General features: G+C 39.2%; 1 protein-coding gene across 1 annotated transcript; it reads left to right on the forward strand.

Moving 5' to 3' along the window:
- The first annotated feature begins 19,583 nt into the window (after positions 1 to 19,583).
- Positions 19,584 to 28,883, forward strand: LOC308300712 (uncharacterized protein). Its single transcript, XM_080744599.1, has 7 exons — positions 19,584 to 19,842; positions 21,806 to 21,973; positions 23,892 to 24,215; positions 24,370 to 24,642; positions 25,487 to 25,558; positions 26,526 to 26,642; positions 28,577 to 28,883. Exons 1-7 carry the CDS (start codon positions 19,728 to 19,730, stop codon positions 28,867 to 28,869), a joined length of 1,362 nt encoding a protein of 453 aa, XP_080600725.1. The 5' UTR covers positions 19,584 to 19,727; the 3' UTR covers positions 28,870 to 28,883.
- Positions 28,884 to 72,089: the final 43,206 nt, after the last annotated feature.

Raw genomic sequence — 72,089 nt, forward strand, 5'->3', positions numbered from 1 at the left:
TTACTCTGAATCCGATTCTGGAAGAAACATTGCGTTGGAAAAGTTTGCTATTAAATAAAATGTTACTACAGCCGACACTTTTCACCCAAAAGCAAAAAGAAGACAGAGAGTGATTTCCACAAATATTTTTTATTGAAAAGGAAAACAAAACACCAAGTCTTCAAAGTAAGAACATTATATATATACTAAATACAAAATATGTACATCTTTCTCAATGTAGAGCATACCAAGAGCAGACAACCTGTCCTGTGACATGGTTGACAAGGTAAGTTTTAATGAGCTTATGAGGCCCCCAGTAAACCCTGTGAAAGTATTTCTTCTTTTATATTGATCTCATCATGGGCCCCACTTCAAACAACCCAGAGCCCCCCAAACTGAAATACAATTGATACACATATATGTATCAATTTGCGGCCCTCAAAACTTAAAAAAATATAACTATATATATACACACCTTAGAAGAAATATATTCATTCCAGGCTGCACCCTTCTTTAGCTTAAAGTTGTGACATCACAGATTGCTTGGGTAATCACGGCCATTGTTCACCTTGAGAGAGAGAATCTTTAATGAGCTATGAGCTAATGTGTGCTGACTTCAGGTTTTCATAGCTACAAGATTGCATGATTAGAATGAGTGTTATTACTTAATTGACAGTGTTTTGAACACCACATAACTAACGTAATCATAATAAGAACAATAATAACTTTTACGTGCATGTTTTGCAGTGGTTCTCAATATTTTTCTCAAATGTAAATGGATGTGTGTGTCCACTGACAGCCTGTTAATTATATTTCAATTCATAGCTACTTTACTGATTGCCATCTTAGGAAGATGGCGACTGCGTTCTCGGTTCAGCATAGTTCTCAAAGAACTGTACTCCCTGATGATTTCACCTTCACCAACACTAGCATTGGACACAGCTTCTGTATAGACTCGATTGAGGGATTTCGTTGGGTTAGTCGCAACCGAAGCCAAAACTCTCCTTGTGAATGCTGATGTTTGCACTAGATCTGTTTCTTCTGCGTGGCGATGTTGTGGTTCTTGTGAGAGGATCCTGATCTCCTGGGGCTCGTCTGAGTCCACGGTGAAGACGTTAGTTTGCAGATTAGCCCGGCAGTCTAGCTTTCTTGCACATCGCCAGTAAATTCTACCAGTAGTGATTTTGCCTCTCACATATCTGTAGTTGTGATAGATCAGAACTCTCCCTCCGCGGTTGCCATTGGTTATGAGAACTCTTGAATCGTTGTCCTGGTGGGACAGGAAGTCCTTTCCCTCTTGTGTTTGCTTCGCGACACCAGGAATCACGACCTCTCCTATTGCGCTAGGGATCTTAGGAAGATGGCGACTGCGTTCTCGGTTCAGCATGGTTCTCAAAGAACTGTACTCCCTGATGATTTCACCTTCACCAACACTTGCATTGGACACAGCTTCTGTATAGACTCGATTGAGGGATTTCGTTGGGTTAGTCGCAACCAAAGCCAAAACTCTCTTTGTGAATGCTGATGTTTGCACTAGATCTGTTTCTTTTGCGTGTCGATGTTGAGGTTCTTTTGAGAGGATCCTGATCTCCTGGGGCTCGTCTGAGTCCACGGTGAAGACGTTAGTGTGCAGACAAGCTCGGCAGTCTAGCTTTCTTGCACATCGCCAGTAAATTCTACCAGTAGTGATTTTGCCTCTCACATATCTGTAGTTGTGATAGATCAGAACTCTCCCTCCACGGTTGCCATTGGTTACGTAAGCCATCGTGACCTCCTGAGGAACTTCTCCAGAGCTCTGAGGCACGGAGGAAGAGGCAGTGATCTGAGGGTTGGAGGACAGGGTTAATATTAGTTAATTAATTAAATAAAGTTAATTGAAATAAACTTAAAATGGATCATTACAAAAAAGAAAGAAAAAGAATGACTCATCATTCTGATTACAAAACTAAGAAAACTTACTAGAATCATACACTACTAGTAGTTGTTTTTAAGACTTATAGCCGATCTACAACCGAGTATGGCACCATTCGAATATTTGAATTGGTTGTGAAATATTTCAGATGTGTTAACTATGCTATATTATATATATATATATATATATATATATATATATGCATGTTGTCAAGTATCTTCAAAAATAATACATAAAAACAAATAAAGCCCAGTAGTCTTAAAAATAAACTAAACTAAGTCTGTGTATAGTTTTCTTATTTTCTCTGCATAGTAGGCCTACTGTCTGTCATTCAATGTTATATGAGGTAACAAGAATTGACACACAGTCAATATAAAATCTGTGGATTGGTGTGTTGACGTTAGTGTAAAAAAAAGTTTGAAAAACATTTTTTTTTGAAAAAAAAAAAAAGTTTGAAAAAAAAAAATTTAGAAAAAAAAAAGTTTAGGTCCAAAAATGTGTTAAAAAATCGACCTGATGGTGGCGCTATATGGGACAGATCCATGTCGATGAGATAAGTGTAGACATACTGTGTAGCGATTTGTGTGATTTTAGGGCAAAAACTGTAGGAGCAGTATTCAAAAATGTGTTTTAAAAAATTTGGCGGGGGTCCCTGGAGCTGCGGGGGTCCCTGGAAGGGTGGAGGTTGTGGATTGGCAGACAAGGATTGTGTGTGGAAAATTTCACATGGATAGGGGCAAAAAAGTGTGATGTGACGTGACAGACAGACTGACGGACAGACAGACAGGCGGTGGAGGTTTTCATAGTAACTGCGACCTGACGGTCACAATTATAATCATTAGTATTGTTTATTTTAATTATTATTATTAAGGAACTCTAGAAATCTCAGTTGGAACTGTTACCCCAGTGACCCGATGCTGGATAAGCGGTTGAAGATGGATGGATGGATGGATGGATTATTTTAGAGTAAGCTACTTTATTTACCATTATTGTGTACTCCGCCACATGGGGAGCAATCTTCAATTCAATCTTCAATTCAAAGAAGCTTTATTGGCATGAGAACACAAACGTTTACACAGTGGTGGAAAAAGTACCTACATTTTTATAATTAAGTAAAAGTATCAATTCTGCAATGTAGAATCACTCTGTTACAAGTAAAAGTCCAGAATTAAAAATGTACTTGAGTAAAAGTACAAAAGTATTGGTATCCAAATGTACTTAAAGTACCAAAAGTAAAAGTACAAAATGTTTGAAAATAGCAGATCTACAAGCTCACAACGCGTCGCACCGCAATGCGTTGTGAGCTTGTAGATCGGCTATTTTCAAATAGCCTTGGTATAACATAGGGCTAAAGTGGTTTATGTATGTTTTCTTTTCAAATCTTTTTTATTAAGGTACAATGTCACAATGAGGCAGGTATAGTGATGGCACCCCAAATCACATTCCAATCATAACAATCATTGGTACAAAATAGCACAGGATCTGAGGCGATCACGGTACGTACACATTCAGTTGTAAGGAAGAGAAACCCTGCCCATAAGAGATAATAAAAGAAAACATTTTTTCCCCATATACCCAATTTAGTGTCAAGCCAATTCCCCCATCCCCATACTCTACGTTTGACCTATCCCTGCTAATCCCCACAGTAGCCATTGGGAGGGTGAAGACAACAACGGGTCTCCTCCGATACCCGATCCGTCATGCCACCATCTTCTTTTCACCTGACATTAAGGAGCTTCACCAGGGGGGCGTAACGCATGTGGAGGTACACGCTATCCTCCCCGGTTCCACCCCCTCTGAACAGGCGCCCTGACCACTGTGGGAACCGTTGCAGAGACAAAATCCGTCTCTCCTCCCCAATCGACTTCCCTCCCACGAACACAGCCAATTGTGTTCGTTGGAGCGCCTGGCCAAGCCGAATGCACCATGAAAGTAGCGTTCCATGGAGGTGGACAGGAAGTTTAACCTGCCCACCCAGACGCCCCAATACTGGACTGCCACCGGGTCCCAAAAGGCAGCCCCCAGACATCAGAAATTAAAAGAAAAAAAAAACACATAAACATAATAGGTTATATAATCCCAGAGGGAAGGTGCTATGTGTCGACATATCTATCCAAAAGGTTAAAAGAAATAATAATAATGTCCATGAGTCAGTTGTAAAATAGAGAGAGGCTGCTGTTATAACCAAAAAGAAAAAGTAACAAACGTAGTAGTGATACCACCTCCCAACCGGCAGAGGCAGTGTAGAGCCATTGTCGAGCGAGGTTCAGAGTTCAGAGTTCACAGTTTGGTCCATCCTGTCAGAGGCGCCACAATGGCGGCCACTGACCAAAAACAAACAACCAACTCAGGCTATCAGCATATTAAAGCCACATAGTAGGAAGATGAAGTATAAAAACAACGAAAACATGTCGAGAAGTCTCGACTACAATCATGTCATCATAAAGTGCAAAGCATTCGATCGCTCTCTAACACTTAACTAAACCGCCGTAACGTAATCGTCATGTACGGAGAGAAAGAAACAGCGCATATTAGCATACCACAGGCACAATAGAATTCGCCGTAAACAAAATACCTAATTGAGTAAACAAGTGGTTCGCATTAACCGTTGGAACGGACATGTCTACATACGCCGTTTGATCATATAATATCAGTCAGAAAAAGGTTGCATATTTACGTTAGAAAAGGAAATAGGAAAATTAAAGAAAGAAAAACCCCCCTGTTAGCATGTACTAGCTAGCTAGCCAACCCCACACACTATCGACCATTCCACAAGCTACTGTAAAACAATACAAATAAATAAAAAGTGGCGTAGCAAATAACACAAGTCAACCCCATCTAAACATTTACTTAATACTGTAGTATCAACTGTGGAGTACGAGAGATCGACCATATATGTGTGTATAAAAATAAAAAAGTAGAAAAATAAATAAATAAACAATTACTGGAGGATATATAGCATGTTAGCATGTGTTAGCTGGCCAAGCAAGCCAGTACAATGTACTTCTACAGTCCCTTCTCAAACCGATGCGGTCGAAGTTGAAGGCGATGTCCCCTCGTTCTGCCCCTGGTTCTTCTTCAAAAAGTCTGCGACTGTTTATGTATGTTTTAAACTTTAGTTATTGATGTAGATTAGCATTATTGGGCTAAATGTAAAGACGCTACGCTGCGCCAACCGTGAATTCAACACAATCTGCTGTTGAGCAGTTTAACCAATTTGCTACGTACGTCTACACAAACGGTCAGATTACAAAGATAAATTGCTTAGTGAAGGCTCACGGATGTCACCATAGGGTACGCTCCAGCAGAATGTCCCGTAATGATCGTATTATTTAAAGAGGAGCATTTTAATCCGATCGGTCGTCGTTTCCTTCAAAAGGTATTAATGTATCTAAGTGCAGTACACCTCGCAACCGATGGGGTCGCATGGCTGAAAAACAACAGAAAATGACGTCTGATCGGATTAAAATGCTGTTTATTAAACAATACGAAAGATACAGGTAATTCTGCTTGAGCGTACCATACTGTGACATCTGTGAGACTTCAGTAAGCACTTTATCTTTGAAATATGAACGTTTTTGTAGACGTACGTAGCAAATAGGTTTAACTGCTCAACACGAGGTTGAAGTGAATTTATTACACACCGTGACTCGTGCGTTAGCCTGCAGCTAGCGCTAGCTAGCGTTAGCCTGCAGCTAGCGCTAGCTAACGTTAGCGTTAGCCGTTAGCCACACATCCAGAATAGTCTAATATAAGTCAATTTTCCAACGGCGAGTGAACGATTGCATTCCGTGTCCTTCATGGATTTTTTTCCCCCTGGCTGTCAATGTTTTTATTGTTCAAAAAGAAAACGTTCTGAACGTTAAAACTAGATAGTTTTACGATCATGACAATGTGACAAACGGAACGGATCCTTTTTTTCCAAACTCGAGAAGAAGAACAGCGCAAGGCCGCTCCCAGAGCCCTAGAATGGAGAGTTGCGTGTCCGCGGTGACACCACTCTCTGATTATACTGCTCTGGCCGCTCCCAATCATGAAACTAGCTTGGTTACCATGTGACATGCGACAGCCAATCGGCAAATAGGTCGCCTAGGTCGCCTAGGTCCCCTGAATGTCTCAGGACAATGTAATCTGTTTAATGTAATCTGTTTTCACAGATTTAAAAAACGTATCTACAGTTTAGTGCTTACTTGAGCTTGAACTTGTACTAGTGAACTGCCATAAAAGTGTTTGTTCTATGCAAACTTCTAAACTATTCTTTCAATCAATACTAATCTATCAACTAGTCGATAGTAAACTGAGATTGATTGTAAACAAAAAAGTAACTAAGGAAAACATGCAAAACTCTACTAACCTTAGTGGAGGTCCTGGTATCATCAGAAGAAGTGTCCTGTGTAGAAGCTGCAGAGGTCAGCAGTGCAGATGGAGGTCCAACAGCAGCAGAGGTGAAGGTCAACATGCTCTGGATGAGGCTCTTTCTTTGTGGTTGACTCGTCATGGTTAGCTGTAGTAATGACACAACCACTGTTCTGTGCTGTTTATATACTGTGTGAGAGGACCTTGTTGAAGACCTTATGCAAAACAGGTGGGTGTGGTCTTGTCTATTGTTATCATCAAGTATCTGTCCTACACATTGAATTGATTGGTGTGTCTGTGTGTGTGTGTGTGTGTGTGTGTGTGTGTGTGTGTGTGTGTGTGTGTGTGTGTGTGTGTGTGTGTGTGTGTGGGGGGGGGGGGGGGGGGTCAATTAACCATTGGGGGACAAAGTACTCAACCCTTATAGGCCTACTTGAGTCAAAGTATAGATAGGCCTACTGTACGACTGGTCAACTTTCAAGTAAAGGATGCCTAATCAAACCTTTCCTTGAGTATAGAGAAATTGCTTTAAAAAGAATTATTCAAAAGTGAATGCTTTTATATACATAATCGTATAAAAAAATAAAACATTCAGAAGAATGTAATCATGATCGGCTTCTGTGTTTCCAGCATAGTTTAGGCCAGGGATATTGATGATGATGGTTAAATAAAATATTGTAATTACCATGCATATACCGGTATGTGACTTTGTTGTGTCATGAGATATAGTCGGCCCTTGGGTGTTTTAATACTTTCTAATGTGGGCTAAATGAAAAAAGTGTGGACACCCCTGGTGTAGGGAAAAACTATTTAAAAAGTAGACTGGAATCAGGTTAGAAAATGGACAAGCCACTAAAGCAGAGGTTTTCAAACCTTTTGTCCAGGTCTATATTTATTGTCCATTTGAGCCAGGGACCACCCTTTGGTGAGATTTAGCCTCTCAGACCCAGAACGTAGAATAATTTGTTACCGGTTGGACAAAGATTTTGTCCACAATTCCATGCTGTATTGATGTTGGCATGTTGGTAACAATAATTGAACTATTGATAGCTTCAAATGAAACCAAATGGACCCCTAACACGCGCACACACACACACACACACACACACACACACACACACACACACACACACACCAAGGGTCCATGTGGGTTTCATTTTACACTCAGGAGATCTATAAGGGTCCATTTGGTTACCAACTCTCCGTCATTTAGCTGGGGATCACCAGGGACCACGGGTGGTCCCCGGACCACCGGTTGAAAATCCCTACCTTAACGTATAGATTAATAAAACAATGAGAATAAAAACTATTAACCACATGAACCCAAGTGATTGAGCCAGTAGTAGTCTCCATGTTTCTATGTCTAGGTCCCTCTTGATTTTAGTCTACACACTATATCATTGCCAAATTGTTAATTGGAGTGTATTGCAATGCAACTTGCTGCAATATAGAGCTTGTAGATCTGCTATTTTCACACAATGTCAATACAACTGGCATTGAAACATCAGAACTGAGTCATTAGTAGTAGTTTTAGTTTAGAGCTTTAACGACTGTGAACAACATTACAATAAAGCAGGGAGGTAAAACAGCTTTATTAAAATAATAGCTTTTGGTGATCAGTAGGTAGGCTAATCATGTCTCATAACTATCTACAGTGATTAATCTTAAAGCAGAAAACATCTAAAGATTTGCGAGTGTAGCTGGACATACAAGTATTTTTTTTCTCAATAATTCCTTGGTGTAAAAGTAAAACAAACCTTCTGTAAAAGCTTCAATTTAGTCTCAGTTGTATGTAAAGGCAGTCTAATTCCACATGAGCATGCTGGATGTGGTGTTAATTGGCCAATTCATCAGAGCTATAAGTCATCCTTTGTGCTTTACAGTCTTGCATTAACGTACAGGAGGATAATGTTAATCTTGCCAATCTGCTCCATTGTGGACAAAATGTATGCATCTTCATAGCTATGCATTTGAATGTGTCAGTGAATCAAAGCAATATGGTCCATTGATGAGTGAATGGTTTCTCTCATGCAAGCACGCACACACAAACACACACACACACACACACACACACACACACACACACACACACACACACACACACACACACACACACACACACACACACACACACACACACACAAACACAGTAGCCTACATTTATTTTTGGCAATTTTGTGATTACATACTTAAATCAGGTAAAATATGACTTTTCTGGAATGTAGAACAGTAAGCTAAAATGGCCCAACACAGGAGAACAGTTGTTTATCATCTTCATCATCAATAAAACTAGACTTGCCAGAGGAAGTAATACTAATCTCAGATATATGAGGGTGATATGACTTCCACCACAACACTGAGTTAAATGTATGTGAAATATTCTATGTGAGATCCCAGAGTAGAATGATTAGTTCTATTAACAACTAGAGAGGATTCTAGTGGGCTACAGTACAGTGATACCCTGACAGACATATACATTAGTCATGTCCACCTTCACCTTCAAGCACCTCCAGAAAAATCACCAAATCATTCAATGGAGAGAAAGAAACGTACATTTTCCTCTGGGATGTTATAAAGTAGACATAAAGTATTCAAACATGTAAAACTCAAGTAAAGTAAAAGCAGGCAAGCTCAGAATTGTACTTATTTAAGAAACTGTGACTCTCCACAGCTGAATTGAGTTCTATCCATAACTAAATAAAGACTATGCTTATGTGTCTATTGTTGAGAGAGCCACACACTGATATGATCCACTACAGTATGTTAAATTCAGTAGTGGACAATGGACATTCACTGGAGTATTGTAAGGCAACTTTGCATATTTTGATCCCAGATCCAACATGATGCTGAAGCGTGTTTTGATAATTCAGTAGTGGACATTCACTGGAGTAGGTATTGTGGGCAACTTTGCAGATTTTGCACCCAGACATCATGGTACAGAATGCCCAGTTAACAAACTACTATGTTTCCTGTAGTTTCAGTCAGACTGGCCCCTCCAGGCTCCAGCTGATACCAGGCTGGTCAGATTGTACAGAGTGGGGTTTGTTTATTTATTTTTTATTTTTGAATTTCTTTCATTCTTTAGTTTGTTTTAACCTGCTTTATGATGTCAAACATTAATGTAATATAGGTGGTGTTTACACAGTGCATAGCTTCTGAAAGATATGGGAGTGTCATGGTCGAGGTCCTGGTACCTTAGAGCAGTCTTAATAAGGTGATTGATCAGCTGGAGGGGCCAGTCTGACTGAAACTGTCCAGGAAGAACTGACAAAATATATCTTTATTACACCATCCCTTAAAACCAGCACAATTACAGCTAAAACAGGGCTGGGAATCAGGAGACCAAAATGGGAGGTAAACACATAATTAAAAAAATAATTATATATATATATATATATATATATATATATATATATATGAATAAATATGGCCCCCATCCAGTATAGAATCTTATAAACTTGGCAGTGAAGACACATGATTAAAGTTGCAAGAGTTTTATTGTTTCATCTTGCATACAAGTATAGTAAACATAGTGTTTTGGTTCCTTACACTTGGTAGCACAATAATACAAAAGTAGCAAAGAAATAATGATAAAGGAAGAATAGAATGCAGGTGCGCCAAAAACAAAACAGCACAGTTTTTACTTCCTGAGGTCCATGTCTTCAATTACACACTTTCTAAACAAATGAAGGCTGAAAAGGCACTTACTCATAAAAAAAAGCAATGCAATAATAATGTTTGTTTTTGTTAAACAAACTACAGGTACCATACAGTGCAACTACAAGCCTGCATGCTCCACACATTAGGCCTGTAAAATACAGAGACGACCGGGTTTGCTCTTGAAAATCTCGATAATTGCATCGTGGTCCAAACCTTCCGTCAGGTCTCTCTCAAACTCCAGGAGACACAGGTTGTTGAGCACTATATATCTGCTTGCCGTTTGTATTCTTTTGACGCTAGATGTTGAGCACTATATATCTGCTTGCCGTTTGTATTCTTTTGACGCTAGAACATAGGCGTTGAACGTTGCATCTTGTCATTGGTAGCGTAACTAACGCCTTTAGGAAAGAATTGACGCCTGGGAAAACATCCTGTTTACAACCCTGATTAGGCTCCCAAAGGCTTGCTTTCCTCTATGCACAAATTGGGAAAGCTCTTCTTCTGTGACACTTAGGCCCAAAAGCTTTCCAGAGAGATTTAGACTATTTGTCATTTCCTTTATATCATCGCCACAGGGTGTTGTCAGGAAAAGTTCAGCTGATCTCATGAAACCATGCGTGTCATTTTGGAACATGGCGTCCAACTTGTTCAGTTGATAGTCCACTATCTGGTTTAACATGGTGCGCAAATCATCATCGCACTTGACTATTGTTCGATATCCCACTGAACTAGACACTTCGCAAACCCAGGAAGAGGGCATCTGATATGTACGAGTTCGCACAGCTACGTCCCAATTGTCAAAGTCATTAAACTTCTATATCTCATTTGTTTTTGCCAGGAAGCTCAGATATCCGTGGCGGCAGCTATCCTTTGACCTAATATTTGACAGGGATTTCTTGAGAGCTCCAATTAAAACTACAGTGTCTGACACCTTTTTGTTGTTAGACTGCAGACTGCTGTTCACACTCTCAGAAATACTGAACAGGTTTGCAAAGAGGACAAGAAGGAAAACAAATTTCTTTGTTTGTATCTGTTGAAACAATACAGCCGCTTTTATGCTTCTCTCATAGTCCTCCCCATCTTCAATTAAGTGATGCAACGTCTCCAGCACAACCTCATAGAGTTTAAGGACTTTCTTAACTGACCGTGAACGTGACTTTGTGTCACATCCTGGTTCAAGTTTAATTGATGCACGGTCGGGGTACATAAGACTCTCAAGGAAACGGTCCTGTTGCTGGCTGCCAGTCAGAAGTACCAGTGAATTGATGCAATCAAAGAACTGGCCTGCATCAGTTGACGTGTGCGCAACCGTTTCCAGGACTTAGTTTAGGCTATGTGAGTGACATGTAAGTAGCGTTAGGAAATGTGTGCTTGAGAATGGCCTGAACGTTATGTCCAGACATCACAGAGGGCCCATTGAACCCCAGCCCGATACACAAGTCTTTGTCCAGCTCAAAGGAATATAATTATGCTCTGCTTCTTTGTTTCCAGCATAGTGTAGGCCAGGGATGTTGATGATCATGGTTAAATAAAATATTGTAATTGCCATGCATATATACCGGTGTGTGACTTTGTTATGGTCCGACTGAAAGTTGTGTCATGAGATCGGCCAAGTCGGCCCTTGGGTGTTTTAATAATGTGGGCTAAATGAAAAAAGTTTGGACACCCCTGGTGTAGGAAAACAATTTAAAAAGTAGACTGGAATCAGGGTAGAAAATTGACAAGTCCCTAAAGCAGACGTTTCAAACCTTTTGTCCAGGTCTATATTTATTGTCCATTTGAGCCAGGGACCACCCTTTGGTGAGATTTAGCCTCTCAGACCCAAAACGTAGAATCATTTGTTACAAGTTGGATACAGATTTTGACGAAATTCCATGCTGTATTGATATTGGCATGTTGGTAACAATAATTTAACTATTGATAGCTTGAAGGAAGGCTGGTAGAGGACTCGCACACTACATACTTAATGAATACTCCTTAGACTTAGTGCTCAGGTGTGCTTTTTTTATTTTTGCACTGAGCACCTTGAGCACTATGGGCTAAAAATAAAAGAAACTATATTTAAGTCTCAGTCTAAGGAGTATTCCTTAAGTATATATGTAGTGTGCGAGTCCTCTACCAGCCTTCCTTCATTTCCTCCAGACCTCCGCACCTGCAGTTAAACCAAGACAAAGGACAAACAAGGGCGCAGCAGTTTTCTCTAAAGTTCACTATTGATAGCTTAAAATGAAACCAAATGAACCCCTAACACACACACACACACACACACACACACACACACACACACATTTTACACTCTCAGGAGATCTATAAGGGTCCATTTGGTTACCAACTCTCCGTCGTTTAGCTGGGGACCACCTGGAACCCCCTCAGGGACCACGGGTGGTCCCCGCCTTAACGTATAGATTAATAAAACAGTGAGAATAAAAACTATTAACCACAAGAACCCAAGTGATTGAGCCAGCAGTAGTCTCCATGTCTCTATGTCTAGGTCCCTCTTGATTTTGCTCTACACACTATATCGTTGCCAAATTGTTAATTGGAGTGTATTGCAATGCAACTTGCTGCAATACAGAGCTTGTAGATCTGCTATTTTCACACAATGTCAATACAAGTGGCGTTAAGAAATACGCCGCTTTGATTCACTGACACATTCAAATGCATAGCTATAACGATGCATACATTTTGTCCACAATGGAGCAGATTGGCGTGATTAACTTTATCCTCCTGTAAGTGAATGCAAGACTGTAAAGCACAAAGGATGACTTATAGCTCTGATGAATTGGCCAATTAACACCACTAGTTGTTGAGAAATACCTTATCATAAAACAACACATAGTCAGTGGGAGAGTCGTTCTCACATGCCCTGGTTAGTTCTCACCTATCTGGTGCATATTAGCATATTAGCATATTCATCATGAGGGGTTGTTCCTACAGGCGTGGCATAGTGGGTACATAGTGGGTAAATTAATACATCCTGGCATTCTAAATGAGGGTACAGATATAGGGCAAAGTTTGAGATCCCATCAAGTTCATCCCACCAAGAATAGTATTACCATGTCCTTTTATTAATCAGATTCCTGACTGCGTTCTCTATGCTGATTGGATATCATGATCTGTTTAATAATGCATACAAAAAGGAGGGACAAAAAATCAATCATGAAGGGTTTATTTGTCACTCACCTAGTACAATACGTAACATGTTGATGGGAAATGTTCAGCAAAGTGATAACACAACGCACAATGCAATATAACAACATTGAATTATGGCTACTACAACGGCAATCATGAATATACAAGAAATCCAAATGTGTGTGTGTGTGTTTCAGTTAGGCTAATTAAAAGATTTATTTTGAATTGACCACAATAAGTCCTGAGTGAATTATAGGGTGTGTAGTTAAGGGATGTTTGTCTAAATTTACTCTGACACTGGTCACAGTTGTATGTTTGTGTCTCCGGTGTGAATTCTTCTGTGTTGTTTAAGGCTGGCCATTCGGGAGAAGTGCTGTCCACACTGGTCACATCCATAGGGTTTCTCTTCAGTGTGAATTCTCTTGTGTCTTTTAAGGTGGGCCATGTCAGAGAAGTGTTGTCCACACTGGTCACATCCATAGGGTTTCTCTCCAGTGTGAATTCTCTGGTGTCTTTTAAGGTTGGTCATTTGAGAGAAGTGTTGTCCACACTGATCACATCCATAGGGTTTCTCTCAGTGTGAATTCTCTGTTGTATTTTAAGGCTGGCCATTTCAGAGAAGTGCTGTCCACACTGTTCACATCCATAGGGTTTCTCTCCGGTGTGAATTCTCTGGTGACTTTTAAGGTTTTTCATCTGAGAAAAGTGTTGTCCACACTGTTTACAGCCATACGGTTTCTCCCCTGTGTGAATTCTCTGGTCTCTTGGCGTTTAAGGTTGTCCATTGTAGAGAAGTGATGAAAGTATCAATTGTCTCAAAATCTTCCAACAAAGGTTAATCATATTTTAGATTGTGATTAGAGAAAAGAAACCATGTGTGTTAAAATGTTTTCATCTGTAGTTTTAGCGATTTTAATGACCTTGATTTCAGTGGTGAGGGCATGCATGCAAGTTGCTAAATATGTATTTTTAGCCACAATAATCCGGCAATGTCTTTACCCATCTGCCCATGCAAGACTGTGGTGCATCTTGAGAATGGACTTATTGCGTTTAAAAATACATTTTTAGCCACTTGCACGCATGCCCCCAACCAATGAGTCATTAAAATCACTAAAACAATAGAAAGCCGTAAATGAAAACACTCATCTTTTCTTTTAGTACAATCTAAAATATTAACCCTTAAAAAATGTTGTTTTAAAGTTGTCCTTTAATTACATCGCGAGACATAAAATATAGGTAAGTGGTTACTTGAGACTGAAGTTATACTAAAATCACGTGCATTCTACATGGCAGAAAATTACAACCTCAGAATGAAATACTACGGGTAAATTATACATTTCCTGAAAAAGTTTAACCACTTTAACCCCATGGAAAATAGCAGATCTACAAGCTTGTGAGCTAATTTTCACTATTTCTGAAATTAAATGGAGCTTCAGTGATTCATTCACAATGTCTTTGGGAGAAAGACCTCTTTTTGATCTTGAAATGAAATATTGAACCTTTGAGCTTCAACTGAATTTCCCCCTTGGGATAATAAAGGTATCTATCTATCTCAGCAATATTAATTCATGTTTAATCACTGCTCATAGTGAGAATACAGACAAATAGATTTCTGAAGTTAAATCACAATGAATGTTTAATCACTGCTTACAGTGAGAATACATACATACATACATACACACACACATACACACACACACACACACACACACACACACACACACACACACACACACACACACACACACACACACACACACACACACACACACATATATATATATATATATATATATATATATATATATATATATATATATATATATATATTGAAGTTAAATCAACATAATGAATGTTTAATCCCAGTGCAGCACTGTGTCAACATTATGTCCAACACAGAGCTGCACTTTGACCACCAAATATCGATCCTTTTATTCCTGCAATTCATTGAAAACTTTACTTTTTACATTATTAAAAACACATTAACCTCCACCCTATTATATATTATATATACTTACTGTGTCCTTTTGAAAATAGCAACGCTGAGCTTGTAGATCTGCTATTTGCTAAGCATTTTGAAAGCTTGTGAAAGGGGACATTCTGTGCATTGAGTACTTTTACTTTTGGTACTTACATGTTGATGCCAGTACTTTGTACTTTATACTTCAAGTACATGTTGAATACAGGACCTTTATTTGTAGCAGAGTATTTATACTTTATGGGATTGATACTTTTACTTAGAAGTGAAAACAAATGTAGTTGTTGTTCCACTGCAGACATTAACAGAGAACCAACCTCCATGAGAGAAGATCAGTGTACTTAAGTAAATGTACTTAGTTACTTTACACCACTCAGACAACCAACCTCCATGAGATAAGATTAGTGTACTTAAGTAAATGTACTTAGTTACTTTACACCACTCAGACAACCAACCTCCAGATTAGTGTACTTAAGTAAATGTACCTAGTTACTTTACACCACTCAGACAACCAACCTCCAGATTAGTGTACTTAAGTAAATGTACTTAGTTACTTTACACCACTCAGACAACCAACCTCCAGATTAGTGTACTTAAGTAAATGTACTTAGTTACTTTACACCACTCAGACAACCAACCTCCAGATTAGTGTACTTAAAGGGGCACTCCACCACTTTTCAACCTATGTTCATAATTGGTCCTCACTCAAAAATAGCTTTTTTTATTGATTTATTTTTTCCTCAGAGGAGGGCTGTGGGCAGGTCAGAAACCCATCGTCTTGTGACATCATTGATTGCCAATCCAGCTTATAGAAACTGCAGGCTTTCTATTCCTGAAAAGTTGCAATTTTAAAGTGGAAGCCATTGTTCTCGCGGTAATACAAATCTAAATATGTTTTTCAAAAATACTGGGGGGTCCCCAGTTCAAATATGATTATTTTGGGGGTCCCCAGTTCAAATACGATTATTTTGGGGGTCCCCAGTTCAAATACGATTATTTTGGGGGGGCCTCAGTTCAAATACGATTATTTTGGGGGTCCCCAGTTCAAATACACTGTGATAGAAAGAAAAAAATCAAACCTCGTTCGAAGTGGAGCAGTGAATCTGAGCAGCTATACCCTGTGTGTGTGTGTGTGTGTGTGTGTGTGTGTGTGTGTGTGTGTGTGTGTGTGTGTGTGTGTGTGTGTGTGTGTGTGTGAGGGAGAGAGAGTGTTGAGTGTGCCTAGCCTGCTCAACAGCGCCCCTCCTTTAGTGTGTGTGGCCACTAGAGGTATTGTCAGGCTACGGACATACACGGCCGGCCAGCCAGCCAGCCAGCCACAGACTGAAAGCTGTTCTATGGGAGGCAGTTTCACTGCTCCAAAAAACACATCTGCTACCTGGGTTGCATCCTGGAGGCTAACCTATCCAGTGAAAAAATGACCACCAAGGTAATCAATAAAGTCAACCAACGAATTTGCTTCTTGCAAAGGGTTGCCCCGCTGATCAATATTAAATCCCGAAAGACACTAGGAGGTGCTCTTATTGGGCCCCTCGTTGATTACGGAGTCCTTGTCTGGTATCGCGACGCCCCAGCTGCCTTAAAGTTAAAGCTCCAAACAGCCCAAAACAAACTAATTAGGGTTGTGCTTGGTCTCCCTCCTCAGACCCGCACACGGCTCAAAGTAGCTGACAGAGTACAGCATCTTGCAATGGGCCTGGTGTACAAGATACACTACACCTCCAAGATTCCCATGTACCTGACAAACTACTTCTTAAAGGTCAAGGATGTTCACGATCACAACACCAGAGGCAGCTCCACTAATCATCATCAACATAGATTTAACACTAAACAAGGCTCTAACTCGTTCTCCTGCTACACCATCAACATGTGGAACGCCCTTCCACAAGCCCTAAAGGAGAGCAAATCCCTAGCCTCCTTCAAAATTGGTATGAAAAGTCACCTTCAGACAGCTGCTACCCGTGACTTGTAAATAGACTAAGCCCCCATGCCCCCCCAGCCCCCCCCCCCCTTTTTCTTTTTTTCTGCCTTTGTATTTGATGTTATGCTTTTGAAACTGATATTATCCTAGATAAAGTACTATGTCCTATCCGTCTGTCTTTCAATGTTATATGAGATACTTAAAGTGTGGTTCCTGTGGAAATAAGCCTCGGCTTTCTAGTACCTCCTTTTAGTTGACCTTGTACCAGTGATTTGTACTGTCATGAAACTGTACTTTTTTCTATTGCAAACTTCTAATAAATTCTTCAATCAATCAATCAATACGATTATTTCGGGGGGCCCCAGTTCAAATACGATTATTTTGGGGGTCCTCAGTTCAAATACGATTATTTTGGGGGGCCCCAGTTCAAATACGATTATTTTGGGGGTCCACAGTTCAAATACGATTATTTTGCGGGTCCCCAGTTCAAATACGATTATTTTGGGGGTCCCCAGTTCAAATATGATTATTTTGGGGGTCCCCAGTTCAAATATGATTATTTTGGTGGTCCCTAGTTCAAATACGATTATTTTGGTGGTCCCCAGTTCAAATATGATTATTTTGGGGGGGCACAGCCTGAACATGTTGAGAAGCCCTGCTTTACACCACTAAAGACCTTGGGTCAGTAAACATCAGAGAAGCAAGGGTCAAATGAGGACTTTCCTACAAACTCCAGCTCCACGAAAAGCGTGCGTGATATTTGCAGGGCTTCTCAACCAACATGTTGAGAAGCCCTGCTTTACACCACTAAAGACCTTGGGTCAGTAAACATCAGAGAAGCAAGGGTCAAATGAGGCTGCTCTCACAGCTTAACCCATTCTAATAAGCCTGATCCTTTTACACCATTTGTTGCGGTCAAAAGTGATTTTCTTTTCCATTAATCTTAATTTTGGGAAGTTATCAAGCTTGCCTGAAGGCACTAGAATCAACTGAAAACCCTTTTGTATCAGTGTTTAAGGAGGTTTAGTGTTATTCTCTCATATAGGCCTATTGGTCTATTTATCATAACAAAAGAGCTTGTTAAAGATATGGCAGAAAATTACAACCTCAGAATGAAATACTACGGGTAAATTATACATTTCCTGAAAAAGTTTAACCACTTTAACCCCATGGAAAATAGCAGATCTACAAGCTTGTGAGCTAATTTTCAATATTTCTGAAATTAAATGGAGCTTCAGTGATTCATTCACAATGTGTTTGGGAGAAAGACCTCTTTTTGATCTTGAAATGAAATATTGAACCTTTGAGCTTTAACTGAATTTCCCCCTTGGGATAATAAAGGTATCTATCTATCTAAGACACACTAGGTCAGCAATATTAATTCATGTTTAATCACTGCTCATAGTGAGAATACAGACAAATAGATTTCTGAAGTTAAATCACAATGAATGTTTAATCACTGCTTACAGCGAGAATACACACACACACACACACACACACACACACACACACACACACACACACACACACACACACACACACACACACACACATATATATATATATATATATATATATATATATATATATATATATATATATATATATATATATATTTATATATATATATATATATATATATATATATATATATATATATTGAAGTTAAATCAACATAATGAATGTTTAATCCCAGTGCAGCACTGTGTCAACATTATGTCCAACACAGAGCTGCACTTTGACCACCAAATATCGATCCTTTTATTCCTGCAATTCATTGAAAACTTAACTTTTTACATTATTAAAAACACATTAACCTCCACCCTATTATATATTATATATACTGCCTTTGTATTTGATGTTATGCTTTTGAAACTGATATTATCCTAGATAACTATGTCCTATCCGTCTGTCTTTCAATGTTATATGAGATACTTAAAGTGTGGTTCCTGTGGAAATAAGCCTCGGCTTTCTAGTATCTCCTTTTAGTTGACCTTGTACCAGTGATTTGTACTGTCATGAAACTGTACTTTTTTCTATTGCAAACTTCTAATAAATTCTTCAATCAATCAATCAATACGATTATTTCGGGGGGCCCCAGTTCAAATACGATTATTTTGGGGGTCCTCAGTTCAAATACGATTATTTTGGGGGGCCCCAGTTCAAATACGATTATTTTGGGGGTCCACAGTTCAAATACGATTATTTTGCGGGTCCCCAGTTCAAATATGATTATTTTGGGGGTCCCCAGTTCAAATATGATTATTTTGGGGGGCCCCAGTTCAAATATGATTATTTTGGTGGTCCCCAGTTCAAATATGATTATTTTGGTGGTCCCCAGTTCAAATACGATTATTTTGGTGGTCCCCAGTTCAAATATGATTATTTTGGTGGTCCCCAGTTCAAATATGATTATTTTGGGGGGCACAGCCTGAACATGTTGAGAAGCCCTGCTTTACACCACTAAAGACCTTGGGTCAGTAAACATCAGAGAAGCAAGGGTCAAATGAGGACTTTCCTACAAACTCCAGCTCCACGAAAAGCGTGCGTGATATTTGCTCTCCCCCCCCCCCCCCCTGCACCAACCAATCGGTGATTTATTTATGGGCTCTGAAATCCCATAAATACAAGGTTTCAGTTGGTGATCTTCAGAGTCTGGGATCACAACCCTAACCCTAACCCATAACCATAACCTAACCCTAACCCATAACCCTAACCCAACCATAACCTAACCCTAACCCAACCATAACCTAACCCTAACCCAACCATAACCTAACCCTAACCCAACCATGAAGGTTGCTTTGCTGCTTTTCTTCTTGTGTCTGGTGGAGGCTGACGATCTCCGCTGGGAGTTCGACGCCCTGAAGAGCAGCTTGGAGGAGAAGCTGGAAAGACAAAATACAGGTTAGGATTTTACCTTTCAAACATGTGAACCTCCTGGAAGGTTAGGATGTTTACCTTTCAAACATGTGAACCTCCTGGATGGTTAAGATGTTTACCTTTCAAACATGACTGCTGTTTCTTCAGTGACACTTTTTAAGTTGCTTGATCAATATTTATCAGGGGCCAAGCACGAATCCCCTTTTGTTATTGGCTTTATTTTCCTGGGCTAATTATCTCTACAGTACATCTACTGAGAAGTAGAACTGAGAAGTTACAGAAGTTTGTATGTGAAAGAATAAAGTTTGTATATGCTAATGAATATTGCGGTTTCATGTAAATTATTCTTCTGCTCCAACACATACATAAAGTGTTGCCACCCGTCCCGTAAAATACGGATTTGTCCCGTATTTGAGAATGAAATGTTGTGTTCCGTATTGAACCAATAGGGAGCGCTGTTTGTTATGTATTTCCCAAATGCCCCATAAAGGTCTGTAACTCAAACACTGAATTTAACAATAATGAACAAAATAAAACACAGGAAATATAAGAGATCTCCAGTCTGTGTCCACTCGCTCGCAGCTCGGCCGCTGCCTGTCATTTACGCTGCATTGCGGTGAGCACCGTGATTTACCCCGCTCCGCTCTACAAGCTGGAGTGTTTGGTTATTTAATAACAACTCTAATAGTTCACAAAAACACAAAAAGCACGAGCGCACCAAACTCTCTGCCTGCGCTTCTGTCAGGTTGGTGGGAGGAACCAGCAACTCCTCTACCAGGTCAACATAAGATACAATAAGGTGACATGAGATGAGATAAACCTCCATTGATCCCGGGAAGGAAATTCAGCTGTCATTCAGAAGTAGGACAAAATAACACAGGCGAGGTATTATAAGCTATTTTTGAAATATTTTAACACACTTTTGCTGCCAGCTTTATTTATTTGTTCATTCTCTATATACTTGAAAGGCATCAGACTAATGACATAGGGTAGCCTACATTTCTCTCCTTAAACAATGAAATGCAAACAGGCACGTACTGCTATGTGTTTGAATGGGAAAACCTTATTTATTTATTTTAGCTTTTAGTCAAAATAAAATATTAAGATAACATTTTGTTTGAAAAACGTTTTGCTATAATCATGCATGCTCTATTTCAATACAACTATAACAGAAATGTTTAAAAATGTTTTAGATTACAGTAGTAGACCTTTTATGTGAGATACTTAAATGGTTTCCTGTGGAAATAAGCTTAGTCTTTTCATGGATCTCCTTTTAGTAGACCTTGTACCAGTGAACTGTACCGTCATGAAACTGTACCTTTTCCTATGCAAACTTCTAATAAAGTCTTCAATCAATCAAACCTATAATTCCTTATTAAATAACATTATTTTTGTTATCACTTGGCCTTTTGGTGCATGGGCATAAATATTATATCCATATCATGATATTAGACTGGATAGGCCTAATTATCGTCTGTGATTTGGGATATTGTACTACAGTATATGCCAAGTCTTATTTGTACACTAAAGTACTTGTTCTCTGCCTGGGGGAAAATTTAATTGTAGCAACTCAAATGTCTAGTTCTTACAAACAAACAAAAAATATTGTTTTCTGCAGCCTACCTATCCAAAAAAAACTGGACTCGGCTCGGCCTCGCCTCCCATTGGTCTCGGACTCGGCTCGGTCTCGCCTCCCATTGGTCTCGGACTCGACTCAGACTCGACCCCCTCCCAGGGGCTCTTGACTCGGACTCGATTTGGACTCGAACCCCATATGACTTGGACTTGACTTGGACTCGCTTTAGGTGGACTCGACTACAACACTACTCAAAATGCGCTTCGCATGAAAGTTTTGGTGCTTCCTCGTTTGCTAAAAGTTGCTCTGTAAAATAACCCCCCCCCCCCCCCATTCTTCTTTCATTTGCTCTAAGTTTATCTGTTATATATTCTTATGTTATATATTATTATTATGTTATATATTATTCAGAAATGGCTGCCAAGCTCACTGCCAGTGAGACCCAGATGCTCAAACTCCAATTAGAATTCCTTCAGATCAAACTGAGCAGCAGTGACCAGCAGCACCAAGTCCATCTCCTTCAGAGCAGGCTGAGCAGCAGTGACAACAACGTGGAAGCCTTGAAGCAACAAAGTCTGGGTAATTACAACAAAAATCCTACCCATGTGAAGTGAGCGGTGCAAACTAATTCCTGCAAGGGCACCCATGCAAAGCAGTGTTTAGGCATGCATGGCAGTATTCTTTTTGTTGTGTATGATGACAGACTAGAGACCTCGTTCAGGCTGGTTGGTCTTCCCAGTGTCTCTTCTAGACCCCAAAAACCCATTCATTAAAGGAGCTATAATAAAAATTAAAATTAAAATGTTTCGAAATATATGTGTTTCTATTCAAAAATGACCACAAAAAGTGTAAAATAGTGATAAAATAATCATTTTGGCCATTGTCAGACCGACACTTTGTTTACATTCTAGTCTATAGACTAGGATGTAAACAAAGTGTCGGCCCTACAATGAAAAAGTTGACTATAGCTCCTTTAACTTGCCTTTCATTTCAGTGATTTTCTGAATGAGCGTGTCTGAACGGTACTCTTTTATGTCATCGGGCCCTTGTTTATGTCACAAAGGGGCTCATTTCCTATTGGGCCCCCTCGAGAAGGGGGCGGTACTTTTTGCGAGGCTAAATTCTATTGAGACTATATATATATATGAGGTGGAACCATGAGGTAAAGTGGTACTAAAATTGGCTTGAATGGATTGACTCTACATGGTTCTCATTGTGGTACCATGCTGTATCGTTCCAATTTTAGCTTAAAGACAGCGCCCTGTCGCCAACAAAGGGCATTTTGGTATTGCATCTGAAATGACTTCTAGACAGACAGATCTCCATTTGGCTAACACAAAGTTAACCATGTTATTAACCTAATTTAACAAAACAAAATCTGTGCAAATGTGGTTGCTGTCTCAGTCCAGCACCGGTTTGAGCCAACATGGTGATGACCTCTGCCCTTGAGGGGCAATGACTCAACATGACGCACTAACAATGTTCAGGAGAGCAGTGGTACCACAATGCTCTGGACTCTAAATGACCCACTAACAATGTTCAGAGGAACAGTGGTACCACAATGCTCAGGGGAAAAGTAGAACTGTCATCTGGAACTGGCAACGTGTCTCTGCTTGGAGCAGACATGCTGCCTCTCAGACCAGCTACTCTGTTCTGAAAAGCAACAACAATATCCAGAACGTCTAGAAGGATGAGGTCGACCGGGGGTTGTGATTGTCACAAAGGGTCTCTGTGCCACAGAGCTGGGTTGTCCCTGCATGTATTTTGGGACAAATTCTGGATTTCTGCTCGGGCCAAGTCCAGCATGTGAGCTGCTGTCAGCTGGGCACCGCCTGAGACCTGTGACCACAATCTGTTTTAGTGTGGTTACTGTCTGGGGCCTTGGTGGTGTTAGTGTGGTTACTGTCTGGGGTCTTGGTGGTGTTAGTGTGGACACTGTCTCAGGTCTTGGTGGTGTTAGTGTGGTTACTGTCTGGGGTCTTGGTGGTGTTAGTGTGGACACTGTCTCAGGTCTTGGTGGTGTTAGTGTGGTTACTGTCTGGGGTCTTGGTGGTGTTAGTGTGGTTACTGTCTCAGGTCTTGGGTGGTGTTAGTGTGGTTACTGTCTGGGGTCTTGGTGGTGTTAGTGTGGTTACTGTCTCAGGTCTTGGGTGGTGTTAGTGTGGTTACTGTCTGGGGTCTTGGTGGTGTTAGTGTGGTCACTGTCTGGGGTCTTGGTGGTGTTAGTGTGGTTACTGTCTGGGGTCTTGGTGGTGTTAGTGTGGACACTGTCTCAGGTCTTGGGTGGTGTTAGTGTGGTCACTGTCTGGGGTCTTGGTGGTGTTAGTGTGGACACTGTCTCAGGTCTTGGGTGGTGTTAGTGTGGTCACTGTCTCAGGTCTTAGTGGTGTTAGTGTGGTTACTGTCTGGGGTCTTGGTGGTGTTCGGCAGAAGTTGTTATGGTACAGTGTAGTCTGATGTGTTTTACAATCATTTAATCAGTTTGCTGTCATTTCAGAAATGGCTGCCAAACTGAGTGCCAGTGAAAAAGAGCTCACAGACCTACAGACCAAGCTCAGCACCACTGAACATCGGGTCCAGGTCCAGGTGGACACCCTCAAAAACAATTTGAGCAGCTGCGACAATCAAGTCCAACTCCTCCAGAACAAGCTGACCAGCAGAGACAACCAAAACCAACTCCTTCAAGTCAAACTGACCAGCTGTGACCATCAGCACCAAGCTCAACTCCTTCAAATCAAACTGAACTGCAGTGACCAGCAGAACCAAATCCTCCAGACAAAGCTGACCAGTGACGTGGAGGCCTTGAAGAAAGAAAGTCAAGGTAATTAATTACAACACAATGATGTTCAGTGAACGCGGGCGGGTCGAGAAATGATTTGTGTTATGATGCTTGTTGTCCAAAGTGTGATTTAAAAATGGAGCTTGGAGAAGTTGTGAAGGTGCAGGATGATGTGTTTGGTTTGCTGTCATTTCAGAAAGTGCTGCCAAACTGAGTGCCAGTGAAAAAGAGCTCACACACCAACAGACCAAGCTCAGCACCACTGAACATCAGGTCCAGGTCCTACAGACCAAGCTCAGCACCACTGAACATCAAGTCCAGGTCCTACAGACCAAGCTCAGCACCACTGAACATCAGGTCCAGGTCGTACAGACCAAGCTCAGCTCCACTGAACATCAGGTCCAGGTCCATCACACCAGGCTGAGCAGCAGTGATGACAACTTGGAGACCTTGAAGGAAGAAAGTCAAGGTAATTAATTACAACACAATGATGTGTTAATTAGTGTGGTTGTTCCTTGGGCCAAGCAGTGCTAGCCTGGTGAACCAGAAAGTGTTAATTAGTGTGGTTGTTCTAGCCTGGTGAACCAGCTAGAGTCTGGTGTGGATGGTAACTTGTTGATGGTAATGTCACCAAGAATGCTGGTCCCTCATTGGCTGTTGATGGAGATGTCACCACAAATGCTGGTCCCTGATTGGCTACGGTTATAAAAATGACTTCAGGTGAGCTCATAGAATAGACAGTGTGTTGATGTCATGTGTTGTATTGATGATGTCATGTGTTGTATTGATCATATAATCATAGAATAGACAGTATGATGATGTCATGTGTTGTATTGATGATGTAATGTGTTGTATTGATGATGTAATGTGTTGTATTGATCATATAATCATAGAATAGACAGTATGATGATGTCATGTGTTGTATTGATGATGTAATGTGTTGTATTGATGATGTCATGTGTTGTATTGATCATATAATCATAGAATAGACAGTATGATGATGTCATGTGTTGTATTGATGATGTAATGTGTTGTGTTGATGATGTAATGTGTTGTATTGATCATATAATCATAGAATAGACAGTATGATGATGTCAAGTGTTGTATTGATGATGTAATGTGTTGTATTGATGATGTCATGTGTTGTATTGATCATATAATCATAGAATAGACAGTATGATGATGTCATGTGTTGTATTGATGATGTCATGTGTTGTATTGATGATGTCATGTGTTGTATTGATCATATGATCCACAGCTAAACAAACTACATGAGTATTTATGACTTAATGCTAACATTGTGTTGGTTTCAGCCCAGGTCGCTCAGCTGTCCAGCATAGAAACACATCTGAATGCTACAGACAACCAAGTGCAGGAACTGAGGAGTAAGTATATTTATATTATATAAGTATATTTATGAAACATTATGTTCTAAAATGAAGACTCAATACTGAACATAGCCTATAATTATTTTGCCTGGCTGCAAGCGTCAGACTCTTCACACACTACGGGGGGGGGGGGGGTCACACACACACACACACACACACACACACACACACACACACACACACACACACACACACACACACACACACGTGGCGTGACATTGCAAATTTACGTTATTTCTTATAACATTATATGATTGCATGTTTACGTTGGTGCAAAATGGTATTAAAACGTAATGAAACGGCACTATTGTATAGTTTATTAAAATAATTCGAGTCGAGCGGGCGTCCGCCTGACTCCGCCATGACAGTTTTCAGGGACCAATCAGAGTCCACTAGCGACTCACGTGGGCAGAAGAGCACCAATCAGAGTCCACTAGGGACTCTCACGTGGGCAGAAGAGCTCTGAAAGGAGGGGGCTGGGGGGGGGGCTGGGACCGGACCAGCCTTGGGAATCCACCAAACCCCAAGCATACAACCCTGATTGGCCCATTCAAGCCGCACGCTCCTCGGGCGAGAAGAAATAAAATATTTAATCTCCGGGGTCAGTCCACACTACACACCACCCACCAACAGGGGGTGGTAATGTGCGGACTGATTTATCAGGCTAATAATTATTCCCCCAAAATAGATACATATATATTTGAAACTATAGTAATGAATAGTAATGAATTTAAGATCAGACTCCATAGTTAAACAGAACCCCATCCCAAAGCTCTGGCAAACATTTAGGTAAAATAGCAGATCTACAAGCTCACGTGTTCTACCTTGTCTTGTTGAAGCTGATCTACTGCAAGACAAAACATTTAATACATTTGATTGCTGTATAATGCATACACAATGCATACGTTATAATAAATGTTTTCATTGATATTATAACCATTGTGATAATGTTATGTGTTGACAGACAAACCAAAGGTGGCCTTTTCTGCTGGTTTGGGTCCTGGAACAGTTAGTTCTCCCACCACTGTGGTCTACAAGAATGTCTTCACTAACATCGGCAACGCATACAATCCATCTACAGGTGGGTTATGATTAATTAATGCAATAGAATCAATTAGTTTCCTCAACTTACATAAACATGTAAATACATGTACATAAATAAAAGTGTGTTTCCTATTTAAACCATTGAGATGAGAGAAGTTTAATTTTTGAGAGAAGTTTTTATTTAACGATGATAATAAAGATTATGATCATGTTAATTATAATTTACATGATATAAATCAGTGGTTCTCAAACATTTTAATATCAAGGAGAAAATAGCAGATCTACAAGCTCACAACGTGTCTTATCACAATGTGTTGTGAGCTTGTAGATCTTCTATTTCTAATAGTCTAATTATAAAATAAGTAAGGCTGGGACTTTAACTGATTAATTGCGATTAATTAATTACAGAAAATTAACGCGATTAAAAAAAATTACGCATTTTAATCGCACTTAGTTTTTGCACCACAGATCCTTCAGTTTCGGGCATACCGATCATAGCGATGCACCAACCAAGAAGAGACAACAAAGGCAAAGGGAGAAGTAGCCGATCAGAGCGCTTTGCTCGGCCCAGTGGATGCGAAATTTAGATTTAAAACACTCACTCGTTGATTCACTTGTACAACAAAATGTGTTTTACTTGAAAAAAATGCTTCTCAGGTCAAATATCGATGTGCGATTAAAATGCGATTAATTGCGATTAATTAATCACAGAGCCTGTAATTAATTAGATTAAAAATGTTAATCGCATCCCAGCCCTAAAAATAAGGTTAAGGTATTTAAAGATGCAGTGCCATGATTCCCCAGAAAGAGTTAAAATTATGTTTTTATGTGGCCACACCCACCAATTCATTAAGTATGCGTGGCCACACCCACCAGTTCATTAAGTATGCGTGGTTGTCATGGTGGGTGGTGACCCAGCTGAAGTTAGCCACACCCACCAGTTCATTAGGTATGCCTGGTTGTCATGGTGGATGGTGACCCAGCTGAAGTTAGCCACACCCACAGTGTTGGGTGAATGGTAAAAGGGGAGGGATGATTATATGATGTCATTTTATCTGTGTTTTTGGATCGGCACTTTTGACCCACAAGGTGTCAGCCTCCAGGAAGAAACCCAAATACAAAGGGAGTACATAATTGCTCATAACAACCACACCAGGGGTTCTAATGAAGTGTCATCCTCCTAGACACATGAAAACCAGAACTAACAAAACTATGGCACCGCCTCTTTAACCCTCTAAGGCCCACGGTTGTAATATTACAACGTTTGTATTTTATCCAAAAAAAGGTTTAAATCATTTTATTTTAGCTCCCCCTACCACCTAAACACCACCATTGGATTCTATTGTTTAGTATTACAATGCCATTGGCCACAATATTTGCATATAAATACCCCCCACAGGGGCTGACATTCACACCCGCCACACCCGCTGAAATTCCAGAGTTTTGACGAACAACATCTCACTTTTTCATGGAAGCTATACCTCAAAAAAACATAAGTAAAATGCCTGTACTATTCTTTTTGGTGATCATTAGAATGTCTAGAACATGTACATATGTTATTATTTTGAAAAATATCTCCCATATGTAAATTAGAGCATGATTTATGATTTTTGATTTATGGCTATAAAATCTTACAAAAACATTTTTTTGAAAAAAACATTACATTTTCCTCTTAATAGGACTCCTACAACACCATCTGATTTTTTTCAATTTTTTATTTCAAGTATTTCTTAATGCGGGCCTTAGAGGGTTAAACTGGTTTTGATGCTCTATGAACACATTTTGCTGGGGACCCTGGAACCTCCTCAAGGACCCTTGGAGGTCCTCGGACCACACATTGAGAACCATCTTGTTTTACACAATATGGTTTATTCACACTGTGTGTGTGTGTGTGTGTGTGTGTGTGTGTGTGTGTGTGTGTGTGTGTGTGTGTGTGTGTGTGTGTGTGTGTGTGTGTGTGTGTGTTCTCAGGTATCTTTACATCAGCCTTTAGAGGAGTTTATCACTTCTCATTTACTGCTGCTCACTACCAGGCGTCAACGTATGTGAACATCCAGATGTATAAAAATGATCAGAGACTCATTTGTAACGCTGCATGGAGTGTTGCTGCTGGTCAATGGGAATCTGTTTCTAATGGAATGATCTTAGAGCTGAAGAAGGGAGACACAGTTTACATGAAGTTACCCAGTGGTACCAGGCTTGATGATGATGGAAACACATACAACAACAACATGTTCAGTGGTTTCCTCATCTCTCCTCTGTAAGAAGGACACTTATTTAGGATGGGGTGGGGGGGGGGGGTCATCAAACATGTTTGTGCTGTGTTTTTGTTCATTTTGGCTTTAGGGGGTCTTGCAACTAATGTGTTGAATTATCTAATTAAAATAAAAGGTGTCCTGCGGAAGCTTGTAGATCTGCTGTTTTATTTTAAATGGAGAAAGTGGTTAAGATGGTTGTCATGCGGTATTAACACATTTTGCTGGAGGACCCCCTGGACCCCCTCAAGGACCCCTGGAACCCCTTCATGGACCCCTGGAACCCTGGGGGTCTCCAGAAACCTCTCAAGGACCCCTGGGGGTTGCGGTGGAAAAAGTACAAGATTTTCTACGTCGACAATCCCATCCTCAGTCGGCACTAGAAAACCTAGTGTCTAGCGCTAGCTTAATTTTCGGTTTTAGTCAGTTTTAGTTGAATAACCTCACAAAGTAACCTGAAATAATCATAGGCAGTCTAGATATTTATTTATTTAATTACACCATTTCGCTTTAGACCAGGGGTCTTCAACAGGGGGTCCCGGACCCCCTGTTGAAGACAACTGCTTTAGACATTACAACAGGCTTTGCGATGAACTGCTACTTTGATGATGGCCAATGAGATCATTCAACACTAGAAAAATATTGTTCCTTCGAAACAATTGTGGGCTCGCTTCAATCCAGAAAACAATGGCTATAAAAGTACAAAATGTCAAGATCGCAGGCAGTGCTCTCTTTGACGTTACTGACGTCAAAGATTGGTCCATTTTGTTCCAAAAATGTGTTGTGCAAAAGTTGACCCGCTGGTGGCGCTATAACAGGCCAATGTAAGAAGGGTGGTATCTGTTCCTTGACCTACTGGGAATGTGCTTGCAAGATTTCACGCACATTGCAGGCTGTGTTCATGATTTGAGGTGTTTTTGGCTTTGGCCACTTTATCGCTGCTTGCGGCTATATTCATTATTTTGTGTGTGTGTGTGTGTGTGCACTTCATAGGCATATTAGATAAAGGTCCTTAGATTGTGTGTAGAATGTTTCATGCAAATTGCAAAAAAAAAATCCTAACGGGTTTAAGCGTTTCACAAACTGCTCAAAATGATATAGCGCCCCCCTTTGGCCAATTGGGGTAAGATTGGTTTTAGTGATATTTGGACTAACACTCTACATCTTTGCCAAATGCCATGAACATGTTACTTTGCATGTATGATTTAGAGGCAGAAGAATAATTTGCATAAAACTGCAATATTCATTGAATTTATTTAAAAAAGCATGTTTCAATTTTAAAGAAATCCGATCTGACAGATCTTTAGATATCGGTCCAAAGTTCACGTAAAAAAAGTTTTGTGCACGTGGAGCGAAAATTCCAGAATAAAAGAGGGTTTACGCGTTTCACAAACTGCTCAAAATGGCGGAAAATCGAAGGGCGGAGCTTACTTACAACGACACAGATGTCTTCCGCTTGAGTCAAAGCACGCGTGTAACAAGTTGCATGTCTTCAAACGAAACGAGTCATGACTTATGCCCGTTTGAAGTTTGAATTTTCAAACGCTTCGTATAGCGCCCCCCTTTGGCCGATTGGAATAAAATTGGTTTCAGTGATACTTTGACTAACCCTCCACACCTTTGCCAAATGTCGTGAACGTGTAACTTTGCATGTATGATTTAGAGGCCGAAGAATAATTTGCATAAAACCGCAATATTGATTGAATTATTAAAAAAATATATTTCACTTTAAAAGAAATCCGCTGAGACTAGTTTGACCGTATTGGTCACACACACAAAGTTTTGTGCGCGTTATGCAAAAATCCCAGGAGGAGATAGATTTTTACTGTTTTTCATATAATTCAAAATTCTGGGGGATCTAAAGGTCAGAGGTCAAAAGTCAGAGCGTAAAAGTTGTTCGGCATGAGGAGACGCATACGTGTATACAGGTTTCATGGCTGTACCTAAAACACAGCATGAGCTATACCTGTTCAAAGTTCGCACTTTCGAAGGCTTCCTACAGCGCCACCATTTGGCCGATTGCTATAAAAAATAATAGCACACTTCGCCACTGTAAACTGAACACATTGATGTTTTTATTTTCATTTTCTCACTAAGTATGTAGGAGTTGAAAGCGGACAAAGTATTGAGGAGAACTTGATATGCTCTGGTTGATAGATAAACTAGAAAAATATTGTTCCTTCGAAACAATTGTGGGCTCGCTTCAAGCCAGAAAACAATGGCTATAAAAGCACAAAATGTCAAGATCGCAGGCAGTGCTCTCTTTGACGTTACTGACGTCGAGATTGGTCCATTTTGTTCCAAAAATGTGTTATGCAAAAGTTGACCCGCTGGTGGCGCTATAACAGGCCAATGTGAGAAGGTTGGTATCTGTTCCTTGACCTATTGGGAATGTGCTTGCAAGATTTCACGCACATCCCAGGCTGTGTTCATGATTTGAGGTGTTTTTGGCTTTGGACACTTTATCGCTGCTTGCAGCTATATTTATTATTATTTTATAATTTGTTTGTGTGCACTTCATAGGCATGTTAGATAAAGGTCCTTAGATTGCGTGTAGAATTGGTTTCAGTGATATTTGAACTAACCCTCTACACTATGTTGTCATGAAAATGTGACTTTGCATGTATGTTTTAGAGGCAGAAGAATAATTTGCATAAAAATGCAATATTGTTTGAATTATTTAAAAAAGCATGTTTCAATGTTAAAGAAATCCGATCTGACAGATCTTTAGATATCGGTCCAAAGTTCACGTAAAAAAAGTTTTATGCACGTGACGCGAAAATTCCAGAATAAAAGCGGGTTTACGCGTTTTACAAACTGCTCAAAATGGCGGAAAATTGAAGGGCGGAGCTTACTTAACAACGACACAGATGTCTTCCGCTTGAGTCAAAGCACGCGCGTAACAAGTTGCATGTCTTCAAACGAAACGAGTCATGACTTATGCCCGTTTGAAGTTTGAATTTTCAGACGCTTCGTATAGCGCCCCCCTTTGGCCGATTGGAATAAAATTGGTTTCAGTGATACTTTGACTAACCCTCCACATCTTTGCCAAATGCCATGAACGTGTAACTTTGCATGTATGATTTAGAGGCCGAAGAATAATTTGCATAAAACCGCAATATATATTGAATTATTAAAAAATCATTATTTAACGTACAAACTTCTCACCACATAGCCTGTGTAGATATAGGTTCAAAGTTCATGTGAAAAAAGTTTTGTGCACTTGACGCGAAAATCCCAGGAGGAGATAGATTTTTACTGTTTTTCATATAATTCCGAATTGTGGGAGACCTAAAGGTCAGAGGTCAAAAGTTAGAGGGTAAAAGTTGTTCGGCATGAGGAGACGCATAAGTGTATACAGGTTTCATGGCTGTATGTATAACACAGCATGAGCTATACCTGTTCAAAGTTCGCACTTTCGAAGGCTTCCTACAGCGCCACCATTTGGCCGATTGCTATAAAAAATAATAACACACTTCGCCACTTTAAACTGAACACATTGATGTTTTTATTTTCATTTTCTCACTAAGTATGTAGGAGTAGAAAGGAACCGAAGTTTTTTGATACTTGCACTGACTGCCTAGTATAGAAACTAGAAAAATATTGTTCCTTCGAAACAATTGTGGGCTCGCTTCAAGCCAGAAAACAATGGCTATAAAAGCACAAAATGTCAAGATCGCAGGCAGTGCTCTCTTTGACGTTACTGACGTCAAAGATTGGTCCATTTTGTTCCAAAAATGTGTTGTGCAAAAGTTGACCCGCTGGTGGCGCTATAACAGGCCAATGTGAGAAGGTTGGTATCTGTTCCTTGACCTATTGGGAATGTGCTTGCAAGATTTCACGCACATCCCAGGCTGTGTTCATGATTTGAGGTGTTTTTGGCTTTGGACACTTTATCGCTGCTTGCAGCTATATTTATTATTATTATTTTATATTTTTTTTGTGTGCACTTCATAGGCATGTTAGATAAAGGTCCTTAGATTGCGTGTAGAATGTTTCATGCAAATTGCAAAAAAAATCCTAGAATAAAAACGGGTTTAAGCGTTTTACAAACTGCTCAAAATTATATAGCGCCCCCCTTTGGCCATTTGGGGTAAGATTGGTTTCAGTGATATTTGAACTAACCCTCTACACTATTTTGTCATGAAAATGTGACTTTGCATGTATGTTTTAGAGGCAGAAGAATAATTTGCATAAAAATGCAATATTGTTTGAATTATTTAAAAAAGCATGTTTCAATGTTAAAGAAATCCGATCTGACAGATCTTTAGATATCGGTCCAAAGTTCACGTAAAAAAAGTTTTGTGCACGTGACGCGAAAATTCCAGAATAAAAGCGGGTTTACGCGTTTTACAAACTGCTCAAAATGGCGGAAAATCCAAGGGCGGAGCTTACTTAACAACGACACAGATGTCTTCCGCTTGAGTCAAAGCACGCGTGTAACAAGTTGCATGTCTTCAAACGAAACAAGTCATGACTTATGCCCGTTTGAAGTTTGAATTTTCAGACGCTTCGTATAGCGCCCCCCTTTGGCCGATTGGAATAAAATTGGTTTCAGTGATACTTTGACTAACCCTCCACATCTTTGCCAAATGCCATGAACGTGTAACTTTGCATGTATGATTTAGAGGCCGAAGAATAATTTGCATAAAACCGCAATATATATTGAATTATTAAAAAATCATTATTTAACGTACAAACTTCTCACCACATAGCCTGTGTAGATATAGGTTCAAAGTTCATGTGAAAAAAGTTGTGTGCACTTGACGCGAAAATCCCAGGAGGAGATAGATTTTTACTGTTTTTCATATAATTCCGAATTGTGAGAGACCTAAAGGTCAGAGGTCAAAAGTTAGAGGGTAAAAGTTGTTCGGCATGAGGAGACGCATAAGTGTATACAGGTTTCATGGCTGTATGTATAACACAGCATGAGCTATACCTGTTCAAAGATCGCACTTTCGAAGGCTTCCTACAGCGCCACCATTTGGCCGATTGCTATATAAAATAATAGCACACGTCGCCACTGTAGGCTGAACACATTGATGTTTTTATTTTCATTTTCTCACTAAGTATGTAGGAGTAGAAAGGAACCGAAGTTCCCGTCTACTGTTGACTGACTGATAGATAAACTAGAAAAATATTGTTCCTTCGAAACAATTGTGGGCTCGCTTCAAGCCAGAAAACAATGGCTATAAAAGCACAAAATGTCAAGATCGCAGGCAGTGCTCTCTTTGACGTTACTGACGTCAAAGATTGGTCCATTTTGTTCCAAAAATGTGTTGTGCAAAAGTTGACCCGCTGGTGGCGCTATAACAGGCCAATGTGAGAAGGTTGGTATCTGTTCCTTGACCTATTGGGAATGTGCTTGCAAGATTTCACGCACATCCCAGGCTGTGTTCATGATTTGAGGTGTTTTTGGCTTTGGACACTTTATCGCTGCTTGCAGCTATATTTATTATTATTATTTTATAATTTTTTTGTGTGCACTTCATAGGCATGTTAGATAAAGGTCCTTAGATTGCGTGTAGAATGTTTCATGCAAATTGCAAAAAAAATCCTAGAATAAAAACGGGTTTAAGCGTTTTACAAACTGCTCAAAATTATATAGCGCCCCCCTTTGGCCATTTGGGGTAAGATTGGTTTCAGTGATATTTGAACTAACCCTCTACACTATTTTGTCATGAAAATGTGACTTTGCATGTATGTTTTAGAGGCAGAAGAATAATTTGCATAAAAATGCAATATTGTTTGAATTATTTAAAAAAGCATGTTTCAATGTTAAAGAAATCCGATCTGACAGATCTTTAGATATCGGTCCAAAGTTCACGTAAAAAAAGTTTTGTGCATGTGACGCGAAAATTCCAGAATAAAAGCGGGTTTACGCGTTTTACAAACTGCTCAAAATGGCGGAAAATCCAAGGGCGGAGCTTACTTAACAACGACACAGATGTCTTCCGCTTGAGTCAAAGCACACGTGTAACAAGTTGCATGTCTTCAAACGAAACAAGTCATGACTTATGCCCGTTTGAAGTTTGAATTTTCAGACGCTTCGTATAGCGCCCCCCTTTGGCCGATTGGAATAAAATTGGTTTCAGTGATACTTTGACTAACCCTCCACATCTTTGCCAAATGCCATGAACGTGTAACTTTGCATGTATGATTTAGAGGCCAAAGAATAATTTGCATAAAACCGCAATATATATTGAATTATTAAAAAATCATTATTTAACGTACAAACTTCTCACCACATAGCCTGTGTAGATATAGGTTCAAAGTTCATGTGAAAAAAGTTGTGTGCACTTGACGCGAAAATCCCAGGAGGAGATAGATTTTTACTGTTTTTCATATAATTCCGAATTGTGAGAGACCTAAAGGTCAGAGGTCAAAAGTTAGAGGGTAAAAGTTGTTCGGCATGAGGAGACGCATAAGTGTATACAGGTTTCATGGCTGTATGTATAACACAGCATGAGCTATACCTGTTCAAAGATCGCACTTTCGAAGGCTTCCTACAGCGCCACCATTTGGCCGATTGCTATATAAAATAATAGCACACGTCGCCACTGTAGGCTGAACACATTGATGTTTTTATTTTCATTTTCTCACTAAGTATGTAGGAGTAGAAAGGAACCGAAGTTCCCGTCTACTGTTGACTGACTGATAGATAAACTAGAAAAATATTGTTCCTTCGAAACAATTGTGGGCTCGCTTCAAGCCAGAAAACAATGGCTATAAAAGCACAAAATGTCAAGATCGCAGGCAGTGCTCTCTTTGACGTTACTGACGTCAAAGATTGGTCCATTTTGTTCCAAAAATGTGTTGTGCAAAAGTTGACCCGCTGGTGGCGCTATAACAGGCCAATGTGAGAAGGTTGGTATCTGTTCCTTGACCTATTGGGAATGTGCTTGCAAGATTTCACGCACATCCCAGGCTGTGTTCATGATTTGAGGTGTTTTTGGCCTTGGCCACTTTATCGCTGCTTGCAGCTATATTTATAATTATTATTATATTTTTTTGTGTGTGCACTTCATAGGCATATTAGATAAAGGTCCTTTGATTGTGTGTAGAATATTTCATGCAAATTGCTAAAAAGAAATCCTAGAATAAAAACGGTTTTAAGCGTTTCACAAACTGCTCAAAATGATATAGCGCCCCCCTTTGGCCAATTGGGGTATGATTGGTTTTAGTGATATTTGGAATAACACTCTACATCTTTGCCAAATGCCATGAACATGCTACTTTGCATGTATGATTTAGAGGCAGAAGAATAATTTGCATAAAAATGCAATATTCATTCAATTATTTAAAAAAGCATGTTTCAATTTTAAAGAAATCCGATCTGACAGATCTTTAGATATCGGTCCAAAGTTCACGTAAAAAAAGATTTGTGCACGTGACGCGAAAATTTCAGAATAAAAACGGGTTTACGCGTTTTACAAACTGCTCAAATTGGCGGAAAATCTAAGGGCGGAGCTTACTTAACAACAACACAGATGTCTTCTGCTTGAGTCAAAGCACGCGTGTAACAAGTTGCATGTCTTCAAACGAAACGAGTCAAGACTTATGCCCGTTTGAAGTTTGAATTTTCAAACGCTTCGTATAGCGCCCCCCTTTGGCTAATTGGAATAAGATTGGTTTCAGTGATATTTGGACTAACCCTCTACATGTTTGCCAAATGCCATGAAAGTAACACTTTGCATGTTTGATTTAGAGGCAGAATAATAATTTGCATAAAACCGCAATATGAATTGAATTATTAAAAATTAATGGTTTAACGTACAAACTTCTCACCACATAGACTGTATAGGTATTGGTCCAAAGTTCATGTGAAAAAAGTTGTGTGCACTTGACGCGAAAATCCCAGGAGGAGATAGATTTTTACTGTTTTTCATATAATTCCGAATTGTGGGAGACCTAAAGGTCAGAGGTCAAAAGTTAGAGGGTAAAAGTTGTTCGGCATGAGGAGACGCATAAGTGTATACAGGTTTCATGGCTGTATGTATAACACAGCATGAGCTATACCTGTTCAAAGATCGCACTTTCGAAGGCTTCCTACAGCGCCACCATTTGGCCGATTGCTGTAAAAAGTAATAGCACACTTCGCCACAGTAAGCTGAACACATTGATGTTTTTATTTTCATTTTCTCACTAAGTATGTAGGAGTAGAAAGGAACCAAAGTTTTGAGGAGAACTTGATCTAGGAATAAATAAATAAATATTGACAATATCTAAAGTGTGCTCGCCTTATAGGCGAGCCCACAACTAGAAAATATTGTTCCTTCGAAACAATTGTGGGCTCGCTTCTAGCCAGAAAACAATGGCTATAAAAGTACAAAATGTCAAGATCGCAGGCAGTGCTCTCTTTGACGTTACTGACGTCAAAGATTGGTCAATTTTTTCCAAAAATGTCATGCAAAAGTTGACCCGCTGGTGGCGCTATAACAGGCCAATGATAGAAGGGTGGTATCTGTTTCTTGACCTATTGGGAATGTGCTTGCAAGATTTCACGAACATCCCAGGCTGTGTTCATGATTTGAGGTGTTTTTGGCTTTGGCCACTTTATCGCTGCTTGCAGCTATATTTATTATTATTATTTTATTATTTTATTGTATGCACTTCATATGCATGTTAGATAAAGGTCCTTAGATTGCGTGTAGAATGTTTCATGCAAATTGCTAAAAAGAAATCCTAGAATAAAAACGGTTTTAAGCGTTTCACAAACTGCTCAAAATGATATAGCGCCCCCCTTTGGCCAATTGGGGTATGATTGGTTTTAGTGATATTTGGAATAACACTCTACATCTTTGCCAAATGCCATGAACATGCTACTTTGTATCTATGATTTAGAGGCAGAAGAATAATTTGCATAAAAATGCAATATTCATTGAATTATTTAAAAAAGCATGTTTCAATTTTAAAGAAATCTGATCTGACAGATCTTTAGATATCGGTCCAAAGTTCACGTAAAAAAAGTTTTGTGCACGTGACGCGAAAATTTCTGAATAAAAGCGGGTTTACGCGTTTTACAAACTGCTCAAATTGGCGGAAAATCTAAGGGCGGAGCTTACTTAACAACGACACAGATGTCTTCCGCTTGAGTCAAAGCACGTGTGTAACAAGTTGCATGTCTTCAAACGAAACGAGTCAAGACTTATGCCCGTTTGAAGTTTGAATTTTCAAATGCTTCGTATAGCGCCCCCCTTTGGCCAATTGGAATAAGATTGGTTTCAGTGATATTTGGACTAAACCTCTACATGTTTGCCAAATGCCATGAACGTAACACTTTGCATGTTTGATTTAGAGGCAGAATAATACTTTGCATAAAACCGCAATATGAATTGAATTATTAAAAATTAATGGTTTAACGTACAAACTTCTCACCACATAGACTGTATAGGTATTGGTCCAAAGTTCATGTGAAAAAGGTTTTGTGCACTTGACGCGAAAATCCCAGGAGGAGATAGATTTTTACTGTTTTTCATATAATTCCGAATTGTGAGAGACCTAAAGGTCAGAGGTCAAAAGTTAGAGGGTAAAAGTTGTTCGGCATGAGGAGACGCATAAGTGTATACAGGTTTCATGGCTGTATGTATAACACAGCATGAGCTATACCTGTTCAAAGATCGCACTTTCGAAGGCTTCCTACAGCGCCACCATTTGGCCGATTGCTATATAAAATAATAGCACACGTCGCCACTGTAGGCTGAACACATTGATGTTTTTATTTTCATTTTCTCACTAAGTATGTAGGAGTAGAAAGGAACCGAAGTTCCCGTCTACTGTTGACTGACTGATAGATAAACTAGAAAAATATTGTTCCTTCGAAACAATTGTGGGCTCGCTTCAAGCCAGAAAACAATGGCTATAAAAGCACAAAATGTCAAGATCGCAGGCAGTGCTCTCTTTGACGTTACTGACGTCAAAGATTGGTCCATTTTGTTCCAAAAATGTGTTGTGCAAAAGTTGACCCGCTGGTGGCGCTATAACAGGCCAATGTGAGAAGGTTGGTATCTGTTCCTTGACCTATTGGGAATGTGCTTGCAAGATTTCACGCACATCCCAGGCTGTGTTCATGATTTGAGGTGTTTTTGGCCTTGGCCACTTTATCGCTGCTTGCAGCTATATTTATAATTATTATTATATTTTTTTGTGTGTGCACTTCATAGGCATATTAGATAAAGGTCCTTTGATTGTGTGTAGAATATTTCATGCAAATTGCTAAAAAGAAATCCTAGAATAAAAACGGTTTTAAGCGTTTCACAAACTGCTCAAAATGATATAGCACCCCCCTTTGGCCAATTGGGGTATGATTGGTTTTAGTGATATTTGGAATAACACTCTACATCAGGGGTCCTCAAATACAAATCTTGAAGGTCCAGAAATATTTTTTTGAAACAGGTCCGGGTCCGAAAAAAAAGGCGAAGGCGAAATAAGGCGGATACATTTATACAGTATGTACTGTATGTTTATTTTATAATCATTAGAATTGTTTATTTTAATTATTATTATTATTATTTGGAACTTTGGAAATCTCAGTTGGAACTGTTACCCCTGCTACCCGATGCTGGATAAGCGGTTGAAGATGGATGGATGGATGAATGGATAATTATTTATGCATGTAGAGTAGGCTACATTATTTACATTTATTGTGTAGCAATAAAACACTGGCTTATAGTTTAATTATTGGAAACTAAAGAGCATGAATGCAATATTAGGCTTGTCGTTCAGAATGGAAAATAAAGTGAAACTTAGCGTGAGGGGGAGAGGATTACTTGACATTCAGTTGACACACGTACTGCACAAGCCAGACTGTGCTGTTGCCTATGTCAAATGGCCAGTCAAATCAGGGTCAACGAGTCATAGTTATTAACCTAACACAGCCTAGGATAGCTGGCAATAATATGCGACGACACATCACATTGTTAAAGACGCATGATCACGCATCGCGAGTTTCGCGACCATTTCTCGTCTAATGCAAGCAGTTGGAGCCTTACATCGTGGATATTAATGTGTTGCTGTTGTCCTCTCCAATTGAACAGCCAAAGGTAGAAGATCTCTAAGTTATTAATCCAGTGGGAGCAATGGTTTCCAAGAGGTTTTAGCAACTTTTTCAGGCAGCGAGCGGCATGAGTGTGTGGAGAGGGGAGGGGAGGGGGGAGCAGCATGGAGAGCGCTGCTTCGGAGGGAAGGAAAACCTTTGATCTACAAGCCCACAGCACGTTGCACCCGCTACGCTTTGTGGGCTTGCAAATTGGCGTAGGGGTGTGTCTTGTGAGCCTGTGTATGTGTTTGAGCGAATGAGCACATGCACACCCACGCACACACAAACACAAATCACACACAGTCAGTCCGATCGTCAGATACAACTGTGCGGAGATTTCTCAGAAATGTGCCGCGGTCCGGACGGAGGTGCGCCTGGGTCCGGACATGGACCGCGGTCCGCCTATTGAGGACCCCTGCTCTACATCTTTGCCAAATGCCATGAACATGCTACTTTGCATGTATGATTTAGAGGCAGAAGAATAATTTGCATAAAAATGCAATATTCATTCAATTATTTAAAAAAGCATGTTTCAATTTTAAAGAAATCCGATCTGACAGATCTTTAGATATCGGTCCAAAGTTCACGTAAAAAAAGATTTGTGCACGTGACGCGAAAATTTCAGAATAAAAACGGGTTTACGCGTTTTACAAACTGCTCAAATTGGCGGAAAATCTAAGGGCGGAGCTTACTTAACAACAACACAGATGTCTTCTGCTTGAGTCAAAGCACGCGTGTAACAAGTTGCATGTCTTCAAACGAAACGAGTCAAGACTTATGCCCGTTTGAAGTTTGAATTTTCAAACGCTTCGTATAGCGCCCCCCTTTGGCTAATTGGAATAAGATTGGTTTCAGTGATATTTGGACTAACCCTCTACATGTTTGCCAAATGCCATGAAAGTAACACTTTGCATGTTTGATTTAGAGGCAGAATAATAATTTGCATAAAACCGCAATATGAATTGAATTATTAAAAATTAATGGTTTAACGTACAAACTTCTCACCACATAGACTGTATAGGTATTGGTCCAAAGTTCATGTGAAAAAAGTTGTGTGCACTTGACGCGAAAATCCCAGGAGGAGATAGATTTTTACTGTTTTTCATATAATTCCGAATTGTGGGAGACCTAAAGGTCAGAGGTCAAAAGTTAGAGGGTAAAAGTTGTTCGGCATGAGGAGACGCATAAGTGTATACAGGTTTCATGGCTGTATGTATAACACAGCATGAGCTATACCTGTTCAAAGATCGCACTTTCGAAGGCTTCCTACAGCGCCACCATTTGGCCGATTGCTGTAAAAAGTAATAGCACACTTCGCCACAGTAAGCTGAACACATTGATGTTTTTATTTTCATTTTCTCACTAAGTATGTAGGAGTAGAAAGGAACCAAAGTTTTGAGGAGAACTTGATCTAGGAATAAATAAATAAATATTGACAATATCTAAAGTGTGCTCGCCTTATAGGCGAGCCCACAACTAGAAAATATTGTTCCTTCGAAACAATTGTGGGCTCGCTTCTAGCCAGAAAACAATGGCTATAAAAGTACAAAATGTCAAGATCGCAGGCAGTGCTCTCTTTGACGTTACTGACGTCAAAGATTGGTCAATTTTTTCCAAAAATGTCATGCAAAAGTTGACCCGCTGGTGGCGCTATAACAGGCCAATGATAGAAGGGTGGTATCTGTTTCTTGACCTATTGGGAATGTGCTTGCAAGATTTCACGAACATCCCAGGCTGTGTTCATGATTTGAGGTGTTTTTGGCTTTGGCCACTTTATCGCTGCTTGCAGCTATATTTATTATTATTATTTTATTATTTTATTGTATGCACTTCATATGCATGTTAGATAAAGGTCCTTAGATTGCGTGTAGAATGTTTCATGCAAATTGCTAAAAAGAAATCCTAGAATAAAAACGGTTTTAAGCGTTTCACAAACTGCTCAAAATGATATAGCGCCCCCCTTTGGCCAATTGGGGTATGATTGGTTTTAGTGATATTTGGAATAACACTCTACATCTTTGCCAAATGCCATGAACATGCTACTTTGTATCTATGATTTAGAGGCAGAAGAATAATTTGCATAAAAATGCAATATTCATTGAATTATTTAAAAAAGCATGTTTCAATTTTAAAGAAATCTGATCTGACAGATCTTTAGATATCGGTCCAAAGTTCACGTAAAAAAAGTTTTGTGCACGTGACGCGAAAATTTCTGAATAAAAGCGGGTTTACGCGTTTTACAAACTGCTCAAATTGGCGGAAAATCTAAGGGCGGAGCTTACTTAACAACGACACAGATGTCTTCCGCTTGAGTCAAAGCACGTGTGTAACAAGTTGCATGTCTTCAAACGAAACGAGTCAAGACTTATGCCCGTTTGAAGTTTGAATTTTCAAATGCTTCGTATAGCGCCCCCCTTTGGCCAATTGGAATAAGATTGGTTTCAGTGATATTTGGACTAAACCTCTACATGTTTGCCAAATGCCATGAACGTAACACTTTGCATGTTTGATTTAGAGGCAGAATAATACTTTGCATAAAACCGCAATATGAATTGAATTATTAAAAATTAATGGTTTAACGTACAAACTTCTCACCACATAGACTGTATAGGTATTGGTCCAAAGTTCATGTGAAAAAGGTTTTGTGCACTTGACGCGAAAATCCCAGGAGGAGATAGATTTTTACTGTTTTTCATATAATTCCGAATTGTGAGAGACCTAAAGGTCAGAGGTCAAAAGTTAGAGGGTAAAAGTTGTTCGGCATGAGGAGACGCATAAGTGTATACAGGTTTCATGGCTGTATGTATAACACAGCATGAGCTATACCTGTTCAAAGATCGCACTTTCGAAGGCTTCCTACAGCGCCACCATTTGGCCGATTGCTATATAAAATAATAGCACACGTCGCCACTGTAGGCTGAACACATTGATGTTTTTATTTTCATTTTCTCACTAAGTATGTAGGAGTAGAAAGGAACCGAAGTTCCCGTCTACTGTTGACTGACTGATAGATAAACTAGAAAAATATTGTTCCTTCGAAACAATTGTGGGCTCGCTTCAAGCCAGAAAACAATGGCTATAAAAGCACAAAATGTCAAGATCGCAGGCAGTGCTCTCTTTGACGTTACTGACGTCAAAGATTGGTCCATTTTGTTCCAAAAATGTGTTGTGCAAAAGTTGACCCGCTGGTGGCGCTATAACAGGCCAATGTGAGAAGGTTGGTATCTGTTCCTTGACCTATTGGGAATGTGCTTGCAAGATTTCACGCACATCCCAGGCTGTGTTCATGATTTGAGGTGTTTTTGGCCTTGGCCACTTTATCGCTGCTTGCAGCTATATTTATAATTATTATTATATTTTTTTGTGTGTGCACTTCATAGGCATATTAGATAAAGGTCCTTTGATTGTGTGTAGAATATTTCATGCAAATTGCTAAAAAGAAATCCTAGAATAAAAACGGTTTTAAGCGTTTCACAAACTGCTCAAAATGATATAGCACCCCCCTTTGGCCAATTGGGGTATGATTGGTTTTAGTGATATTTGGAATAACACTCTACATCAGGGGTCCTCAAATACAAATCTTGAAGGTCCAGAAATATTTTTTTGAAACAGGTCCGGGTCCGAAAAAAAAGGCGAAGGCGAAATAAGGCGGATACATTTATACAGTATGTACTGTATGTTTATTTTATAATCATTAGAATTGTTTATTTTAATTATTATTATTATTATTTGGAACTTTGGAAATCTCAGTTGGAACTGTTACCCCTGCTACCCGATGCTGGATAAGCGGTTGAAGATGGATGGATGGATGAATGGATAATTATTTATGCATGTAGAGTAGGCTACATTATTTACATTTATTGTGTAGCAATAAAACACTGGCTTATAGTTTAATTATTGGAAACTAAAGAGCATGAATGCAATATTAGGCTTGTCGTTCAGAATGGAAAATAAAGTGAAACTTAGCGTGAGGGGGAGAGGATTACTTGACATTCAGTTGACACACGTACTGCACAAGCCAGACTGTGCTGTTGCCTATGTCAAATGGCCAGTCAAATCAGGGTCAACGAGTCATAGTTATTAACCTAACACAGCCTAGGATAGCTGGCAATAATATGCGACGACACATCACATTGTTAAAGACGCATGATCACGCATCGCGAGTTTCGCGACCATTTCTCGTCTAATGCAAGCAGTTGGAGCCTTACATCGTGGATATTAATGTGTTGCTGTTGTCCTCTCCAATTGAACAGCCAAAGGTAGAAGATCTCTAAGTTATTAATCCAGTGGGAGCAATGGTTTCCAAGAGGTTTTAGCAACTTTTTCAGGCAGCGAGCGGCATGAGTGTGTGGAGAGGGGAGGGGAGGGGGGAGCAGCATGGAGAGCGCTGCTTCGGAGGGAAGGAAAACCTTTGATCTACAAGCCCACAGCACGTTGCACCCGCTACGCTTTGTGGGCTTGCAAATTGGCGTAGGGGTGTGTCTTGTGAGCCTGTGTATGTGTTTGAGCGAATGAGCACATGCACACCCACGCACACACAAACACAAATCACACACAGTCAGTCCGATCGTCAGATACAACTGTGCGGAGATTTCTCAGAAATGTGCCGCGGTCCGGACGGAGGTGCGCCTGGGTCCGGACATGGACCGCGGTCCGCCTATTGAGGACCCCTGCTCTACATCTTTGCCAAATGCCATGAACATGCTACTTTGCATGTATGATTTAGAGGCAGAAGAATAATTTGCATAAAAATGCAATATTCATTCAATTATTTAAAAAAGCATGTTTCAATTTTAAAGAAATCCGATCTGACAGATCTTTAGATATCGGTCCAAAGTTCACGTAAAAAAAGATTTGTGCACGTGACGCGAAAATTTCAGAATAAAAACGGGTTTACGCGTTTTACAAACTGCTCAAATTGGCGGAAAATCTAAGGGCGGAGCTTACTTAACAACAACACAGATGTCTTCTGCTTGAGTCAAAGCACGCGTGTAACAAGTTGCATGTCTTCAAACGAAACGAGTCAAGACTTATGCCCGTTTGAAGTTTGAATTTTCAAACGCTTCGTATAGCGCCCCCCTTTGGCTAATTGGAATAAGATTGGTTTCAGTGATATTTGGACTAACCCTCTACATGTTTGCCAAATGCCATGAAAGTAACACTTTGCATGTTTGATTTAGAGGCAGAATAATAATTTGCATAAAACCGCAATATGAATTGAATTATTAAAAATTAATGGTTTAACGTACAAACTTCTCACCACATAGACTGTATAGGTATTGGTCCAAAGTTCATGTGAAAAAAGTTGTGTGCACTTGACGCGAAAATCCCAGGAGGAGATAGATTTTTACTGTTTTTCATATAATTCCGAATTGTGGGAGACCTAAAGGTCAGAGGTCAAAAGTTAGAGGGTAAAAGTTGTTCGGCATGAGGAGACGCATAAGTGTATACAGGTTTCATGGCTGTATGTATAACACAGCATGAGCTATACCTGTTCAAAGATCGCACTTTCGAAGGCTTCCTACAGCGCCACCATTTGGCCGATTGCTGTAAAAAGTAATAGCACACTTCGCCACAGTAAGCTGAACACATTGATGTTTTTATTTTCATTTTCTCACTAAGTATGTAGGAGTAGAAAGGAACCAAAGTTTTGAGGAGAACTTGATCTAGGAATAAATAAATAAATATTGACAATATCTAAAGTGTGCTCGCCTTATAGGCGAGCCCACAACTAGAAAATATTGTTCCTTCGAAACAATTGTGGGCTCGCTTCTAGCCAGAAAACAATGGCTATAAAAGTACAAAATGTCAAGATCGCAGGCAGTGCTCTCTTTGACGTTACTGACGTCAAAGATTGGTCAATTTTTTCCAAAAATGTCATGCAAAAGTTGACCCGCTGGTGGCGCTATAACAGGCCAATGATAGAAGGGTGGTATCTGTTTCTTGACCTATTGGGAATGTGCTTGCAAGATTTCACGAACATCCCAGGCTGTGTTCATGATTTGAGGTGTTTTTGGCTTTGGCCACTTTATCGCTGCTTGCAGCTATATTTATTATTATTATTTTATTATTTTATTGTATGCACTTCATATGCATGTTAGATAAAGGTCCTTAGATTGCGTGTAGAATGTTTCATGCAAATTGCTAAAAAGAAATCCTAGAATAAAAACGGTTTTAAGCGTTTCACAAACTGCTCAAAATGATATAGCGCCCCCCTTTGGCCAATTGGGGTATGATTGGTTTTAGTGATATTTGGAATAACACTCTACATCTTTGCCAAATGCCATGAACATGCTACTTTGTATCTATGATTTAGAGGCAGAAGAATAATTTGCATAAAAATGCAATATTCATTGAATTATTTAAAAAAGCATGTTTCAATTTTAAAGAAATCTGATCTGACAGATCTTTAGATATCGGTCCAAAGTTCACGTAAAAAAAGTTTTGTGCACGTGACGCGAAAATTTCAGAATAAAAGCGGGTTTACGCGTTTTACAAACTGCTCAAATTGGCGGAAAATCTAAGGGCGGAGCTTACTTAACAACGACACAGATGTCTTCCGCTTGAGTCAAAGCACGTGTGTAACAAGTTGCATGTCTTCAAACGAAACGAGTCAAGACTTATGCCCGTTTGAAGTTTGAATTTTCAAATGCTTCGTATAGCGCCCCCCTTCGGCCAATTGGAATAAGATTGGTTTCAGTGATATTTGGACTAAACCTCTACATGTTTGCCAAATGCCATGAACGTGTAACTTTGCATGTATGATTTAACCCTCTAAGGCCCACGGTTGTAATATTACAACGTTTGTATTTTATCCAAAAAAAGGTTTAAATCATTTTATTTTAGCTCCCCCTACCACCTAAACATCACCATTGGATTCTATTGTTTAGTATTACAATGCCATTGGCCACAATATTTGCATATAAATACCCCCCACAGGGGCTGACATTCACACCCGCCACACCCGCTGACATTCCAGAGTTTTGACGAACAACATCTCACTTTTTCATGGAAGCTATTCCTCACAAAAACATAAGTAAAATGCCTGTACTATTTTTTTTGGTGATCATTAGAATGTCTAGAACATGTACATATGTTATTATTGTGAAAAATATCCCCCATATGTAAATTAGAGCATGATTTATGATTTTTGATTTATGGCTATAAAACCTTACAAAAACATTTTTTTTTAAAAACATTACATTTTCCTCTTAATAGGACTCCTACAACACCATCTGATTTTTTTCAATTTTTTATTTCAAGTATTTCTATATTCGGGCCTTAGAGGGTTAAAGGCCGAAGAATAATTTGCATAAAACCGCAAAATATAAATTGAATTATTAAAAAATCATTATTTAACGTACAAACTTCTCACCACATAGCCTGTGTAGATATAGGTTCAAAGTTCATGTGAAAAAAGTTTTGTGCACTTGACGCGAAAATCCCAGGAGGAGATAGATTTTTACTGTTTTTCATATCATTCCGAATTGTGGGAGACCTAAAGGTCAGAGGTCAAAAGTTAGAGGGTAAAAGTTGTTCGGCATGAGGAGACGCATAAGTGTATACAGGTTTCATGGCTGTATGTATAACACAGCATGAGCTATACCTGTTCAAAGTTCGCACTTTCGAAGGCTTCCTACAGCGCCACCATTTGGCCGATTGCTATAAAAAATAATAGCACACTTCGCCACTGTAAACTGAACACATTGATGTTTTTATTTTCATTTTCTCACTAAGTATGTAGGAGTAGAAAGGAACCGAAGTTTTGAGGAGAACTTGATATAGTATAGTATAGTATAGAAACTAGAAAAATATTGTTCCTTCGAAACAATTGTGGGCTCGCTTCAAGCCAGAAAACAATGGCTATAAAAGCACAAAATGTCAAGATCGCAGGCAGTGCTCTCTTTGACGTTACTGACGTCAAAGATTGGTCCATTTTGTTCCAAAAATGTGTTGTGCAAAAGTTGACCCGCTGGTGGCGCTATAAAAGGGCAATGTGAGAAGGGTGGTATCTGTTCCTTGACCTATTGGGAATGTGCTTGCAAGATTTCACGCACATTGCAGGCTGTGTTCATGATTTGAGTTGTTTTTGGCTTTGGCCACTTTATCGCTGCTTGCAGCTATATTCATTATTATTATTTTTTTGTGTGTGTGCACTTCATAGGCATATTAGATAAAGGTCCTTAGATTGTGTGTAGAATGTTTCATGCAAATTGCAAAAAAAAATCCTAACGGGTTTAAGCGTTTCACAAACTGCTCAAAATGATATAGCGCCCCCCTTTGGCCAATTGGGGTAAGATTGGTTTTAGTGATATTTGGACTAACACTCTACATCTTTGCCAAATGCCATGAACATGTTACTTTTTATTTATGATTTAGAGGCAGAAGAATAATTTGCATAAAACTGCAATATTCATTGAATTTATTTAAAAAAGCATGTTTCAATTTTAAAGAAATCCGATCTGACAGATCTTTAGATATCGGTCCAAAGTTCATGTAAAAAAAGTTTTGTGCACGTGGAGCGAAAATTCCAGAATAAAAGCGGGTTTACGCGTTTTACAAACTGCTCAAAATGGCGGAAAATCAAAGGGCGGAGCTTACTTAACAACGACACAGATGTCTTCCGCTTGAGTCAAAGCACGCGTGTAACAAGTTGCATGTCTTCAAACGAAACGAGTCATGACTTATGCCCGTTTGAAGTTTGAATTTTCAAATGCTTCGTATAGCGCCCCCCTTTGGCCGATTGGAATAAAATTGGTTTCAGTGATACTTTGACTAACCCTCCACATCTTTGCCAAATGCCATGAACGTGTAACTTTGCATGTATGATTTAGAGGCCGAAGAATAATTTGCATAAAACCGCAATATTGAGTGAATTATTAAAAAATTATATTTCACTTTAAAAGAAATCCGCCGAGACTAGTTTGACCGTATTGGTCCAAAGTTCATGTGAAAAAAGTTTCGTGCGCGCAACGAAAGAAACCCAGGAGGAGATAGATTTTTACTGTTTTTCATATTATTCCAAATTGTGGGAGACCTAAAGGTCAGAGGTCAAAAGTTAGAGGGTAAAAGTTGTTCGGCATGAGGAGACGCATAAGTGTATACAGGTTTCATGGCTGTATGTATAACACAGCATGAGCTATACCTGTTCAAAGTTTGCACTTTCGAAGGCTTCCTACAGCGCCACCATTTGGCCGATTGCTGTAAAAAGTAATAGCACACTGCGCCACAGTAAGCTGAACACATTGATGTTTTTATTTTCATTTTCTCACTAAGTATGTAGGAGTAGAAAGGAACCGAAGTTCCCGTCTACTATATGACTGATAGATAAATAAACTAGAAAAATATTGTTCCTTCGAAACAATTGTGGGCTCGCTTCAAGCCGGAAAACAATGGCTATAAAAGCACAAAATGTCAAGATCGCAGGCAGTGCTCTCTTTGACGTTAATGACGTCAAAGATTGGTCCATTTTGTTCCAAAAATGTGTTGTGCAAAAGTTGACCCGCTGGTGGCGCTATAACAGGCCAATGTGAGAAGGTTGGTATCTGTTCCTTGACCTATTGGGAATGCGCTTGCAAGATTTCACGCACATCCCAGGCTGTGTTCATGATTTGAGGTGTTTTTGGCTTTGGCCACTTTATCGCTGCTTGCAGCTATATTCATTATTATTATTTTTTTTTGTGTGTGTGCACTTCATAGGCATATTAGATAAAGGTCCTTAGATTGTGTGTAGAATGTTTCATGCAAATTGCAAAAAAAAATCCTAACGGGTTTAAGAGTTTCACAAACTGCTCAAAATTATATAGCGCCCCCCTTTGGCCAATTGGGGTAAGATTGGTTTTAGTGATATTTGGACTAACACTCTACATCTTTGCCAAATGCCATGAACATGTTACTTTGCATGTATGATTTAGAGGCAGAAGAATAATTTGCATAAAACTGCAATATTTATTGAATTTATTTAAAAAAGCATGTTTCAATTTTAAAGAAATCCGATCTTTCAGATCTTTAGATATCGGTCCAAAGTTCACGTAAAAAAAGTTTTGTGCACGTGGAGCGAAAATTCCAGAATAAAAGCGGGTTTACGCGTTTTACAAACTGCTCAAAATGGCGGAAAATTGAAGGGCGGAGCTTACTTAACAACAACACAGATGTCTTCCGCTTGAGTCAAAGCACGCGTGTAACAAGTTGCATGTCTTCAAACGAAACGAGTCATGACTTATGCCCGTTTGAAGTTTGAATTTTCAAACGCTTCGTATAGCGCCCCCCTTTGGCCGATTGGAATAAAATTGGTTTCAGTGATACTTTGACTAACCCTCCACATCTTTGCCAAATGCCATGAACGTGTAACTTTGCATGTATGATTTAGAGGCCGAAGAATAATTTGCATAAAACCCTAATATTGATTGAATTATTAAAAAAATATATTTCACTTTAAAAGAAATCCGCCGAGACTAGTTTGACCGTATTGGTCCAAAGTTCATGTGAAAAAAGTTTTGTGCGCGTAACGCAAAAATCCCAGGAGGAGATAGATTTTTACTGTTTTTTATATAATTCAAAATTCTGGGCGATATAAAGGTCAGAGGTCAAAAGTCAGAGCGTAAAAGTTGTTCGGCATGAGGAGATGCATACGTGTATACAGGTTTCATGACTGTACGTATAACAGAGCATGAGCTCCATCTGTTCAAAGTTCGCACTTTCGAAGGCTTCCTACAGCGCCACCATTTGGCCGATTGCTGTAAAAAATAATAGCACACTTCGCCACTGTAAGCTGAACACATTGATGTTTTTATTTTCATTTTCTGTCTAAGTATGTAGGAGTAGAAAGGAACCGAAGTTTTGAGGAGAACTTGATATGACGGTTAGATATTGTCACTAGAAAAATATTGTTCCTTCGAAACAATTGTGGGCTCGCTTCAAGCCAGAAAACAATGGCTATAAATGTACAAAATGTCAAGATCGCAGGCAGTGCTCTCTTTGACGTTACTGACATCAAAGATTGGTCCATTTTGTTGCAAAAATGTGTTGTGCAAAAGTTGACCTGCTGGTGGCACTATAACAGGACAATGTAAGAAGGGTGGTATCTGTTCCTTGACCTATTGGGAATGTGCTTGCAAGATTTCACGCACATTGCAGGCTGTGTTTTTGGCTTTGGCCACTTTATCGCTGCTTGCAGCTATATTTATTATTATTATTATTATTATTTGTGTGTGTGCACTTCATAGGCTTATTAGATAAAGGTCCTTAGATTGTGTGTAGGATGATTCATGCAAATTGCAAAAAAAATCCTAACGGGTTTAAGCGTTTCACAAACTGCTCAAAATGATATAGCGCCCCCCTTTGGCCAATTGGAGTAAGATTGGTTTTAGTGATATTTGGACTAACACTCTACATCTTTGCCAAATGCCATGAACATGTTACTTTGCATGTATGATTTAGAGGCAGAAGAATAATTTGCATAAAACTGCAATATTCATTGAATTATTAAAAAAGCATGTATCAATTTTTCTTTTAAATCCGATCTGACAGATCTTTAGATATTGGTCCAAAGTTCATGTAAAAAAAGGTTTTGTGGACGTGACGCGAAAATTCCAGATTAAAAGCGGGTTTAAGCGTTTTACAAACTGCTCAATATGGCGGAAAATCTAAGGGCGGAGCTTACTTAAAAAAGACACAGATGTCTTCTGCTTGAGTCAAAGCACGCGTGTAAGCAAGTTGCATGTCTTCAAACGAAACGAGGCATGACTTATACCCGTTTAAAGTTTGAATTTTCAAACGCTTTGTATAGCGCCCCCCTTTGGCCGATTGGAATAAAATTGGTTTCAGTGATACTTTGACTAACCCTCTACATCTTTGCCAAATGCCATGAATGTGTAACTTTGCATGTTTGATTTAGAGGCCGAAGAATAATTTGCATAAAACCGCAATATGGATTGAATTATTAAAAAAATATATTTCACTTTAAAAGAAATCCGCCGAGACTAGTTTGACCGTATTGGTCCAAAGTTCATGTGAAAAAAGTTTTGTGAGCGTAACGCGAAAATCCCAGGAGGAGATAGATTTTTACTGTTTTTCATATAATTCCAAATTGTGGGAGATCTAAAGGTCAAAGGTCAAAAGTCAGAGCGTAAAAGTTGTTCGGCATGAGGAGACGCATACGTGTATACAGGTTTCATGGCTGTACGTATATCAGAGCATGAGCTATACCTGTTCAAAGTTCGCACTTTCGAAGGCTTCCTACGGCGCCACCATTTGGCCGATTGCTGTAAAAAATAATAGCACACTTCGCCACTGTAAGCTGAACACATTGATGTTTTTATTTTCATTTTCTGTCTAAGTATGTAGGAGTAGAAAGGAACCGAAGTTTTGAGGAGAACTTGATATGACGGTTAGATATTGTCACTAGAAAATATTGTTCCTTCGAAACAATTGTGGGCTCGCTTCAAGCCAGAAAACAATGGCTATAAATGTACAAAATGTCAAGATCGCAGGCAGTGCTCTCTTTGACGTTACTGACGTCAAAGATTGGTCCATTTTGTTCCAAAAATGTGTTGTGCAAAAGTTGACCCGCTGGTGGCACTATAACAGGCCAATGTAAGAAGGGTGGTATCTGTTCCTTGACCTATTGGGAATGTGCTTGCAAGATTTCACGCACATTGCAGGCTGTGTTCATGATTTTAGGTGTTTTTGGCTTTGGCCACTTTATCGCTGCTTGCAGCTATATTCATTATTTTTTTTTGTGTGTGTGCACTTCATAGGCATATTAGATAAAGGTCCTTAGATTGTGTGTAGAATGTTTCATGCAAATTGCAAAAAAAAATCCTACCGGGTTTAAGCGTTTCACAAACTGCTCAAAATGATATAGCGCCCCCCTTTGGCCAATTGGGGTAAGATTGGTTTTAGTGATATTTGGACTAACACTCTACATCTTTGCCAAATGCCATGAACATGTTACTTTGCATCTATGATTTAGAGGCAGAAGAATAATTTGCATAAAACTGCAATATTCATTGAATTTATTTTAAAAAGCATGTTTCAATTTTAAAGAAATCCGATCTGACAGATCATTAGATATCGGTCCAAAGTTCACGTAAAAAAAGTTTTGTGCACGTGGAGCGAAAATTCCAGAATAAAAGCGGGTTTACGCGTTTTACAAACTGCTCAAAATGGCGGAAAATCGAAGGGCGGAGCTTACTTAACAACGACACAGATGTCTTCCGCTTGAGTCAAAGCACGCGTGTAACAAGTTGCATGTCTTCAAACGAAACGAGTCATGACTTATGCCCGTTTGAAGTTTGAATTTTCAAACGCTTCGTATAGCGCCGCCCTTTGGCCGATTGGAATAAAATTGGTTTCAGTGATACTTTGACTAACCCTCCACATCTTTGCCAAATGCCATGAACGTGTAACTTTGCATGTATGATTTAGAGGCTGAAGAATAATTTGCATAAAACCGCAATATTGATTGAATTATTAAAAAAAAATATTTCACTTTGAAAGAAATCCGCCGAGACTAGTTTGACCGTATTGGTCGAAAGTTCATGTGAAAAAAGTTTCATGCGCGTATCGCAAAAATCCCAGGAGGAGATAGATTTTTACTGTTTTTCATATAATTCCAAATTGTGGGAGATCTAAAGGTCAAAGGTCAAAAGTCAGAGCGTAAAAGTTGTTCGGCATGAGGAGACGCATACGTGCATACAGGTTTCATGGCTTTACCTCAAACACAGCATGAGCTATACCTGTTCAAAGTTCGCACTTTCGAAGGCTTCCTACAGCGCCACCATTTGGCCGATTGCTGTAAAAAGTAATAGCACACGTCGCCACAGTAAGCTGAACACATTGATGTTTTTATTTTCATTTTCTCACTAAGTATGTAGGAGTAGAAAGGAACCGAAGTTTTTTGATACTTGCACTGACTGCCTGCCTAGTATAGAAATAATGACAATATCTAAAGTGTGCTCGCCTTATAGGCGAGCCCACAATAATGACAATATCTAAAGTGTGCTCGCCTTATAGGCGAGCCCACAATAATGACAATATCTAGAGTGTGCTCGCCTTATAGGCGAGCCCACAATAATGACAACATCTAAAGTGTGCTCGCCTTATAGGCGAGCCCACTAATGACAACATCTAAAGTGTGCTCGCCTTATAGGCGAGCCCACTAACTAGAAAAATATTGTTCCTTCGAAACAATTGTGGGCTCGCTTCAAGCCAGAAAACAATGGCTATAAAAGCACAAAACGTCAAGATCGCAGGCAGTGCTCTCTTTGACGTTACTGACGTCAAAGATTGGTCCATTTTGTTCCAAAAATGTGTTATGCAAAAGTTGACCCGCTGGTGGCGCTATAACAGGCCAATGTGAGAAGGTTGGTATCTGTTCCTTGACCTATTGGGAATGTGCTTGCAAGATTTCACGCACATCCCAGGCTGTGTTCATGATTTGAGGTGTTTTTGGCTTTGGACACTTTATCGCTGCTTGCAGCTATATTTATTATTATTATTTTATAATTTTTTTGTGTGCACTTCATAGGCATGTTAGATAAAGGTCCTTAGATTGCGTGTAGAATGTTTCATGCAAATTGCAAAAAAATCCTAGAATAAAAACGGGTTTAAGCGTTTTACAAACTGCTCAAAATTATATAGCGCCCCCCTTTGGCCATTTGGGGTAAGATTGGTTTCAGTGATATTTGAACTAACCCTCTACACTATTTTGTCATGAAAATGTGACTTTGCTTGTATGTTTTAGAGGCAGAAGAATAATTTGCATAAAAATGCAATATTGTTTGAATTATTTAAAAAAGCATGTTTCAATGTTAAAGAAATCCGATCTGACAGATCTTTAGATATCGGTCCAAAGTTCACGTAAAAAAAGTTTTGTGCACGTGACGCGAAAATTCCAGAATAAAAGCGGGTTTACGCGTTTTACAAACTGCTCAAAGTGGCGGAAAATCGAAGGGCGGAGCTTACTTAACAACGACACAGATGTCTTCCGCTTGAGTCAAAGCACGCGTGTAACAAGTTGCATGTCTTCAAACGAAACGAGTCATGACTTATGCCCGTTTGAAGTTTGAATTTTCAGACGCTTCGTATAGCGCCCCCCTTTGGCCGATTGGAATAAAATTGGTTTCAGTGATACTTTGACTAACCCTCCACATCTTTGCCAAATGCCATGAACGTGTAACTTTGCATGTATGATTTAGAGGCCGAAGAATAATTTGCATAAAACCGCAATATATATTGAATTATAAAAAAATCATTATTTAACGTACAAACTTCTCACCACATAGCCTGTGTAGATATAGGTTCAAAGTTCATGTGAAAAAAGTTTTGTGCACTTGACGCGAAAATCCCAGGAGGAGATAGATTTTTACTGTTTTTCATATAATTCCGAATTGTGGGAGACCTAAAGGTCAGAGGTCAAAAGTTAGAGGGTAAAAGTTGTTCGGCATGAGGAGACGCATAAGTGTATACAGGTTTCATGGCTGTATGTATAACACAGCATGAGCTATACCTGTTCAAAGATCGCACTTTCGAAGGCTTCCTACAGCGCCACCATTTGGCCGATTGCTATAAAAAATAATAGCACACTTCGCCACTGTAAACTGAACACATTGATGTTTTTATTTTCATTTTCTCACTAAGTATGTAGGAGTAGAAAGGAACCGAAGTTCCCGTCTACTGTATGACTGATAGATAAACAAATAAACTAGAAAAATATTGTTCCTTCGAAACAATTGTGGGCTCGCTTCAAGCCAGAAAACAATGGCTATAAAAGCACAAAATGTCAAGATCGCAGGCAGTGCTCTCTTTGACGTTACTGACGTCAAAGATTGGTCCATTTTGTTCCAAAAATGTGTTGTGCAAAAGTTGACCCGCTGGTGGTGCTATAACAGGCCAATGTGAGAAGGTTGGTATCTGTTCCTTGACCTATTGGGAATGTGCTTGCAAGATTTCACGCACATCCCAGGCTTGTGTTCATGATTTGAGGTGTTTTTGGCTTTGGACACTTTATCGCTGCTTGCAGCTATATTTATTATTATTATTTTATAATTTTTTTGTGTGCACTTCATAGGCATGTTAGATAAAGGTCCTTAGATTGCGTGTAGAATGTTTCATGCAAATTGCAAAAAAAATCCTAGAATAAAAACGGGTTTAAGCGTTTTACAAACTGCTCAAAATTATATAGCGCCCGCCTTTGGCCATTTGGGGTAAGATTGGTTTCAGTGATATTTGAACTAACCCTCTACACTATTTTGTCATGAAAATGTGACTTTGCATGTATGTTTTAGAGGCAGAAGAATAATTTGCATAAAAATGCAATATTGTTTGAATTATTTAAAAAAGCATGTTTCAATGTTAAAGAAATCCGATCTGACAGATCTTTAGATATCGGTCCAAAGTTCACGTAAAAAAGGTTTTGTGCACGTGACGCGAAAATTCCAGAATAAAAGCGGGTTTACGCGTTTTACAAACTGCTCAAAGCACACGTGTAGTCAAAGCACACGTGTAACAAGTTGCATGTCTTCAAACGAAACGAGTCATGACTTAAGCCCGTTTGAAGTTTGAATTTTCAGACGCTTCGTATAGCGCCCCCCTTTGGCCGATTGGAATAAAATTGGTTTCAGTGATACTTTGACTAACCCTCCACATCTTTGCCAAATGCCATGAACGTGTAACTTTGCATGTATGATTTAGAGGCCGAAGAATAATTTGCATAAAACCGCAATATATATTGAATTATTAAAAAATCATTATTTAACGTACAAACTTCTCACCACATAGCCTGTGTAGATATAGGTTCAAAGTTCATGTGAAAAAAGTTTTGTGCACTTGACGCGAAAATCCCAGGAGGAGATAGATTTTTACTGTTTTTCATATAATTCCGAATTGTGGGAGACCTAAAGGTCAGAGGTCAAAAGTTAGAGGGTAAAAGTTGTTCAGCATGAGGAGACGCATAAGTGTATACAGGTTTCATGGCTGTACCTAAAACACAGCATGAGCTCTACCTGTTCAAAGTTCGCACTTTCGAAGGCTTCCTACAGCGCCACCATTTGGCCGATTGCTATAGAAAATAATAGCACACTTCGCCACTGTAAACTGAACACATTGATGTTTTTATTTTAATTTTCTCACTAAGTATGTAGGAGTAGAAAGGAACCGAAGTTTTTTGATACTTGCACTGACTGCCTGCCTAGTATAGAAATAATGACAATATCTAAAGTGTGCTCGCCTTATAGGCGAGCCCACAATAATGACAACATCTAAAGTGTGCTCGCCTTATAGGCGAGCCCACAATAAAGAAATAATGACAATATCTAAAGTGTGCTCGCCTTATAGGCGAGCCCACAATAATGACAATATCTAAAGTGTGCTCGCCTTATAGGCGAGCCCACAATAAATAATGACAATATCTAGAGTGTGCTCGCCTTATAGGCAAGCCCACAATAAATAATGACAATATCTAAAGTGTGCTCGCCTTATAGGCGAGCCCACAATAATGACAATATCTAAAGTGTGCTCGCCTTACAGGCGAGCCCACAACTAGAAGCGCATGGAGGACAGGTGTAAGGTGGTCTCTGGAGCAGGTACTGGTGAGAAGACAAGCAGCCTAGTTTGGAAGGTATTGGAAACATATTGTAATTTTAAGTACGGTTACTGTCAGTCACTGCTTGTCACTATCATCACTCGAGTACATAACATATTCCAGTAAACTCTTCCTCATCTTCTTGCTACAGAATACTTCAGTCAATTATTTTGAAGACAGGATTCTTGTTGCATCCAGTTGTGCTTTCAAAACACACCACAGTCCCTCATAGGCCTCCAGAGCGTGTTCTTCAGGAAGATCTAAAGAATAAAAAGATGGATTTACTTTTCCATCAAATGGATTTAATTTTCCATCAAACGGGATTATGGAGGATTTGTTTTATCGTGTAAAACATTGTGATGAGTGCAAGCTATGATTTTACAATTACATTTTGATAACTAGAAAATATTGTTCCTTCGAAACAATTGTGGGCTCGCTTCAAGCCAGAAAACAATGGCTATAAAAGTACAAAATGTCAAGATCGCAGGCAGTGCTCTCTTTGACGTTACTGACGTCAAAGTTTGGTCCATTTTGTTCCAAAAATTTGTTGTGCAAAAGTCGACCCGCTGGTGGCGCTATAACAGGCCAATGTAAGAAGGGTGGTATCTGTTCCTTGACCTATTGGGAACGTGCTTGCAAGATTTCACGCACATTGCAGGCTGTGTTCATGATTTGAGGTGTTTTTGGCTTTGGCCACTTTATCGCTGCTTGCAGCTATATTTATTATTATTATTTTATAATTTTTTTGTGTGCACTTCATAGGCATGTTAGATAAAGGTCCTTAGATTGCGTGTAGAATGTTTCATGCAAATTGCAAAAAAAATCCTAGAATAAAAACGGGTTTAAGCGTTTTACAAACTGCTCAAAATTATATAGCGCCCGCCTTTGGCCATTTGGGGTAAGATTGGTTTCAGTGATATTTGAACTAACCCTCTACACTATTTTGTCATGAAAATGTGACTTTGCATGTATGTTTTAGAGGCAGAAGAATAATTTGCATAAAAATGCAATATTGTTTGAATTATTTAAAAAAGCATGTTTCAATGTTAAAGAAATCCAATCTGACAGATCTTTAGATATCGGTCCAAAGTTCACGTAAAAAAGGTTTTGTGCACGTGACGCGAAAATTCCAGAATAAAAGCGGGTTTACGCGTTTTACAAACTGCTCAAAATTGCGGAAAATCGAAGGGCGGAGCTTACTTAACAACGACACAGATGTCTTCCGCTTGAGTCAAAGCACACGTGTAACAAGTTGCATGTCTTCAAACGAAACGAGTCATGACTTAAGCCCGTTTGAAGTTTGAATTTTCAGACGCTTCGTATAGCGCCCCCCTTTGGCCGATTGGAATAAAATTGGTTTCAGTGATACTTTGACTAACCCTCCACATCTTTGCCAAATGCCATGAACGTGTAACTTTGCATGTATGATTTAGAGGCCGAAGAATAATTTGCATAAAACCGCAATATATATTGAATTATTAAAAAATCATTATTTAACGTACAAACTTCTCACCACATAGCCTGTGTAGATATAGGTTCAAAGTTCATGTGAAAAAAGTTTTGTGCACTTGACGCGAAAATCCCAGGAGGAGATAGATTTTTACTGTTTTTCATATAATTCCGAATTGTGGGAGACCTAAAGGTCAGAGGTCAAAAGTTAGAGGGTAAAAGTTGTTCAGCATGAGGAGACGCATAAGTGTATACAGGTTTCATGGCTGTACCTAAAACACAGCATGAGCTCTACCTGTTCAAAGTTCGCACTTTCGAAGGCTTCCTACAGCGCCACCATTTGGCCGATTGCTATAGAAAATAATAGCACACTTCGCCACTGTAAACTGAACACATTGATGTTTTTATTTTCATTTTCTCACTAAGTATGTAGGAGTAGAAAGGAACCGAAGTTTTTTGATACTTGCACTGACTGCCTGCCTAGTATAGAAATAATGACAATATCTAAAGTGTGCTCGCCTTATAGGCGAGCCCACAATAATGACAACATCTAAAGTGTGCTCGCCTTATAGGCGAGCCCACAATAAAGAAATAATGACAATATCTAAAGTGTGCTCGCCTTATAGGCGAGCCCACAATAATGACAATATCTAAAGTGTGCTCGCCTTATAGGCGAGCCCACAATAAATAATGACAATATCTAGAGTGTGCTCGCCTTATAGGCAAGCCCACAATAAATAATGACAATATCTAAAGTGTGCTCGCCTTATAGGCGAGCCCACAATAATGACAATATCTAAAGTGTGCTCGCCTTACAGGCGAGCCCACAACTAGAAGCGCATGGAGGACAGGTGTAAGGTGGTCTCTGGAGCAGGTACTGGTGAGAAGACAAGCAGCCTAGTTTGGAAGGTATTGGAAACATATTGTAATTTTAAGTACGGTTACTGTCAGTCACTGCTTGTCACTATCATCACTCGAGTACATAACATATTCCAGTAAACTCTTCCTCATCTTCTTGCTACAGAATACTTCAGTCAATTATTTTGAAGACAGGATTCTTGTTGCATCCAGTTGTGCTTTCAAAACACACCACAGTCCCTCATAGGCCTCCAGAGCGTGTTCTTCAGGAAGATCTAAAGAATAAAAAGATGGATTTACTTTTCCATCAAATGGATTTAATTTTCCATCAAACGGGATTATGGAGGATTTGTTTTATCGTGTAAAACATTGTGATGAGTGCAAGCTATGATTTTACAATTACATTTTGATAACTAGAAAATATTGTTCCTTCGAAACAATTGTGGGCTCGCTTCAAGCCAGAAAACAATGGCTATAAAAGTACAAAATGTCAAGATCGCAGGCAGTGCTCTCTTTGACGTTACTGACGTCAATGTTTGGTCCATTTTGTTCCAAAAATGTGTTGTGCAAAAGTCGACCCGCTGGTGGCGCTATAACAGGCCAATGTAAGAAGGGTGGTATCTGTTCCTTGACCTATTGGGAATGTGCTTGCAAGATTTCACGCACATTGCAGGCTGTGTTCATGATTTGAGGTGTTTTTGGCTTTGGCCACTTTATCGCTGCTTGCAGCTATATTTATTATTATTATTTTTTTGTTTTGTGTGTGTGCACTTCATAGGCATATTAGCTAAAGGTCCTTAGATTGTGTGTAGAATGTTTCATGCAAATTGCTAAAAAAATCCTAATGGGTTTAAGCGTTTCACAAACTGCTCAAAATGATATAGCGCCCCCCTTTGGCCAATTGGGGTAAGATTGGTTTTAGTGATATTTGGAATAACACTCTACATCTTTGCCAAATGCCATGAATATGTTACTTTGCATACATGATTTAGAGGCAGAAGAATAATTTGCATAAAACTGCAATATTCATTGAATTTATTAAAAAAGCATGTTTCAATTTTAAAAAAATCCGATCTGACAGATCTTTAGATATTGGTCCAAAGTTCACGTAAAAAAAGTTTTGTGCACGTGACGCGAACATTCCAGAATAAACGGGGGTTTAAGTGTTTTACAAACTGCTCAAAGTGGCGGAAAATCTAAGGGCGGAGCTTACTTAACAAAGACACAGATGTCTTCCGCTCGAGTCAAAGCACGCGTGTAAGCAAGTTGCATGACTTCAAAAGAAACGAGTCATGACTTATGCCCGTTTGAAGTTTGAAATTTCAAACGCTTCGTATAGCGCCCCCCTTTGGCCGATTGGAATAAAATTGGTTTCAGTGATACTTTGACTAACCTTCTACATCTTTGCCAAATGCCATGAACGTGTAACTTTGCATGTATGATTTATAGGCCGAAGAATAATTTGCATAAAACCGCAATATACGTTGAATTATTAAAAAATCATTATTTAACGTACAAACTTCTCACCACATAGACTGTGAAGATATAGGTTCAAATTTCATGTGAAAAAAGTTTCATGCGCGTAACGCGAAAATCCCAGGAGGAGATAGATTTTTACTGTTTTTCATATAATTCCGAATTGTGGGAGACCTAAAGGTCAGAGGTCAAAAGTTAGAGGGTAAAAGTTGTTCGGCATGAGGAGACGCATAAGTGTATACAGGTTTCATGGCTGTATGTATAACACAGCATGAGCTATACCTGTTCAAAGATCGCACTTTCGAAGGCTTCCTACAGCGCCACCATTTGGCCGATTGCTATAGAAAATAATAGCACACTTCGCCACTGTAAACTGAACACATTGATGTTTTTATTTTCATTTTCTCAATAAGTATGTAGGAGTAGAAAGGAACCGAAGTTTTTTGATACTTGATATGCTTAGTATAGAAACTAGAAAAGCAGTTCCTGCAGAAACTGCGTGGGCTCGCTCGAAACTGTTATGAAGTAATAGTAGAAAATGCATTTAAGCGCAAGGGTGTAAAAAAAAGTTTTTTGAAAAAAAAGTTAAGTTTTTTGAAAAAAAAAGTTTTTTGAAAAAAAAAAGTTTTTTGAAAATTGAAAATTGGTATGGAACTGCCGATGGAATTAGATCTACAAATCATGGGGATGGGACTGTTTCTAGAATTAGATCTACAAATCATGTGGATGTGACTGGTTTTAGAATTAGATCTACAAATCATGTGGATGAGACAGGTGATGGATTTAGAGCTACAAATTATGGTATGGAACTGCCGATTGAATTAGATCTACAAATCATGGGGATGGGACTGGTTTTAGAATTAGATCTACAAATCATGTGGATGTGACTGGTTTTAGAATTAGATCTACAAATCATGTGGATGTGACAGGTGATGGATTTAGAGCTACAAATTATGGTATGGAACTGCCGATGGAATTAGATCTACAAATCATGGGGATGGGACTGTTTCTAGAATTAGATCTACAAATCATGTGGATGTGACTGGTTTTAGAATTAGATCTACAAATCATGTGGATGAGACAGGTGATGGATTTAGAGCTACAAATTATGGTATGGAACTGCCGATGGAATTAGATCTACAAATTAGATCTACAAATCATGGGGATGGGACTGGTTTTAGAATTAGATCTACAAATCATGTGGATGTGACAGGTGATGGATTTAGAGCTAAAAATTATGTTATGGAACTGCCGATGGAATTAGATCTACAAATCATGGGTATGGGACTGGTTTTAGAATTAGATCTACAAATCATGTGGATGTGACTGGTTTTAGAATTAGATCTACAAATCATGTGGATGAGACAGGTGATGGATTTAGAGCTACAAATTATGGTATGGAACTGCCGATTGAATTAGATCTACAAATCATGGGGATGGGACTGGTTTTAGAATTAGATCTACAAATCATGTGGATGTGACTGGTTTTAGAATTAGATCTACAAATCATGTGGATGAGCTACAAATTATGGTATGGAACTGCCGATGGAATTAGATCTACAAATTAGATCTACAAATCATGGGGATGGGACTGGTTTTAGAATTAGATCTACAAATCATGTGGATGTGACAGGTGATGGATTTAGAGCTAAAAATTATGTTATGGAACTGCCGATGGAATTAGATCTACAAATCATGGGTATGGGACTGGTTTTAGAATTAGATCTACAAATCATGTGGATGTGACTGGTTTTAGAATTAGATCTACAAATCATGTGGATGAGACAGGTGATGGATTTAGAGCTACAAATTATGGTATGGAACTGCCGATTGAAATAGATCTACAAATCATGGGGATGGGACTGGTTTTAGAATTAGATCTACAAATCATGTGGATGTGACTGGTTTTAGAATTAGATCTACAAATCATGTGGATGTGACAGGTGATGGATTTAGAGCTACAAATTATGGTATGGAACTGCCGATGGAATTAGATTTAAAAATCATGGGGATGGGACTGGTTTTAGAATTAGATCTACAAATCATGTGGATGTGACAGATGGATTTAGAGCTACAAATTATAGTTTGGAACTGCCGATGGAATTAGATCTAAAAATCATTGGGATGGGAATGGTTTTAGAATTAGATCTACCAATCATGTGGAAGTGACTGTGTGTGTGTGTGTGTGTGTGTGTGTGTGTGTGTGTGTGTGTGTGTGTGTGTGTGTGTGTGTGTGCGTGTGAGTATGCATGTGTATGTGTGCATACATGCGTGCGTGCGACCGTGCGTCCATGTGTTCCCTGGACCACACTTTGAGAACCAGATAAATAGCCGATCTACAAGCTCACAAAGTTACACAGTGCAACTTATTGTGAGCTTGTAAATCATGTGAGACCACTGACTCAGCACTGTAATTAAAGTTAATAAGGAGCACCTTTGCTTCTGAGCTGTAGAACTGTTTGTTCCATATATGGGCCATATCCATTGGTTTGAATAGGGAGCGCAAGTGTACGAACTGATCGCTCTCCCGGAAACACGAAAAGTTGAAAACACATAGTCTTTGCTCGGGGAGTGGCTCGGTGAGTGGCTCTACGAACATTGCGATTCTGATGTTAAAAGGATCAATAATGTGCGCATGAGAGCAAGCTAGAAATGTTTGGGGGAAAATACAAAAATTCCGAAAACCAGAAAAAAAATTACTTGAGGTGAATGGGGCGTCTGAGGCGCGACCCGGCACTCAGAGGGCCATAGATGAAATTCTGTAAGTCTCTGTTTTATTTTAGTTGCACTTTACGAAACACGACGAGCGTGGCTACAAACGTGCCAAAAAACATGCATACATTTTAAATATTCTGGCCGTGAGGACGATTCGTTCAGAGAACTTCATTACTTTAAGAACAAGTCTCCCACACTCTAGCTACACTCTAGGACTGGTTTTCCCGCCAAAAATATCCCCAAAATACCCCAAAACGCTCTACCTTTGGACTGCGATTGTGGAAGAATGGTATGACGTTTTCGAATACCGTTTGAACCACGATGAAGTCCAAAAGCGTGTGAGCGTTTTTCAAGTTTGAATCGCGTTCCTACGTAAATGTATGCCAGAGTAATGAGGCTATAAAGTTTAGTGAAAAAGTAAAAATGTTAAAGTCAGATCCCATTCATTCTCTATGGGATGAAAGATTTATGAATAAAGTTAAATATTTCAAACAGTATAAACTTTTTTTCAAAATTATTAAAACAACAATGAAACTTCAAACCTCGCTGAACATTTCAAAGTTGGAACGAGGTTTTTATGTGAAAGTATGAAAGAGCTATAAGAGCACAAAGAATTTGCACCAGAAAAGTGGGCACTTTTCTACATAGACTCCCATTATAAGGAGGAAAAATTAAAGTTTAAAAGTTAAATATTTCCAAAAATATGAAATATTTTGAAAAGAAAAATATAAGCACACATCACTGTAGAAAGCTGAACATGTTGAAGTTGGAACGAAATTTGTAGCACAAAGTGTGAGGGAGTTGAAAGCGGACGAAGAAAGGGTACGGAACCTTGGAAGTTAGAAATAAATATAAACTGGGGTATAACAAGCTGGACTCGCCTTCAGCGAGCCCACAATAACTAGAAAAGCAGTTCCTGCAGAAACTGCGTGGGCTCGCTCGAAACTGTTTTGAAGTAATAGTAGAAAATGCATTTAAGCGCAAGTTTTTTGAAAAAAAAAGTTTTTTGAAAAAAAAAGTTTTTTGAAAAAAAAAGTTTTTTGAAAAAAAAAGTTTTTTGAAAAAAAAAGTTTTTTGAAAAAAAGTTTTTTGAAAAAAAAAGTTTTTTGAAAAAAAAAGTTTTTTGAAAAAAAAATTTTTTTTGAAAAAAAAGTTTTGAAAAAAGAAAACATTTTGAAAAAAAAATTTTTTGAAAAAAGAAATTTTTTAAGAAAAATGTTGAAAAAAAATTTTTTTTGGAAAAAAAATGTTTTGAAAAAAAAAAAATTTGAAAAAAAAATTGAAAACAATTTTTTTTGAAAAAAAAGTTTTTGAAAAAAAATTTTTTTGAAAAAAAAAATTTTTTAAAACGAAAAAAAAAAAAAATGAAAAAAAAAGATTTGAAAAAAAAAATGTTGAAAAAAAAAGAAAATGTTGAAAAAAAATTTTTTTTTGAAGTTTGAATCGCGTTCCTACGTAAATGTATGCCAGAGTAATGAGGCTATAAAGTTTAGTGAAAAAGTAAAAATGTTAAAGTCAGATCCCATTCATTCTCTATGGGATGAAAGATTTATGAATAAAGTTAAATATTTCAAACAGTATAAACTTTTTTTCAAAATTATTAAAACAACAATGAAACTTCAAACCTCGCTGAACATTTCAAAGTTGGAACGAGGTTTTTATGTGAAAGTATGAAAGAGCTATAAGAGCACAAAGAATTTGCACCAGAAAAGTGGGCACTTTTCTACAGACTCCCATTATAAGGAGGAAGAATTTAAGTTTAAAAGTTAAATATTTCCAAAAATATGAAATATTTTGAAAAGAAAAATACAAGCACACATCACTGTAGAAAGCTGAACATGTTGAAGTTGGAACGAAGTTTGTAGCACAAAGTGTGAGGGAGTTGAAAGCGGACGAAGAAAGGGTACGGAACCTTGGAAGTTAGAAATAAACTAGAAAAGCAGTTCCTGCAGAAACTGCGTGGGCTCGCTCGAAACTGTTATGAAGTAATAGTAGAAAATGCATTTAAGCGCAAGGGTGTAAAAAAAATTTTTTTGAAAAAAAAAATTTGTTTTAAAAAAAAATTGTTTGAAAAAAAAAAATTTTTGAAAAAGAAAGTTTTTTGAAAAAGAAAGTTTTTTGAAAAAAAACTTTTTTGAAAAAAAAATTTTTTGAAAAAAAAATTTTGAAAAAAAATTTTTTTTGAAAAAAAAAATTTGAAAAAAAAATTTTTTTGAAAAAAAATTTTTTTTGAAAAAAAAGAACTTTTTGAAAAAAAAGTTTTTTTGAAAAAAAAATGTTTTGAAAAAAAAAAGTTTTTTGAAAAAAAAGTTTTTTGAAAATTGAAAATTGGAATGGAACTGCCGATGGAATTAGATCAACAAATCATGGGGATGGGACTGGTTCTAGAATTAGATCTACAAATCATGAGGATGTGACTGGTTTTAGAATTAGATCTACAAATCATGTGGATGAGACAGGTGATAGATTTAGAGCTACAAATTATGGTATGGAACTGCCGATTGAATTAGATCTACAAATCATGGGGATGGGACTGGTTTTAGAATTAGATCTACAAATCATGTGGATGTGACTGGTTTTAGAATTAGATCTACAAATCATGTGGATGAGCTACAAATTATGGTATGGAACTGCCGATGGAATTAGATCTACAAATTAGATCTACAAATCATGGGGATGGGACTGGTTTTAGAATTAGATCTACAAATCATGTGGATGTGACAGGTGATGGATTTAGAGCTAAAAATTATGGTATGGAACTGCCGATGGAATTAGATCTACAAATCATGGGTATGGTACTGGTTTTAGAATTAGATCTACAAATCATGTGGATGTGACTGGTTTTAGAATTAGATCTACAAATCATGTGGATGAGACAGGTGATGGATTTAGAGCTACAAATTATGGTATGGAACTGCCGATTGAAATAGATCTACAAATCATGGGGATGGGACTGGTTTTAGAATTAGATCTACAAATCATGTGGATGTGACTTTTTTTTAGAATTAGATCTACAAATCATGTGGATGTGACAGGTGATGGATTTAGAGCTACAAATTATGGTATGGAACTGCCGATGGAATTAGATTTAAAAATCATGGGGATGGGACTGGTTTTAGAATTAGATCTACAAATCATGTGGATGTGACAGGTGATGGATTTAGAGCTACAAATTATGGTTTGGAACTGCCGATGGAATTAGATCTAAAAATCATTGGGATGGGACTGGTTTTAGAATTAGATCTACCAATCATGTGGAAGTGACTGTGTGTGTGTGTGTGTGTGTGTGTGTGTGTGTGTGTGTGTGTGTGTGTGTGTGTGTGTGTGTGTGCGTGTGTGCGCGTGTGAGTATGCATGTGTATGTGTGCATACATGCGTGCGTGCGACCGTGCGTCCATGTGTTCCCTGGACCACACTTTGAGAACCAGATAAATAGCCGATCTACAAGCTCACAAAGTTACACAGTGCAACTTATTGTGAGCTTGTAAATCATGTGAGACCACTGACTCAGCACTGTAATTAAAGTTAATAAGGAGCACCTTTGCTTCTGAGCTGTAGAACTGTTTGTTCAAGATATGGGCCATATCCATTGGTTTGAATAGGGAGCGCAAGTGTACGAACTGATCGCTCTCCCGGAAACACGAAAAGTTGAAAACACATAGTCTTTGCTCGGGGAGTGGCTCGGTGAGTGGCTCTACGAACATTGCGATTCTGATGTTAAAAGGATCAATAATGTGCGCATGAGAGCAAACTAGAAATGTTTGGGGGAAAATAAAAAAATTCCGAAAACCAGAAAAAAAATGACTTGAGGTGAATGGGGCGTCTGAGGCGCGACCCGGCACTCAGAGGGCCATAGATGAAATTCTGTAAGTCTCTGTTTTATTTTAGTTGCACTTTACGAAACACGACGAGCGTGGCTACAAACGTGCCAAAAAACATGCATACATTTTAAATATTCTGGCCGTGAGGACGATTCGTTCAGAGAACTTCATTACTTTAAGAAAAAATCTCCTCCACTCTAGCCACACTCTAGGAATGGTTTTCCCGCCAAAAATACCCCCCAAATACCCCAAACCACTCTACCTTTGGACTGCGATTGTGGAAGAACGGTATGACGTTTTCGAATACCGTTTGAACCATGAAGAAGTCCAAAGGCGCGTGAGCGTTTTTCAAGTTTGAATCGCGTTCCTACGTAAAAGTATGCCAGAGTAATGAGGCTATAAAGTTTTGTGAAAAAGTGAAAATTTGAAAGTCAGATCCCATTCATTCTCTATGCGATGAAAGATTTATGAATAAAGTTAAATATTTCAAACAGTATAAACTTTTAAATAATTTCGAAAACAACAATGAAACTTCAAACCTCGCTGAACATTTCAAAGTTGGAACGAAGTTTTTATGTGAAAGTATGAAAGAGTTATAAGAGCACAAAGAATTTGCACCAGAAAAGTGGGCACTTTTTTGCATAGACTCCCATTATAAGGAGGAAAAATTAAAGTTTAAAAGTTAAATATTTCCAAAAATATGAAATATTTTGAAAAGAAAAATATAAGCACACATCACTGTAGAAAGCTGAACATGTTGAAGTTGGAACGAAGTTTGTAGCACAAAGTGTGAGGGAGTTGAAAGCGGACGAAGAAAGGGTACGGAACCTTGGAAGTTAGAAATAAATAAATATAAACTGGGGTATAACAAGCTGGACTCGCCTTCAGCGAGCCCACAATAAATAAATAAATATAAACTGGGGTATAACAAGCTGGACTCGCCTTCAGCGAGCCCACAATGACAATATCTAAAGTGTGCTCGCCTTATAGGCGAGCCCACAATTATGCAAGTGCTATACATGATCAAAAAAGTGTTTGCTGTTTGTTTATATTAATCTCTCGAGACAGCCTCAGAGTCGCTACGCTTCAGAAGCGGAAAGTAAATCCATCTTTTTCTTCTTTAGATCTTCCTGAAGAACACGCTCTGGAAGCCTATGAGAGAGACAGACCTACAGACTTACTTTGATCTGGGTTCCCAGATTGCTTACATACAGACAGCACCAAACAGCACCAAACGCAGTACTTGTGCACTCTGCTGGCACACGTAGGCCATACAGTGGCCACAAGTAGCAAGTTGGCACCTCAACAGAGTGCAGCCTAGTTTCATTAAGTGTCCGGCGAAGCTTGGCCAATTTGACCCTGGGCGCAGGGACGTGCTGGCCATTGGGAAAAGCGGGACAACTCCCGAACGGCCAGTTCTTTCCCGGGCCAGTCCAGGCCGGCCATTAGGAAAAAAATCAAAATAAAATGTCGGCCTTCGTTCCATTTTGGGGGCTGGGCGGCCAACAAAGTAAATTGTCACTGTCAGGCAGAAACCTCGTATCTCCAAGTTTCAAATTTATATTTTTTTCGCAAAGCCCTGCTTTATCATACAAGGCTGTTGCACAAAAGTAACAGATCTACAACTTGTAGATCGGCTGTTTTCACTAGTTTAAATCATTTTTCAAATGATAAATACAAAACAAACGGTTTTGGACATACAAGGTTTCCACCCGACAACGACGAAATATAACTCATGTACAGTAATTGGTCACTTGTCATGATCTGAAATGGCAAATCTTTGAGTAGCAGCAGCGCTATAGAGAGAGATCTCTCTTTATAGCGCGCAATGAGGGCCTCTCCAACTCTTTTTCCCGGGCTGAATCAGGGGCCCAGCATGTCCCTGCCTGGGCGTACAGCAAACTTTGAGCACTTTGTGCCAAGATGTAGGCCAGATGTAGAAGTAGGCCAGATGTAGACCATGTTTGACGTCCCGGACAGAGCCAGATGTTGGAGCTTAGTTCCTTCCAGGATCACCACTCAAAAAAAAAAAAAGGGTGTCAGGGAAACACACCAACCATCAACTATGTCAGAGAGCATCCTGAAAGAACCTGAAGACCCTCCCGCCTCAGACATAAGCAACCTTTCTGAAAATCACATCATTACAATATTGTTCAGGTAAAATGCACCCATCGTTAGTGTTCTAGGGTTAATGCAAAGGCTGAAATGTCATTTAGATAGCATTTCATTTAGAGAGATGCCAGTTTCATTTATTGACCTGTGCGTATAGTTATGCTCTGTCCCTCCCTGTCTGTCTGTCTGGTTCCTGATTGGAAGGTCATGTTAATTAAAGACCAGACCATTGTGGTGGTGTCCAACTTGTACATGTCGTTACCAGTTGATCTCCATAATATGGTAAAATGATCACCATTGCAAGCCAACCCTAATATAGGCAGCTACAGTAAATCCAGACAGTGACACCTAGTGTTCAGTTACTACACAGCAGTCACTCTGTTAGCATAGTTGACCTCACCCTGGCCACAATATGACTTCCGGTTGGTTCTAGCGGAAGTACTGTGTTTAACGGAAGTTACGTCATGCGTTGTAGTTTGCCGGTGAAATTCTCGTGGCGGAAGTTGAACAGTCTCTGCCTGATATTGTCACCAGGCTTTTCTCTTCGCAGATGAGTAAGCCTGGCTACGCGAGGCTAAGTTGACCTCCATATTATGTCACCCTTTGCCCCACTGATTGGGTACGGGCCAATGGCCTGTGATTGGCTACGGGCGCACGCACGCACGCACGCACGCACGCACGCACGCACGCACGCACGCACGCACGCACGCACGCACGCACGCACGCACGCACGCACGCACGCACGCACGCACGCACACACACACACACACACACACACACACACACACACACACACACACACACACACACACACACACACACACACACACACACACACACACACACACACACACACACACACACACACACACACACACACACACACACACACACACACACACACCTCCTAGCAAGGTACTGTAAATGTGAACAGAACACTGGAAATGTCAAACAATATTTTCACATGTCATTTTCAGTTTACTGTAAGAACTGCATGGGCAGCATAGTGTAAAGCAATCAAAGGCAAATTCCATAACAACTAAGGCTGAAACATAACATTAGATTTTATTAATTCAAGCAAACTGTTACAGTCAACAGTTACATAAGTTACATGGTATACAGTATTGTATTTCTTGTTTATTTTTTTTTTATTTTTTTTAAACCGGGGTTCCTTTATTCCACCCCCTCCCCCGTTTGTCCCCAAACATAGAAACAGCTAATCCATACAAGCGCAGGCAAGTAAGTAGTAACAGCACGATACATTCATCAACTCAACAATACGTTTTTCTTCTTTTTTTTTTTTTACTTCTTTTTTTTTTGTACGAACAATAAGGCAAGTAGAAGAAATAACAAACAAATGAAATATAAGGACGGCAGACATCTTCCGTTTAGGAGTCAAAGAAAGGCATAAAGGAATCCATCTTTCTTCTGAGGCCTCAGAAAAGGTGGCGTTAATTAAACACGTAGACAAACCATGGCCTTTTAGATTCTTCAGAGTAACCGTAAACTGCTCTAGAACCAATTCCAAAACGAGGTAAGGCTTCTTCTTCTCGACCAGCCAGACAGAAACGAGAGTCCAGGGTATCTGTGGGATAATAAAGCTGCCATTCAGTAGAACAGAGTGGTTTGTACCTGGAGAGGTCTGGACACTGCGTTGATCCTCAGGGCTTTCACTACCACGTTTGACCCATTTAGGTCTAGAATTATTGAATGCTTTAACCAGTGAAAAATAGCAGGTATACAAGCTCACAGCGCGGCACCGAGTGCCGCGCTGCGAGCTTGTAGATCTGCTATTTTTTGAAAAAGTCGTGAAAATGTGTGCAAATCTTTGAATATATGTATGTTCAAAGCGAACGTTTGTAACTCAAATTTTGCTTCTGGGTGGTCCCTGGAACTAAATATTTTGAGATGGGGGTCCGTGGCCAAATACATATCATTTTGGGGGTCCTTCACATGAAAAGGTTTGAGAACCACTGACATAGTAGTCTCTCAAGAACAGACTAACTGAGCTCCAGTTAAGTGAAAAGGACCTTTTCTTTGACGATGGCTGGCCAGATTGCTGATATAGAAACATAGGTTTTTCAAAAAATCTTAGGATTCAAAAGACACTTATAGAATCGGTTCAAAATTCTAATTTTCACGATTTTTCAAAAATAGCAGATATACAAGCTCGCAG

Source organism: Nannobrachium achirus (assembly GCF_963921795.1).
Source record: "Nannobrachium achirus genome assembly, chromosome: 16".
Taxonomy (NCBI): Eukaryota; Metazoa; Chordata; class Actinopteri; order Myctophiformes; family Myctophidae; genus Nannobrachium; species Nannobrachium achirus.

Bases quoted from the DNA above. Each gene is read 5' to 3' on its own strand.
- LOC308300712 (XM_080744599.1), top strand. From the start codon at position 19,728: ATGAAGGTTGCTTTGCTGCTTTTCTTCTTGTGTCTGGTGGAGGCTGAC. The intron at 21,974-23,891 runs GTAATTACAACA...CTGTCATTTCAG, and splicing joins CTTGAAGCAACAAAGTCTGG to AAATGGCTGCCAAACTGAGT. The intron at 26,643-28,576 runs GTGGGTTATGAT...GTGTGTTCTCAG, and splicing joins CGCATACAATCCATCTACAG to GTATCTTTACATCAGCCTTT.